This window comes from Lissotriton vulgaris, chromosome 3_1 (genome assembly GCF_964263255.1).
Source record: "Lissotriton vulgaris chromosome 3_1, aLisVul1.2, whole genome shotgun sequence".
Taxonomy (NCBI): Eukaryota; Metazoa; Chordata; class Amphibia; order Caudata; family Salamandridae; genus Lissotriton; species Lissotriton vulgaris.
In genome coordinates this window covers 133,231,705-133,303,793 of record NC_141689.1, presented here as the reverse complement: position 1 = coordinate 133,303,793, position 72,089 = coordinate 133,231,705, and the positions used below count along the sequence as shown (strand labels likewise).

Sequence of the window (72,089 nt, the reverse complement as noted above, 5' to 3'; positions counted from 1 at the left end):
GCTAATTTTCACCTCAGTGTGTGGCCCTGAGGACCACTAAGTAGTGCAGGCCAATAATGGTGCTGCACCAGCCAGACCTCAGTCTGCTAAATGTATCCACTAGGCAGCTCATGCGCAATAGCTTATATGTGTCCTACAAACTTCCTGGCTTCCTGAATTTTTATACTATTCAGAAAGCCTGGCACTGTGTTAAAAGAAATGTGGATGGTAATTCAGCTTTTCAATTACCATCCATGTGACTCAAAATATCAGGAGGGCAAAGCCTCAAAGCACAGCACCAGCAGACACAACTGAAGGTCACACTTCACCTCTAATTGGCTGAGCTGATCAGCCACATATCAATGTAACAGAGGATACAAGCAGACAGGGTGTTGGCTGAGACAAGGCACTTCATGGCACTGTCAACGCCCAGACTAAAATGGTCAGCTCTGTGAGCCCTTAACTTGTGTGCCACTCATAGTCATGGCAGTAATTTGGGAACTTCACTGAAAATGTGTTACCCTGACAGGAGATTCGTGGATCTTGCATGGCTGAATGCAGGATGCCAGTTACCCTCAAGGAGTAAGAGGATGTGTTGTAGGTTCTCCATCTAGAAACTATGGGGGACATTCTGATCACATTCAGACCATATCTGGTAACTCATCGGATGCGGTCCAACCGCCATCTGCTACTGCGGTCCTTCTGACTCATTACAATGTCGCAGACAAAAGTACAGTCCTACGCTGTCCGATTGGGCTCAAAGGGCCCGTCGTATCATCAGAGGGTCAGTAATCCCTACAAAAGGGGTAGTGCTTGCTCAGGCACTGCCTTATGGATTACAATGTTTCTCCCCGCCTGCTCTTTCTTGGTGGTTTGCCAGCCAAGAAAAAGCAGGTGATAGTGACTTTGGGGGCCATAAGTGGGCACCCCATACCCTCTGAATCATCCGTGCATAGTGTGGCCACACAAAACACATTGATTTTGGCACATTTTCAGGATTACCATATGTGGTAGACCTGGGAATGTCAAAACTGCCACGCATTCCCAGGGAAAACTCATCAAGGAAAAATATGTGTTTTTCTCCTGGTATGCTCCTCATGAGATTGTTTTTGTTCAGGAAGTTGCCCTTCTTGTACAAGTAAAATATATATAAAGCGAAATGTATTGCTATCTCTAAATGCAGGTCTGAACTGTAGGGTATATAAGGAGGTTAAGGAACTACAAATAGTAGAGAACAAATTTCTTAGAAATTTGTTATCAGTACCGCAATCAAAATCCTCCTATATCATTCAACTGGAATAGGTTTTCTGTCAGATCTGATCGGAATGGCTCTGCTACTCAAGTGGGTAAAGATCTGGATTAATACCAGCTTAAAGATGAACTGGGAGACTGTTCAGGAATGTTTATCCCTGGTTAGATTAAGCAGTATCACTTGGTTATTATATGTAAAAAGTTAAAAAACAAATCCCATTTACTCCTGAAAACAATCCTTGCAAGAGGACCCTATTTAAACAAAGTAACAAAGTCCTACCATCGTTTTCTTTTAATACGATTTTGATTTATCTATTTGCACTTTCTACTGGCAGAACCACAGGGGTGGCTAAGGTTGGAATATTTGGGTCCCTGCTCCTGTGATAATTTCTCCACCCAAGACACTTTATCATGTTTTACAATCAATGTCTGCATATCCGCAAACGTTTTTTGGTACTGAGTTTAAAGAGTAGAGGTTTTACCCAGATAAGGCCAACTTTAGTGTACTTACAGATGTTGAATAATGTATGAAAAACGTTTAACATTGCTAGTTGTTTAGTCAAGGAAAGTAAAAAAAATGGACCTTATGATATGAAATATTTCCACTCTTATAATTATAGCGACATGCATGTTTATTCGGATGTTCTTTTTGTACAAGATTAACGTTGAAAGAAAGGCTTTTTTTCTGATATCATAGAGATGGGGCCGTTTTTTATCCTTATATTTTATGGTATTTAAGAAAATACTAATTTAATTTTGTGTATGTTTTATTGTTTTTAGTATAAGATTTTTGTAGTGTACCTTTATGGTTTTAATTAACCAAATAAAGTGATTATGACTGCATACATATTACTATCATTTCACTGGCAGAGTTAGTCAACAGTTGCAAATATTTGTTTTTGTGTAATTAATGAACTGGGAAAGTGTCTTGCAAAATCTGTTTTGAAATGACATTTTCCTTCATAGTTTAATTATTGCAGGGTTTTTATTATACAAATTATATTTCTGTGTGTTTTCTCACAGTGCTTCCCTTTTGATAGACACAAAGATGCTCAAAGATTGGCCCTGCTTCTGTGTGGTAAGCCAATACATTGTAGTACTTTACCCGTTCACTCCCAGTCCTTCAGCAGTTGTGTGGCTGCATTGCAGTGGACTGAGGCATCTAGTTTTGAGTCACTCAGGTTACAATGCTGTGATCAAATAGAGGTACACAAGAGCATGTGCAGTGTATCAATTTACAGCAAACCTGATGAATTACAGGGTTGCTGCCTTACATGCCCAGGGGCTGCTTTAAAATATGAAGCTCATATTCACCTTAGTGTGTGGTCCCGGAGGACCACTGAGTAGTGCAGTCCAATAATGGTGATGCACCAGCCCTCAGTCTGCTAAATGTATCCACTAGGCAGCTCATGCGCAATAGCTTATATGCGTCCTACAAACTTCCTGGCTTCCTGAATTTTTATACTATTCAGAAAGCCCTGGCCCTGTGTAAAAAGAAATGTGGATGGTAATTCAGCTTTTCAATTACCATCCATGTGGCTCAAAATATCAGGAGGGCAAAGCCTCAAAGCACAGCACCAGCAGACACAACTGAAGGTCAAACTTCACCTCTAATTGGCTGAGCTGATCAGCCACATATCAATGTAACAGAGGATACGAGCAGACAGGGTGTTGGCTGTGACAAGGCACTTCATGGCACTGTCAACGCCCAGACTAATATGGTCAGCTCTGTGAGCCCTTAACTTGTGTGCCACTCATTGTCATTGCAGTAATGTGGGAACTTCACGGAAAATGTGTGACCCTAACAGGAGATTCGTGGATCTTGCATGGCTGAATGCAGGATGCCAGTTACCCTCAAGGAGTAAGAGGAAGGGTTGTAGGTTCTCCATCTAGAAACTATGGGGGACATTCTGATCGCATTCAGACCATATCTGGTAACTCATCGGATGCAGTCCAACCGCCATCTGCTGCTGCGGTCCTTCTGACTCATTACAATGTCGCAGACAAAAGTACAGTCCTACGCTGTCCGTTTGGGCTCAAAGGGCCCGTCGTACCATCAGAGGGTCAGTAATCCCTACAAAAGGGGTAGTGCTTGCTCAGGCACTGCCTTATGGATTACAATGTTTCTTCCCGCCTGCTCTTTCAAGGGGGTTTGCCAGCCAAGAAAAAGCAGGTGATAGTGACTTTGGGGGCCATATGTGGGCACCTCATACCCTTTGGCCCTCTGCAATGGACCTGGGGAGGCAGGTATGGGGCTCCCCAAATCATCCATGCATAGTGTGGCCACACAAAAGACATTGATTTTGGCACATTGTTAGGTTTACCATATGTGGTAGACCTGGTAATGTCAAAACTGCCACACATTCCCAGGGAAAACTCATCAAGGAAAAATATGTGTTTTTCTCCTGGTATGCTCCTCATGAGATTGTTTTTGTTCAGGAAGTTGCCCTTCTTGAACAAAAAACACTCCTTTCTCCAACACAGGCATACTAGGTTCATGCGTAGGCACTAAGGAGTACATTGGGCACCAGCACTATGAAAATACTGGGCTGCGCTACTTGTAATTTTATTATATATGCCCTAAATCTGTTGTGAATCTTCCTTTATGAAGTGTTCCACCGTCAGTAGCTAGGACTGTGCTATATACTAATACCACTAATCAATACATTTGAATACATTGCACTTATTTCCATCACTTTTCTTCAAAGAAACTTAAAGAATACAGCCATGTTAATTCTGCAATATGCCTCCATACATTTCCCCATATATGAGCTTGCTAGACCTTTCAACTCATCCACAACCTGTGGATATGGCCCTCATTCATTAATGTTCACCTGCACACAGACAAGTAAAGGCTATCACCCCTACAATCAGAGATAAATGAGAGTAAAACACTATGTAATATCGGTACGCTGTACACAGTCTGTTCCACATAAGTTCTTGGTAGCTGGAGAAATGCTTTGGGACACTTTTCTCTCCTCAGTGGTTCCATTTGAGGCTTGGCACTGCAGTTAGCTTCTATCATCTATAAGAGATTCCAACAGCAGCTTGCATTTACCTGATATCTTATGATATTTATAAACATCACAACAAAAAGACCCGGCTAAATTTTACATTAAACATTGGATTCTCATATCATGGTGCAATTTTTGTGTTATGCTTGTGCTGGAAAAACGTTGGCTTATTGGAGAAAACGACTGGTAAAATGCTCTTGAGGGAAAAATAAAATTTTAAAAAAATACATTTGCACTCTAAATTTTTGTCCTCCAATGCGAAAAACCTATTGTATGTTGGTGAAGGGTTACTGTAGGCCAGATGTATGACTTTTGTGGCACAGTACAACACAGCAAGGCACCTAGCTTTGCTTTCCTGCATCACATGGAAATGGTAGGACTGGGCCTTCTTCATCAAATACGGCACATTGTTGTCCTTTTCCCTTTTGTTGTTGCCAATTTGGCAGCCTAGTGCGAACAGTGGTGTAAAGGTGCCTGCATTGTACGCAGGATTGTTATGCCAAATGCAGCACAGATAGAAAGTGGAAAGAATGAGGAGAAATAAAGACATCTCTTCTCTTTACGCCTCACTGGGTAGATGAACCTTTTTCGTGCCTTCTCAGGTGTACAAGGTCTTGTAAATCTGGGAATGCATCAAAATACCATGGCTGTTGCATGGGAATCCCTGAGCAATGCTCATGGAACACCTACCCGGGGCAGAGTAATGCAGCATAGTGATTTGAGCTGTTTTGAACTTCTCTATGTTTTAGGAACCACTCAAAAACAATTAAAGTGGCTTTATGTGGCTTAAACATATGACTTAAGGCTTGCTTTGCTCTTGCACCATGTTGCGTTGTGGAAGAGCAATGCAAACCGGGTCATAAATATGGCTATGTGTGCACAAATACTCATTGGGGAAATAGGATAGTGGCTGACATGGTGAGAGGTAATGTTCATTGCAACAAATATAGGTTGGTTTGATATATGGATCCCAAGATGATAAGGGTAACCCAGGTCTCTGGTCTTCGGATGCAGATGTGGAGATATATATTTTGGTTTTTAATGACGAGGAAGACCTTTTTAAGTCAAGTGTGTCAATGTGGTCTAAAATATTAACACACATTCAACATGGCCGGTCTGTACTGTATACCGAGATCTTGGTCCCAGTCTATGTTCATACCAGTTTTTAAGAAGTTGCAGAGAGGAGACCGACGCTGTTATAGACCAATATTAGCTGATTGGTTCAGCAGTTAAATTATTAGGGAGAGTGATCCTCAGTAAATTAACAGACTTGCTGGTGGTGTGTAATGTTATTATTATTATTATTATTCTGAGTTTTATATAGCGCCTGGTTACCATTAGGCATCCCAGCGCTCACCAGATAATGAAACTACCAGAGTAATGCGGGGGTTAAGCAGAGAACAAAAAGGTTTTTAAAAGTTTGCGGAACCGAAGAAGACTAGCTTCCGAACGTAGATGTAGGGGAAGAGAGTTCCACAAGGTGGCCACATTTATCGAAAACCTTCTGCCACCAGTTCTTGCCTTCTTCACCCTCCCTACCTGCAGAAGATGTTGGTGGTCAGACCGGAGAGAGCGGGGGGCCTTATAGGGCTGAACCATCTCCCCCAGAATAGGTGGGCCTACCCCCTGCAGGACTTTATGAGCGATACAGAGTGACTTGAACTTCACCCTGTCCCTCACAGGGAGCCAATGCAGCGCCTTCAGCGCAGGGCGAGCAGACTGATGCCTGGGGAGACCCGTCAGGAGCCTGGCGGCCGCATTCTGCACTTGCTGCAGTTTGTTCATGGTAGATTCTGGAGCACCCAGGAACAACGCGTTGCTGAAGTCCAGCCGCGAGATGATAAGCCCCTGGATGAGAAGTCTCCTAGTGGCCGCTGGGAGCAGAGGTAGAATCTTCCGAGCCGAGCGGAGCAGGCCAAAACACACGCCAGCAGTCTTTTTAGCATGGGTTTTAAACGACAGGTCCTGCTCAAACCAAACCCCCAGGCTCTTAATCTCCTGCTTGGGAGTGGGTACAGGTCCAAGGCAATCGGGCCAGCTGCTGAGGGACAAAGATGGAGAGGAGTTTCCCAGCAGCATCAGCTCCGTCTTGGAGTCGTTGAGCTTTAGTGCTGAGCTGCACATCCATGTGTAGATCTTCTCCAAACACGAGTGCAGCCGGTCAGGATGGGGAGCCGACTGGGAGAGGCCTACCACCAACTGAGTATCATCAGCATAACTGCTGATTTTAATACCCAGCGGCAGTACCACACTCTCCAGGGGGGCCATGTAGACGTTGAATAAAGTAGGGCTCAATGAGGAGCCCTGTGGCACACCACACTGGAGAGGGATTGAAGATGATTTTTCATGGCCTTCCCACACCTCAAATGTACGTCCTTCCAAGAAGGAAGCAAACCACTTGAGGGCCGAACCGGTGATCCCCACCCCGCCAGCCGTTGGAGAAGCACCTGATGGTCCACGGTGTCGAAAGCAGCACTGAGGTCCAGGAGGATCACTGCCACTGATCCCCCCGAATCCAAAATGCTCCTAGCATTCTCCACAACCGCCAGCAGGGCGCTGTCGGTCCCCTGACCGGGACGGAAACCAGTTTGGGAATCGCCTAGGAGGGAGTTGGCCTCCAAGAAGTCCGACAGGCGGCTGTTCACCAACTTCTCAGCAACCTTACTAAGGCCCGGCAGCAGGGAGATAGGCCTAAAGTTGGCGAGGTCGGCGGGGTCCAAGTTAGGCTTCTTTAAAAGAGCCTTAACAACCGCCCATTTCCAACTGGGGGGTACTACACCTTGAGTGAGGGACAAGTTTATAAGGTCCGTCACTGGGCCGCCGATGGTAGAGGCCACCTGTTTTAGGTATTTAATAGGTGCCGGGTCTTTCAGGGAGCCACTCTTCATGGTCCTCAGTAATGTACTATCAAACCTCCAGTATGGCTTTAGGAAAGGTAGAGGCACCACGGACCAGTGCCTAAACTTGTATTTGATAGCTGGGCAATATATCACTGCTAAAAAGGGGACACTACACCTGGCTTTTATTGATCTATCCTTGGCCTTTGACTAGGTAAACGGAACCAAATTATCGGTTGTATTACTTGAACTGGGAGAGGACCGGAAAATTGTCATATTTCAGTCCGAATGCATTGGGAACTTATTGCCAAGGAAACATAAGACCAAAGGGGTAATCACAAACAGAGTATTTGTATCTCAAGAGGAGTCGCTCAAGAATGCATTTGAACTCCTTTATTGTTTACCTTATATACTACCAATTTAGATTCCGCCTGGTGTATAACCTGTAAAGATATTCCTCGAGTGAGGGAGCAGTTAATACCAGCGTTTTCTTATGCTGACAATGCTGTGTTTTTTAGCGTGCACAGTGGTGGGTTCTAATGTCTCTTAAGTTCCTTTCCAGATTTTATTAGGTCACTGGATCTACATGTTAGTTTTTCTAAATGTCTTACTATGATTATGGACTCTAAACCCCAAAAAGTAAAAAAAAAGGGCTACTGCGAAGGAAACAAAATATCAAGGGTGACTACATTTTCGTAATATTGGTCTTGATTGACAAAAAGGGCACATGGGTACCGCAAATGCAAACTTAAAGAAACACTATGGTAAGATCAACAATATCAGTTCCTTTTTTGCACGCAGGTTAGGAGCTAAGCCGTTCAAGCCATGTAAAATATATATAAAGTGAAATGTATTGCTATCTCTAAATGCGGGTCTGAACTGTAGGGATATGAGGAGGTTAAGGAACTACAAATAGTAGAGAACAAATTTCTTAGAAATTTGTTATCAGTACCGCAATCAAAATCCTCCTATATCATTCATCTGGAATAAGTTTTCTGTCAGATCTGATCGGAATGGGTCTGCTACTCAAATGGATAAAGATCTGGATTAATACCAGCTTAGAGATGAACTGGGAGACTGTTCAGGATTGTTTATCCCTTGGTTTTGGTATGTTAAAAAGTTAAAAAACAAATTAGGGCATCCCAAGTAATTTACTTACCAAATAACCTGTCAAAGGAGGATTTATTTTGGGTCAATAATTTTTTTTAAATGTATGATACCCGCTGCAAGAGAGTTTGGAGGGTTGAGAAACAAACAATATGATCCCATTTACTCCTGAAAACAATCCTTGCAAGAGGACACTATTTAAGCAAAGTAACAAAGTCCTACCATCGCTTTCTTTTAATACGATTTTGATTTATCTATTTGCACTTTCTACTGGCAGAACCACAGGGGTGGCTAAGGTTGGAATATTTGGGTCCCTGCTCCTGTGATAATTTTTCCACCCAAGACACTTTATCATGTTTTACAATCAATGTCTGCATATCCGCAAACGTTTTTGGTACTGAGTTTAAAGAGTAGAGGTTTTACCCAGATAAGGCCAACTTTAGTGTACTTACAGATGTTGAATAATGTATGAAAAACTTTTAACATTGCTAGTTGGTTAGTCAAGGAAAGTAAAAAAATTGACCTTATGATATGAAATATTTCCACTCTTATAATTATAGGGACATGCATGTTTATTCGGATGTTCTTTTTGTACAAGATTAATGTTGAAAGAAATTGGTATAAGGCTTTTTTTCTGATATCATAAAGATGGGGCCATTTTTTATCCTTATATTTTATGGTATATAAGAATATACTAATTTAATTTTGTATATGTTTTATTGTTTTTAGTATAAGATTTTTGTAGTGTACTTTTATGGTTTTAATTAGGCAAATAAAGTGATTATGACTGCTTAAATATTACTATCATTTCACTGGCAGAGTTAGTCAACAGTTGCAAATATTTGTTTTTGTGAAATTAATTAACTGGGAAAGTTTCTTGCAAAATCTGTTTTGAAATGACATTTTCCTTTCATAGTTTAATTATTGCAGAGTTTTTATTATGCAAATTATATTTCTGTGTTTTTTCTCACAGTGCTTCCCTTTTGATAGACACAAAGATCTGTATTTGTGCACTTATCTAAAAATGACCGAGTACGTTTGGGCAAAGTGTGCGCATAGAAAATACCTGCAGCCATGTCATAGAAGAGGGCACAAGGGAAATGCTCAGACATGTCTTAATGTAAAGAATTGTAATCCTCCATTTCTTGTCAAATTTCAACAAGTCCACTTTACCAACAGACTAATATATTTTGCACAGTTGCATAAAGATGTGGCAAGAATGATGTGCACACTTGCATCTTGGTGTGGTGCAGCATTGATACAAGATTAACCTGTAACCCAGTGTTGTTAAATGGTCATAGATTGTTAGGGCCTCATTTATGAGGCTGTGCGTCACTTTTACGCCACCAGTGTGTTACTTTTTGTGACACACCAGTGGTGGAAAAAATGCGCCTTTTTGCGCCATATTTACAAAGTGACGCATCTAGGTAGATGTGTCACTTTGTAAACCCCTGCGCCACATTATACCTGCGCCAGGTATAATGTATGCAAGGGGTGCGTATTGATACAAGAAAGGGTTATGGAAGTGACGCAGTGAAATCTATGAGATGTCACTTTGCCACTTCTAGGACTCAAATGCGTCAAAATCTTACACCTGCCTCAAAGCAGGCATAAGACTGACGCAGGCCCTTTCACATGGGGCACACTACAATACTGAAGTGCTTGTCAATGCTGCACATCTGCACTTGTAATAATGAGGGAAAGGTAATTTGTGATACACTCCAGCAATGCGTCACTTTTGCGGCTACAGATCTGTAACTCCTTGCGACATGATGCGTCATACTGTAAATATGACGCATCATTGGTGTCGCAAGGAGGGCGCAATGAAAAGTGACGTATATCTGTTTTCACGCAGCGATGCGTCACTTTTTATAAATGAGGCCATTCGTTTTTGATTACACTAAGCAGGGCCAGCTCCAGGGTTGTGCAACCGGTGCCACTGTACCTGGTGCTGTCTTCGGGGAGGTGCTGTGTTTTTAAATATATTTTTATTTTTAAAACACATGCTGCTGGGTTCCTTGCATCCAGTAATTTTCAGGCAACAATGAAAGTGTCTAAATAACAACGTGAATAATGTTTTTTTTCTGGATGGACTGGTGACATTTGAAGGTGGTAGGGCGTAAAATATGCGGTGGAGTGAATTGCAGCACACAAGCGTAGCGATTTAGCCAGAACGACCTATAGAGGCCCGGGGGGGTTTCCTCTCCAGAATTTTTTTTCAAAAAATAGAGGGCAAACTGAGCTTTTTCAAGCAAATTTAAGAAAGCAATGTTATGTATAAATACTGCCAGTTCTACCAGTACTAGACACATTGTCAATTTGTTTTATCACCACACAGAGGTTGAGATGATGTGCATGTCTCATCCATGTACTAACCACACCTCACCCCATCTGCTTTTTCTCAACTGCTTCCTATTCAAATCTGTACATCTCATGTACTGCGGTATTGTACTGTTGTTCTTCAAAGTTAGTTGTTCACATCCAAATGCAAATGTATATTCCCATAAATATCCTATAGTTAAACTGATGTCAAACCACAAATGTCTAATCTCTCACTTGCTTTACTAATGTATTTAATATAGCATTTCTCTTCAACGTGCAGATGTTGTGCAACTTCTCATTCTATGATCCTTATTGTGAAAAACTCCTCCATCTTCATGTCTAGCAGCACTGTACTATAACTTTAAAATAAAGAATAAAATAAAAACAAATCACCTGCAAATTGGCCCTGATGTACTAGTACATAAGACATAAATCACAATCGAAATTGTGATGGGTTTTTAGATTGTGGGGAGCTGAGGTTTGATGAGGAATGTCTATACACAAGCTGTTTTAGAAATTGCAAGTGCAGTTGGTAATCTTTAGTACTATAGCAGACAAATGGGTTCTCATTGCAAGTCTTATGTCCTGTAGGTATGAGCTTGCAGCACTGCATAACAGTTGTGTTGACCAAGCAGGGTCTCAAATGGGAAGAAGGGCTTGGGGCTGCATGACAGCATTTGCATGAGATCGATTAAGTCCCCCTTTCTGTGATTGTCCCCAAATTTTTTTTAGAGTGATCCCAAGGTCTGATAGTTTTCACAATGCTCTCTGTCTGGAAATGGTACTCCCGGGGCCCAAGGAAAGTCCCACCTCAGAAACTGATGACCTGGAAATGGGGATGATACTAACAAGCAACAGGCGAAGGGTAAAATGGAGGAAGATAGCAGATTCCGTAGAGAACACAGCGAAAATGTATGGTCCACCCAAGATTTACTGAGGTGGACAGTCTGATCAATCAACCTATGCCTGCAGATTTTAATGAGAAACTTGGTCGTATTCATGCAGACCTAGTGTCTGGGCTAGGAGATGTCTTTTACCCTCTGTTCATCCCAAGGAAGAAGAGGTCACCAGCCTCAGCTTGGTACAACTTTGCCTGTAGAAAGGCCAAGGCTGAGATGATTTTAGCGGTTAAGTCTGGTACGAAAAAGCACAAATTGCACGAACTAAGACGGCACTATAAAGAAATAATGGCCCATGCAAGGAGTGAATGGGACTGGGACAGGTGGCACAATCTAACTATGGAACTGGAAACTGGAGATGCACGTAGCTTTTGGTCATTAGTAAATGCAGGTTCTGGGGATCCCAGATCCACTGTAGAACCAAACATCGCTGCTTCGGTATGGGAATCCCACTTTAAAGCTTTATACTGTGAGAGACCCACTGTACAAATTGTGGCTGGTTCTCCAGTTTTAAACGTACAACATAATCCCCTAGAGTTTACATTGGGTGAAGTGCTTGACGTGATAAGGATATTAGCGTTGTAAAAGGCTCCAGGGCTTGACAAACTCCCTGGAGACTTATTCAGGCATGAACCTGGAATCTGGGCCTCTTACCTTCTCATTATCTTCAATGTGATCCTAAGAGGCATGGAGGTTCCCGCTACTTGGCAGGGAGCAGAGATAGTTCCAATTTTTAAAAAAGGTTCTCCTCTGATCCCAGCCAACTACAGGCCGATCAGCCTCATCGATGTTTCCCAGAAACTTTTTGAACGTCTTGTTTTGGACCATTTTCTGGGATGGATTGAGGAGCATGAGGTTTTAAGTCCCTTTCAGGCGGGATTCAGGAGGAACACATCCACCATGAACTAAATCTTCCGCCTCATTCTCCTTTACTGAAAAACGGCGAAGATCGAGGGTGGCAGCCTCTACTTGGTATTTGTAGACCTCAGGTCCGCGTTTGATTTGGTGCAACGGAAGAAATTGTGGGGGGTTCTCAAGGAATCGGGTGTCCAGCCCCAAATACTGTATGTATTAACGAGGTTCCACGATGGGAACTTTGCCCAGGTCAGATGTGGAAAGGATGGGGCACTGTCATCTAGGTTCCCGGTTGGCAGGGGGGTGAGACAGGGTTGTGTCTTAGCACCAACCCTGTCTTGCCTCTATGTCAACGCTGTAATCTCGCATCTTGACAGTTTCCCTAACAATGATGCCCCAAGGATGGCAGGCAGGAGGGTCCCGGCAATTATGTTTGCCGAAGATACCCTCCTGCTTTCCAAATCCCCTATGGGGAATCAACGGATACTAGATGAGTTGGGGGACTTCTGCAGAAACCATGGCCTTGAGATAAATGCCGACAAAACCAAGTACATGATATTTATTCCCACGGCATCCATGCGACCAAACCCGACTCTAGAGTCGGTAAGATTGGAAAGGGTCAGGACGTTCCAATATCTTGGGGTAACACTGCATGAAAACCTTTCCTGGGGACCACAGCAAGTAAAATCCAGTATTAAGTTATCACAATTGGTGGGTGGCATCATGAAGGTTTCAAACTCATCAACATTAAAGCCAGTGAGTCCAGCTCTAGAGATTTACAAAACCCAAGCCAGAGCTGCAGCACTTTATGGCGGAGAGCTGTGGGAACACTCAGCTAGTTCTGAAAACACCAAATTGGAAACAAACTTTATCAGACGGCTGTTGATACTCCCACAAAGCACCCCACTTCTTCCCCTAAGACTAGATCTGGGACTTTTACCTACAGAAGACGAGCTAGCACTGAAACCGCTCAGGTTTTGGCATAGGCTATGGTCAACCGTGGAACTGTTACATTATAGGCAAGAGCTGAAGCATGTATTGAGCCTTAACAACGCTGATAAAATACCCTGGTTGGCTTTTGTCAATCGCAAATTTCTGCGCCTGGGTTTGGATGATATGAGGGATGACCCTGAGAGAGGCTGCTCTGAGCGATCGCGCAAAACCCTGACTAGGATTTTTAAGGCCAACAACCTGAACTTGGCCGTGTGCGCTCCTAATGTTGGCACCCTTACCGAACTATTTTTGGCTTCCAAAAGTTCTTATAGGTTTGAGGATTTTATGGACATTATCTTTCCCATTTTAGCAAGGAAGCTCTTTATTCAGTGGAGGTATGGTACTTTGCCTCTTAAAGTTTTTACAAGTAAATGGTCTGCCTTGGATGATAAGTCCTGTCCGAGATGTAGCTGTAGTGTTGAGGATGAAATCCATGTGCTTTTTTTTTGTCCCGCTTACAGCAAATCTAGGAAGTATTGGCTGGTACCATTATGTAGAAATTTAGGATTTAAAAATTGTTTATATTCTTTTGGAATTTTAAAGACTAGTACCTTAAGTTGTATCGTATTTCCAGTTTCTAAGTATCTGCTAGCTATGTGGACGAAAAGGCGCAAATTAATGTCTAGCTAATGTTAACGCTAAAATTGGAGAATGACGCAGTAATTAATTAATATGAGACTGTTAATACGGATATCACCTAAATAATGCAATTTACTGATTTTATGGCTTGTAATTACTTCCTTGTAATAATGAAATGATTGAATACTTATTTTTAGTTGTTTATTGTATCTTTTATGAACTTGATGGCTGAAATAAAGAATTTTTGGATTGCACGAATGTGCTAGTCTGAGTTTCCGCTATATAAACATTAATACTCTTGGAAGTGCAGTCACTCTGCACTCAAAGTCCATGATCAACCATTGAAGTACGAAAATACTTTTTAATCACTTAATATAATTAAAATCTTAATCTCCGTGCCTTATGGCCAGATCACAGGATGTTGAGCCAATGACGCCGTTAGGGCTTGATTCTAACTCAAACCTGGCTGGTTTCTTTCAGGTGAACTACGTTGTTCGAGTCTCGGCATTGATGGCTCAACATGTTGTTGTGTGATGTATTCTGCAGCAGGGTTCATGGCCCATGAACTCTGCTGCACCATAAAATGTGTGTTAAGCCATATGATCCTGGAATCATGGCTGTAATGGTGGCCAGAGCAAGCACAGCTGAGCTGCTGACTTTGGAGGGGGGGACATGTGTAAGAGTCCGACGTGTGCACTGTAGTAATGGTGGCGATAGACTTGATCTCCATTGTATTTGACAGGGCAATTGTTCCCCTTGCTGCATTTGCATCACAAGGAAGTGCTGTTTATTTTGCACTTATGTTGACTGAGAACTAAATTCGAGCTCAATGCCAACTTACCAAGATGACAATCTGAAAGTCTCTCAGGTTTACACATGAAGGGGGGGTGACAACAGCGGTCTTGCCAACACAGCAGGGCCGGCAACACTATCATTGGGAGGACCCAGCCGCAAGTAATAGATTGAAATGACCTGAGTGCTGTCAAGGTCCCTATCGTACGATTTGGATTTGTTATGTAAATGAGCATTCGGCAAATGTAGGCTCCACGGTTGAGACTGCTTCTACCAATCTCCACCTCGTGTTACTATACAACAGACAGGAGCTTTAGGTTTTCACAAGATTTAATGTAAATGGATTTTTTGGAAATATGCTCAGCCGTTCACAGGACACAGCACTCAAACTGCCACAGACAAATACAGGTAAAAGCCAAATCCTATGGCATACGAGGGTTGATGCTTTGACACGAGAATGTTCCTGTGCTAAGGGCTTTCGAGCATGCTCCTGTACTAAGAGCTTAAAGTGTGAGAACACAAGACCGTAACGCAGCACTATTAGCACAGTGTTGCAGTTCTAATACTATGGCACAAATTAGGCGCACATTGTACCGATGTCAGGACGTAGAAAGCTGTGTAGACTCTATAGGATGAAAGATCTCATTTGTAAGCACCACAGACACCTGGCCGCCCGCCTGAAGTACTCAGCCCACTAAGCTTTACAGCCCCGCCTGTAGAGCAATCGTTGTCTTTTATGACAGTGATTTCCCCGACTAATTTTTAATTTACTGTAGTACACCCGACACTTTTCTCAGCGGTTGTTCAAACTTCTCCGTGGCCGGATAACAAAGGTCCCGATCACGACAAACACAGCGCTAGAACGGGGCCCGGGTCACGGAGACCAGTGCACGCCGGGAAAAAAAAAGCCAGAGTGAACACTCACACCCCGACATAATGAAGCTTAAAGATAAGCGCAAAACCTTATTTATGGAGAAGAAGAAATTGTGGTTTTCCACGTGATTCAAGTAAACAAGGGGGGGGGGGGCACATTACCTTGCATATCTTCCCGCGATAATGAAAAGGAGGGAGGAAACGAGGCCTTCTTTGTGAAGGAGACACCCCGCATAGGTACGCTGAAGAAACCTTTCCCCCAGTATCTGGTTACATCTAATGCTGCGCAATCCTGTACTAGAAATTCGAAGTCAGAACCCCAGGAACAAAGTCGAACGCACCAGAGTAGACACCACATGCAAGATCAGTGGAAGAAGGCGAATCTACTACAAGAAATCACATGTCGATCTACATACGTGATGGTATCTTGTGGTGTTAATGGGCGGAATTGGCTACATTTATGCCTGTAAATCGAACGATTCTATTGAATAAATTCCCTTTAACCCTGTTTAGGAAAATCTGGCTGGAAGCCAGAGGGTTGCGAACTAGAGCTATTTAGGTGTTCAGCAGGAGCCTACTCGAGCATGTTTACTCTTACTAAGCTTCACAAACTAGTCCATCTATCTCGTCCGAGTGTAGGTTATGCTGTCGTGTCCAACTTATCTTACCTCTGGTAGTGCCTGGCTGGGGCCTCAAGTCACTTTACTGCTAACCATCGTGACACGTTGCAACTGTTCTATCTCCTGAGACTAAGAGAATACGACAGATATCTCCCTTACATATCAAACGCGTAACTAACAGGGGAGGGGGGGGTGCTAAAGCCTCGCTCGCAGCTTGATCGAAAACCTAACTGCTTATGACCCAACATTAACTCAGGACGAGACACAACAACTGCACAGGAAAGTACGAGACGTAAATGTACTGCCCTCACTGAAGAATACACAGGTAGTACAGGCAGAAAGAATTTCTACGACTTTGTTTCTGGGACAGACGGTTATTAATAGAATCAAGTCAACTCAGCTTTCACAACTCCCAAGGAGCGATGGTTGACTAGCTCTGTGATAATACTTTAGAGGTAGCCTGCGGATCTGCACTCGCCATATGCGCAGACTTTCGTGGCATGCTACACGGCCAGCTACACTGGAGAGTACATTCAGAAAAGATGGCACGATAATACAGCACCTGGCAACTGCAAATAAATTTAAACATTCAAAAACATGACGCTTGATCCCTCACCCGCCCGACTCCATCTTGCGCTGGCCCCCCACGCCTCGCAGGTACCGACCTCACCACAATTTGCTGCATTTGTGTACGTAGTACAGCCCTACAGGTGCTACAAGGCAGGCGGGCGGGGGAGGAGATATGTGAATCGGGCCTGAAATAAGAGATTAAGTTAGTTTACTCCACAACGTGGGACCAGGGGTAGCGCATCGTGCCCCTACGCCAACCCACATGACCCATTGCCAAACTGCCCAACCCAGCCGCATGCCTCAAAAGACGGCGAACACACCGCCCTAAAACTGGCGCTTTGAGCAAGTCATACGCCAAAACCGGGCATATCACCTCGAACTGTTCGGACATGCGGGAGTATTAAAACGAAACAAGTGGCCACCAAGCCGAGACGAATCTGCGCGACTGCGCTCCCACGAGGCCCCAAGGGGAACCCACCGGAGCTTCGACTGACCCCCTGCAAAACGCTGCTGAATCCCAGCCTGACACAGCTGAGGAGGAAAAAAGGGGGGGGGGGGGCACCGAGGCTGCTGGTCACGGGGCCCCTTCAAACCATGCATCCCACTGCGGGTAATGCTACCACAGCATGCTACCAAGCAAAGACTGCCCCTGCAAGCGTGCCCCCCCCCTCCGACAATGGCGGCATCACCCAAAATGGCGCCAACCCCAACACGAGGCATGCACAGAACGCATTGGATCAAGGAATTGTTAGGCAGGCCGGCCTCCCCCCATATGCATGGCGCGACAAAACAGCCCGTTAAATACACTGCAACCACGCACATGCTTCGCGACCTGATACTGCACACATGACATCAAAACCAGCGATAATATACTGACAATATCAAGCATTTTGCTCAGGGTGAACGTACCATACACCCCAACACGGCAGATGCGAACCGCGGAAAAGGGGAGCGTTTGCATGCGAACGACAGTGTTGAGCCTCGAGATACTAAACCCAATGATACTGTGCTCCCCTTTAAATTACGATCGCACCGTACATGTGCACTTTCAAATAAGCAGTGCTCTCAATTGCGCGTCGAAATACAAGGCAATGCTAGTATACACCCATTGAAAGAGGGGGGAGGGGCCTCAGTACCACTGCGCATGTAAAGGCATAGTACTCCTGATGAAAAAACCTACGACGCTCGAAATAAACCTCAGTTCCGTGGCCCCAAAGCAATTGCATAAATGCACCCCTCATCTCGCGCACTGTCTGTGATACGAAGGCTGTAGCACGAGGCTCGTGTGCCGAGTCCGCCCACCGTGCTCGATATGGGACACGAGACGAAATAAAACACACTTGGTGAATCACGCTCACACTGGGGCCTAACTCACGAGATCACCCAGAGAATATGTATGTAAGAATTTAGCAACGTGGGGTAGCTACGGAGGACCATTTTGCGAGCTACATGAAAGGCGGGCAATACAAACGAAGGCAACGCACACAGATCCTCAGAAAACGTCCCATCTACACAGCTAACTGCCGAGGGCCTAGAAACATTTTTTGCATCGGGGAAACCTAGAGTACTTGCTCCATCCACCCGTCGTACGTGCCAATCCCCCATATCACTTTAACAATCGAGAGTCCGGCGCCGATGCGAGTATCCCTGCCGCGCCGCAACTTAAACGCTGGTCCCCGGCCCATTCCCTGTTTCGAAGACCTAACAAATCTCTCCGTTCCCTCTGCCACAATCGTAATTACAGAGTGCCCGCCCCGGGCAACTTGCACAAGATGGCCACATACCTCTCCTCCTGCGCTAGACCTCCGACTTGCGGACAAGTCCCAATGGACCCCCACGCTTCGCAGATACAGACAGGCAACAAAACAAAACCCGAGCCTGCTCAACTGCCCCCACTTCAACCGGACAATGGAAGCTGCACACAAATGCTTTTCCATGGGAACCCGATACCACAACGAATTCACCCAGACTCACCGCAGGAGGAGCAAAGAACCGTACCCCGGAAAAACCAATCACATCGACCACGGCCGAGCCTCCGGACGGCGATCAGAGGTGACAAAAGAGTGTCCCAACATGGAACTACGACGTCCGGAGCGGCAAAGAGGCCTCCCCAGCGGGGCAGAGGTCAGAAATACTCCTGCCGGCTCCTCCCAGCCGCCCCGGACGTGCATCACCTACACAGTCTCCACCAACCAGGGGAGACTGCCATGGGTGAGGAACTACTATGTCATGTGGGGGCGGGACAGCCCTCCATGACTAGGAGCCCGCCCTCCTAATGGCCACTGCGTGGCCTCGGGCAGGCGCAGAGTAAGTGGGCAGGTCGGACATTCATCCGATATTCACATTGCAGGCTGCCAATAAAGAAGTAGTGACGCACACACTACAGTTGTGGGCTCGAGGCGGCTCACAAGTGGTAATACTCAAACCTAGTTGTCAGGTTTCCCCTATCCAAAACCCACATTATAAACCCCCCACTTTATCCTGGAGTACGGACCCGTACATCGCTGCATTTCCTCAAACATCCAGCCATCTGCTGTATAGTGTCACGTCTCAGATAGCACCTCACGATCGACCTGGCTGGCTGGCACGAACTGCCTGCGTTTTAGACATTCCAGATGCTGCTCCATTAGCAGCGCCAGGATTGGCTTGAGCAGTAGTGCGCATTTTCTGTTTAGGGCTAAAAGATTTTTGCGACCAGCCCGAATAAGTGCACTAGGCTGCTCATTAGAAAAGCGGCATGGAACAGGAGAACATGCGCACTCTTGCTGTGCGCTCCACCGGCCACCTGATACATTCTGTTCTTGCACTGATCTCTGTCCTGCTGCGGCTGCCCCGCCCCCTTCTGAGCGGACTGCCTCCAGTGAGTGAGTGAGACTGAGAGAGGGATGGCAGCAACGGCACGCATGCTTGAAACTCGACTCATGCCTCAAACTATTTATTAGGGCAACGCCCAAGTGCCCTAATGGACGAACCGAGGCTGGTGGCAACTTTGACTCGTCCTCAGGTAGCACAGAGAATTAATATTGCCTGCTGAAAAAACACGTGTACCATGCATGTCCCAAAGTGGTTAACTGCTTTTGTCAGAGAAATCCTTTTAATACTTGCAGTTTATAGATTAAAGTCCTAATATTGAACAGTGAGCTATTAACCGTCATCAAAGTACTGCATGGAATAGGTGAGAGAGTTATGATTTCTTTCTCCAGTCTTTCATTATTCAAATGCTATAAAAAAGGGTCCTTTTTGGTAGAAATAAATTCATATTAGTAAAGATAACGGCCAACCATCAACATAAGTTTCAAAAGCTTAGTTTGTGCTTCTCCAGTCCAAGCACCATTAAACTATACTTCCTAGCAGTATGGGTGGCATGTGACTCCTACACCATCTAGTCCTCTGTCTTATGCAACATTTCCTATACCCTGATTAAGGCACACATGAAAACTGTCTCTGTGTAATGTGTGTGTGATGTAAAGTGCTCTGACACCCGACACCATATGAGTGGGGCAATAAAACTAATGAAACGCATGCTAGAGATAGTGGTCATGGAGACTCAAGGGACACTGGTAAAGGGTGGTAATGAGGGAATCCGTGGCAGAGGTGGTCATTGAGGGCACCAAAAACCATGGTCCCACCGGGCGTCACCAGCGCTAAAGAAATATAGAAATGCATTAAGATGATTTTTTTTAGGTGTTCTGTAGTAGGAGCTGCCAACTCTCTAATTACTTCCTAATCTCTTGCATTTTAGGCAATTAATATAAATGTTGAGAGGACTTTATTTTATAATACCGATTTATAAAGTAAATGTGTTGCTATTTTTTCTTTTGTTAAGCATCTTGTTATTTGTTATGTGGACCTCTGCTGGAGTTCCTCATCATAATAAAATGTTTGTTCCTTGTATGAAATGCAATACATATTAATGGTGTTAGACAAGTCAGAGTATGTTTTAGAGCTGTAATTTCACAATTCATAATCATGCTTAATCATATTCTAACTTTCAATGTCACTTCCGGTCTTCCAAATGTTTATGCTTGTCCTGGGCACCCGAACCTTTACTGCATGAGCCCGGGTACCTGCATCAGCAACATTGAGTGCTTCGTTTAGAAAGTGCAATATGATTTAATGCAATGTGTGAGACCCATTTGGATTTGTTCATATTTGAATCGCCTCCTACTCCCACAGTTAGGTCTGAGTTGCACATGACAGGCCTAAACTTATTAAAACAAACAATTCTACTCACAAATATTTGCCGAGATACCTCACTGTCTGCTGGCGTGTTGCAGGTGATCGATGGCTTTGGTTCTGTGGGAACAGTTTTCCCTGCCAGACCTTCCCCCTAATCTGCATTGCAGGTCCTATATCTACAGAGAGCTCTAGTGCTCCAGCATCACTCACTGAGTGTGAGAGATCCCTCTTGAGCTGACAGAAGATAGCAGCAGGCAGAGGTGAGACCTGACACCATCACTCACTGAGTGTGGGGAATCCCTCTTCAGCTCAAGGAAGAGAGTAGCAGGCAGAGGTGAGTAATCCAACAGAAGGCGAGCAGAAAGGATGTAGAAAGGTTTATTCCCTTTGCAACTTTGTGAGGTTTCTCAGCAGTAAATCTCTGCTAAATGTTTGTTTGTATTAGAAATATACAGGAACAGGAGAAATGTATTTGCAACACATAATCTGAAAGAAACGTACATTGCAAAAACGTCTTTGATGTAGAAAACAACTCCTGCAAGAACTGTTTAAGGAACATGTAGACATATATGCCTACACAAGGAAATCCTCCATCATTAGTGGTCCCATTAGCTTACCATCATAACCTCCCCTGATATTTCCATCATGGGTCACTAGGAGATCTGACTGGTCTTCCTCAGGAGGGTTCCACCTTCAGCCCATTCATCTCTTAGTGAGCTGCTCAGATTCTGGCCTCCAATACACCTATCTACATGGACCATGGAACCCTCTCCAACTTCATCGTCCCACAGCCCCACAAAGGGCTACAGGATACTTCCCTCCATGATTGTCAATATGAGTTGATTGGTACTGTGGCGCCTGCACACTATTGTCTTCTAGGCACCCTGCCACTCTGAACGGAGACACTCTGCCCATATCTCGAGTACCGCTCTTCTGAGAAAGGCCTTGCACTGTACCGGTGTCTACATGGCATTCACATGTTACTGTCTAAATGTCATTCACATGTTAGTGTCTGCATGGTATGGTAAGGGTCAGGGGTCCATTGCACGGCAGTTTCACTATGGCGCATTAGTGCTGCCCTCTTCTGACATGTCAGTACACTCCTCCATTGAACAGTGGTTCCACTAAGGCACATTATCATTGCCCTCTTCTAACATGTCACCGCACTCCTCCATTGCACTGCGGTTCCACTAAGGAGCATTAGTGTTGCCCTCTTCTAACATGTCATCGCCCTCCTCCATTGCACTGCAGTTCCACTGAGGTGCATTAGTAATACCTTGTTCTAATATGTCAGTGCACTCCTGCTATGCACTGTGGTTCCCTTGAGGCACATTAGCACTGCCCTCTTTTAACATGTCAGTGCACTCCTGCAATGCAATGCACTTCCACTAAGGTGCTTTAGTACTGCCCTCATCTGACATGTCAATGCACTCTTCTATTGAATTGTGGTTCCACTAAGGCACAGTAATACTGCCCACTTCTAACATGTCAGTGCACTCCTCTATTGCAATGAGGTTCCCATGAAGCACATTAGTACTGCCCTCTTAAAATATGTCAGTGCACTCCTGTAATGCAATGCAGTGCCACTAAGGTGCATTAGTACAGCACTCTAATGACATGTCAGTGCACTCCTCCATTGCACTGCGGATTCACTAAGGCACATTAGTACTGCCCTATTTTAACATGTCAGTGCACTCCTGAATTGCACTGCAGTTCCACTGAGGTGCATTAGTAATACATTGTTCTAATATGTCAGTGAACTGCTTCATTGCACTGCGGTTCCCTTGAGGCACATTAGTACTGCCCACTTCTAACATGTCAGTGCACTCCTCCATTACACTGCGGTTCTGCTAAGGCGCATTAGTACTACCCTGTTCTATATATCAGTGCACGCCTCCATTGCAATGAGGTTCCACTAAGGTGCATTAGTACTGCACTCTGCTGACATGTCAGTGCACTCCTCCATTACACTGCGGTTCTACTAAGGCGCATTAGTACTACCCTGTTCTATATATCAGTGCACGCCTCCATTGCAATGAGGTTCCACTAAGGTGCATTAGTACTGCACTCTGCTGACATGTCAGTGCAATTCTCCACTGCACTGCAGTTTCACTAAGGCTCATTAGTACTGCTCTCTTCTAACATGTCAGTGCACTCCTGTATTGCACTGTGGTTCTACTAAGGCTCATTAGTACTACCCTGTTCTATATATCAGTGCACGCCTCCATTGCAATGAGGTTCCACTAAGGTGTATTAGTACGACCCTGTTCTAATATGTCAGTGCACTCCTGCAATGCACCGCGGTTCCACCAAGGTGCATTAGTACTGCACTCTGCTGAAATGTCAGTGCATTTCTCCATTGCACTGTGGTTTCACTAATGCCCATTAGTAATGCTCTCTTCCAACATGTCAGTGCATTCCTGCATTGCACCGCGGTTCCACTAAGGCACATTAATACTACCCTGTTCTAATATGCCACTGAACTCCTGCAGTGCACTGCTGTTCCAGTAAGGTGCATTAGTACTGCCCACTTCTAACATGTCAGTGCACTCCTTGCAATGCACTGCGGTTCCCTTGAAGCACATTAGTACTGCCTTCTTCTAACATGTCAGTGCACTCCTCAATTTCACTGTGGTTCCACTAAGGTGCATTAGTACTGCCATCTTCTAACATGTCAATGCACTCCTTGCAATGCACTGAGGTTCCCTTGAAGCACATTAGTACTGTCCTCTTCTAACATGTCAGTGCACTCCTGCAATGCACTGAAGTTCCACTGAGGCACATTAGTACTGCCCTTTTCTAATATGTCAGTGCACTCCTGCAATGCAATGCAGTGCCACTAAGGTGCATTAGTACAGCACTCTGCTGACATGTCAGTGCACTCCTCCATAGCACTGCGGTTCTACTAAGGCGAATTAGTACTACCCTCTTCTATATAACAGTGCACGCCTCCATTGCAATAAGGTTCCACTAAGGTGCATTAGTACAACCCTGTTCTAATATGTTAGTGCACTCCTGCAATGCACCGCGGTTCCACTAAGGTGCACTCTGCTGACATGTCAGTGCATTTCTCCATTGCACTGTGGTTTCACTAAGGCCCATTAGTACTGCTCTCTTCCAACATGTCAGTGCATTCCTGCATTGCACCGCGGTTCCACTAAGGCACATTAGTACTACCCTGTTCTAGTATGACACTGAACTCCTGCAGTGCACTGCTGTTCCAGTAAGGTGCATTAGTACTGCCCACTTCTAACATGTCAGTGCACTCCTCAATTTCACTGTGGTTCCACTAAGGTGCATTAGTACTGCCCACTTCTAATATGTCAGTGCACTCCTCAATTGCATGTCTGATCTGTTGAGAAATAAATTCTGGGATGGGTCTCTTGTGGGTCTTGCAATGCTACTGAGATCAGCCTATGCTGACCTGCAGCATATGATATCATTCTGGTGAAAGCTGGCACCGCCCTATCACAAAGTGCCATTTTAGAGTAGACCTACGCTGCAGGTGGTGTGAAAACTGCTGGCATTACCCTGTTTTAATACAAATGCATTGTCAGCATCTGGCTACACACATCTGTACATGTCTGGTGGCAGCACTAGTGAGTTCTACACTATCAGAGAAACAGCATATCACTCATTATCACGTCTCAGATGAGGTGGCCACAGTTACTTTCTGCTTCACAATGGTAAAGCAAGGATCAATAGCAATGAGTGTACTGCAGGCAGGCCAGATGTGTAAAAAGCTTATTTTGTAAAATTATTTTTATAGCGGATGTTTGCTGTTCTAAGTATTATAAAGAATAAATACTATCATTACCCACTTTTTGGTACTCAATTCATTAGTCTTAGCATATTGAAAGGATGAGCTAGTCTAGCCAAAAATACATCTTGTGACACTTATGCAACACAGATATCAGCAGCGAGCACCAAATCTGTGCTTCATAGCATTAGTGCAACAAAGCTCCTCCTTAAACTTAATATACGACATGCTCTAATGCAATAAAGCACCCTTTTATACTAGTGTATCATTGTTATTACACACCTGTCCTGACAAATTGGTTGAAATGTGATGGGGCAGAAGAAGTCTTTTCTTGGGTGATGCTTATCTTTATCTGTCCAAAGAAATAATGTCACAGCTGAAGTACTCACTAACAATGCAAACACTATGTGTTCATCATCACATACTAATGATAATTCTAGTAACATTATCTGCAGTTCACTTGTTTGCATTGTAAGCCAAATCTGACTATCCTTCATGAAGAGGTGGCCTGATGGTGCTATGTACCGGTCCTAATAAACTATTAATTCGCTACCAGTATTGACGCGACCACTAAAGAAATGTAATAATACACCTATAAACTGAAAGGATGGTTCTTAAAATTACGAATAGTAGTCAGTCAGAATAAGACTGGATTGAGGTCAGTTGCAAATTGCAACTCACTATTATTGGAGACCATCACAGGGATAGTGGCCTGTTGAGTTTATTCATTACATTTTAAAAAATGAACCTGTTATTTTTTAAAGCTACCCAAATGGAACTTTGTTTTGTTGAAGAGTTAAAGTGGTCACGACCAGTCTTCAGAAAACATATGTTTACACTCACAATGTCAAGGGGTGCCAGGGGGCACTTTCCCCTTTGTGGCTGCATTACCACCTCCTTTGAGGTGATGGTAAAATATCAATGTTTTTCCACCAGCTTGTAGTAGAAAAATATTGATACAAAAGATGCAATGGCAGTATTTGGTTGAGACGCCTACAATCATGTTATGTTATGTTATTTTTGTAAAGCGCTCAAATAATTATGGGCGTCTAGGTACTAGCATTAAAGCCACTGCAAGATCTTGCTAAGCTGACAAGAGGCATTTTGCAACCAGAGAGATTGCCTTGTCTGGTCTACTCAAACTATAGTAGTTATTTATCAGACAGACAGCTGGTTCAAGTGGGTTTTGTTTGTTAAAATAGTGGGTCATTTGCTTTGAGCCATCTATTCATTATTTAGGATCTGGACCCGGTGACAGTTTTTCACAGGCGCCTTTCTCTGTGACAGTAAATTGCAGAACCACAAAACATGGCCACAGCTCACACTGCTATGTGGGCTACGCATTTTATCAAAACTCTAGTGTCAACGTGCAAACTAATGTAGACAGCATTGAACACCCTGTCCTGTTAAAAAGGTTTACACTGCATCTCTATAACTCTTCACACTCACATAAGGTCCAGTGTAGACCTAGGCAGTGGAGGTAAGTGGTTATTGTAAACCAAGCTTAGTTTAGACATACTGCTGTTGTTTATTGTTGTAGCTTCTGATATTCAGGGTTTTAAGTTGTCTTTATTTACTACATAAATGATAAAACATATTTCTCTGCCATCCTATGCAGGAAGAAAACCTAGATAGCAGATCGGCCAGATCCGGCACCATGGGAACCCGAATCCTAATTTACTCTTTGGTCATCGTGCTGTCAATCCTGGAAATGTCCCTTTCTGGCCCAGTTGCCATTTACAGTAAGTTATCACACATGGGAGCCAGGCGTTACCTCATGATATTCTGTGATTTCATGCAGTGACAATGATGATCATGACTCTATTGGGCATCTTCTCTTCCCACATTAAAAGGGCAGAGGCCACCTCAAACTATACTATAAACAAGGCCTCATAAGCTGGGTGGTCGAGTAATTCTTTTGAAGTATCCTAGATTTTGTCAAATAAATGCAACACTCCATATATGCTACAGCTCTCAGGATGTCTCCTTACTATAGGGCAATCAATCGTGTAATGGCTTTGTTTCTTTAAACACAAACCCCCACAGCAATAGCAGTGACCGACACTTCTTTTGGACAAGGGAGGGTGTTTTATTTCAGGAGAATATATTGCAGAGCAGGCTAACACAATAACATATTACTTTACTGTCTGCACCCTGTGCACTTCCTAAGATGGACATCAGCCTTGAAACTTGAATGTATATACATTTTCTATTTACATCCCCTTTGTGGCAGGCAGAGCACAAGGACCAGGGCAACATGGATTACTTCAAACTAAGATAAACATTGTTAAGTATCATCTCAATGTTCACCGGAAGGACACAATTTAGTCACAGCCAAGTGAACATCATGGGCATCAGAGGTGTGGCTAGAAGGTCAGGACCACCAGCAAGTTGGTCCCACCACTAACTAAAAGATGACTCCCTGTGCCAGCTGCCAGTATTATGGTTTACATGCCATGTGGCACCTCTCTGTAGCATTCCCTTTCAAGAAGACACTCAGAAGAAGAATTACGTTGTAGCTTTAATCCATGAAGAAAAGCACATCCAAGTACTTCAGTGACAGATGGTAGAATAACCAGTGGTACATCACATAATTCTAACAGTGCTCTGTAGAACACAGAACACCAGCAATCAAAAGGATACACAAGAAATGCAAGCATGCAAGAACGAGACATTTAAAGGGAAACACAGGATACTACATATCCTCCATTTTTCTAAAATAACAAATACCTACTATCCTCTTTTTTCTAAAACAATAAAAACAATAAATAATAAAACTAGTATACATACATATAAATAACAAATTCCTAAATTATGTACCATAAAAACACATCGCAACTTTTTTTTAAATATCCCCACAGTACAGATGAATGTATCATTCAATAAGCCCATAACAATTTCGTCATTCACTCTTCCACGAAAATGTGATATTATTTTATCAGCTTGAACAATTTATGGAACATTGCAAACTCTATAAAATCTGAGGCTCACACATCTTAGACTCACTTTTGTGTCTTCACCCACACAAGTAACTAAAAAAAAAAACTAGTTCAAGAGAAAAAGAATTTCACTATCTATGACAATGCACCGTATTGAACAGTAGCTTTTAACACTCTTGTCAGTACATATCACCATATTGCATTGAAACTCTTCAGATGTAGAAGGTGAAGGAGAATCGATATCTAGAGAGAGAGTACCCACTGTCACCAGGGAACAGGGTACACTGACAATCAGTCAAAAGGGAATCCCTGGGTGCACATACGTGTATGGCCTTATTATATCTTCATACCTATCTATCTAAACTCTTGGTCATCAGGTTTGGAAAACTACCCAAAGAATTTTAATTTCCACGCTAAAATAGGAACGTTCACAGTCTTTTTAATAAAAACATAAGACAATTTATACACAATGACAAATTAAAATTTCAAAGAGCGATCTTTGAAAGAATATAATAAAAACAGTTAATCATAACAATTAATCATAACAATTCATTACATTTCGTTACATATACACAGAAATTTAACTCAAATATGAGACATCATAATCATGTAAGGCAAAAAGTCAGAAGATTGCGTTTCTGCCTCGTCCTCTCGCCTCGTCCTAGCTATATATACCTACTGGCCAGTAGGAATTATATATATATATATACACAAATATATATATACAAATATATTTTACTTAATTTAAAAAACATTGAATTTATATTTGTATATATATATATATATATATATATATATATGAACGAGAATTCGTCACAGCCAAGACAGCCGCCTCGGCCCAACACTCCAGCGCTGACGAAAGAACTTAAAGTGCTTAAACCTTCGTGTTTATTTCAGCAAGCCTGCCGCCGCCATAACGCGTTTCGCCTTTACAGCTTGATCACATGGCCAGTTGCTTACAGCCAATGCCATACATTTAAAGTGCAAGTGCGCGCGTAAATCATTACAAAAAATTCAGCAACATAGAAAAAATACTACATTTCCAAGTGCTATCAAATGTATGCCAATATTATATACATACTTTGATTGAAGTACAAGTGGCTTAATATATAAAATATAAATATATATTTACACTTTAAAAAACCACTAAAGTTGTTTTGAATAACTGTATAAATACAAGTTAATTATATCGTGAACCTGAACCCACAACATTTATGCCATAGATTCATACAGATTAGTTGTTCACAAGAAATACTCACTCCCCAAATGTACAAGGCACTTGGCAAAAGAGATAAAGCCCCAGTGGGCACAGAATATTGTAAGATAGCGTCACAATGTTACACATTACATTCAGACATTGGCAAAATCAAGTGTTAAGTGAATGAATTTTCCTAAAGTGCTTGTGCTAGTGCTCAACCAATATTTAAAAAAGAAATCAAAACTTATCCAATAAGAAACACATGTTGTGTTAAACTCATGGTTATACTCCATGGACTAATCCTCCTACTATTTGAAAAAAGCTCTTAACACAGAAAGTGTGGAGGCATCAGATGTTCAAATATAGCAACAACAGTGTTGTAATTTTAAAAGACCAAGTACCCAATTGGCAAATTTCTCCAAAACACAGTAAATAAATGGACTACCCTAAAACACTTGAAGCGCGGAGAATTCGCAATGAGTAATTACTCCCATCACTTCATAGACAAGTATAAAGATCTTCCGTCGCATTCAGACCCTGTGGCTGCTTACTGTCTAGTTCCAGGATGTACCGGGTTTCAAGAAGGCGTAATTTCGCCTCTCGATCACCCCCTCTCTTCATGGGCCAAACTGCATCTATAACAAAGTAAGACAGATGCATAGGGTTGGAGCTATGTTGCTGTTCAAAGTGCCTAGCAACCGGGTAGGCCTGATCTTTGTTGGAAATAGCTCTAATGTGCTGAAGTACACGTTTGTGGACCGGCAAGCGGGTGCTACCCACGTACCTGAGACCACACGTGCACTCCAGCACATAAACCGCGTAATCTGTCTTACAAGTAAGGCGTTTAGTAATTCTCCTCGGGGTGCTGGAGAACGGGACAACATAGGTGGATTTAGTAGTCCCATGTTTGCATGCCTTACACAGTATGCATTTTTTGAATCCCCCTCCCAAAGCCTTCCATGTCGATGACATCTGGGGTTCTAAGGCATTCTGGACCAAAGCATTAGCCATAGATTTGGACTTTCTGAAGGTCAAGAGTGGCTTTCTCGATACCTTGTTACCAATTACCGGATCCCCCAATATGAGGTTCCAGTTATCGCAAAATATCTTTCTTAGAGCTGAATGCTGTCTGCTATATGTCACAATCATGCGAGGACTGCTGACCCCTTCCCCCGCAGTAGTTTCTGCCTCTCTGTTCCTTGGGATAAGGGCGGATTCCCGGGATATCTGATGAGTCCTCTTCTGTGCGGACTCAACCAAAGATCTAGAGTATCCCCTTGCTAGGAATCTGTTTTTGCAAGCTTCTTGAGCTATAGTGCATTCCTCCTCGCTACTACAGATGCGTCTGATACGCAACATTTCCCCGTAGGGAATACTGCGTATCAAATGGCCAGGATGGTGGCTGGCTGCGTGCAAGATGGTGTTGCCAGCAGTCGGCTTTCTGTATAGCCTAGTTTGCATGCGATTTTCACTGACATATATTTCCATATCCAGAAAACAGACTTTTTTCGCATCAATACAAGATGTAAAATGCAGATTCAAATTATTTACATTCAGCCTTGCCACAAATTTACTTGCTGATTCCTCCGTCCCTTTCCATACAAAGAAAAGGTCATTTGAGATGTCATCAGTGATGTCATCAGTGATGTCACTAACCATGTCATGAATGATGTAATATGTGACATCATCAGCAGTGGATTGCGGGTGCGCGATATATAGTTAGCGCTTATAACTATATATGGAATTTCAATGGTTTTATGCGAGTAAAATAAGGTTTTGTAAATGCAAATCCCTAACTATATATGGCCTAAAACCAATGGTTTTTTCATTGAATTTTCAAGGTTTTGTAAATGCAAATTCCTAACTATATATCCACTATAACCTATGGTTTTTTCTGTGAATTTCATTGGTTTTTTAATAGCAAATATGAAAAGCTTTAAAATGTCAAGTACGTGATAGATAAAAACATTTTCGTATTTATGCACGCTGATGTGCTTTGAACGCTGCCCCCCCCTCCCCTCTTTTCTCTTAGTAGTACTCTCTCTTTGCAGATAGTGAACGGTAGTTAACGCAGGCCTTTGCCCCCGTTGTAATCCGTCGTGCCTGCTTGTCTCTCCATTTGATTAATTGTTATCCAAGCATTTACTGTTTTAGAATTGGTTCTCTTTGGATCATTCTCTATTTACAAACAAGCACAAAGTCGCAATACTCTGTTTAGTCTTTGCAGATAGTGAAAAATCGTGTAAAAAAATAAAAGTAATCGAGCAAAATCAGTAGGCCACTAATTGGATCTCTTTTTGACCTCGCTAAAATAGAAATATTAGGAACAACCCTTCATGAGAAATACGAAAATAGTGAGATGAACTGAGCTCCACACCATGAGGGCTGCAAGACAGCTCGACTCCGTCACCCACCCCGCACAAAATAACGATAAACCCTATGCAAATATTAAAAATATAGACAACACACCAGCAAAGAAACAGGGTAAAACATTTTATTAAATAACTATTTAGATAACTATTTTATACTTTTTATTGCCCGATCCGGCTAGCTCAATCGATCGAGCATGAAACTCATGCACTCTGATAGCAAGCGTTGCTACTGATGCTATGCAGACCAAAACTGGTTTTCAGTTTGTACATTTTTCTAGATTTTTCAATCCAAGGTTGGTTCACTTTGTAGAACGATGGCTTCAGATTTTCAACATACGGTGTGGTGGCGCGGACTGGGAGGGGGCGCTTCGCTCCTGCCCCCTCCCCAAGTAAGATTTTCATACGTGAAAGTACGTTAATGGTTTTGGTCCCTGAGTTGCTTCAATGTCACTGCCATTCTCAAATGGCATAAGTTCTGGATGTTGGGTGCCATAGTTAAGAGTTCTGAGCAGTGCTTGTAACACTGTCTGAAGCTTATTTCCACCTACTGCAGCTTCACTATTCTCAAAGTTAGTGAGTGTCGTTTGTGGACCTGACTGCATTAGAAAACAATGTGATATGTTACCTTCCTAAACAGCTTGACGGAGGCCCCTGAGGGGCGGTGTGATGGCCATGGACTCGGAGAAGACGCTTGGCTCCGACACCCTCCCCAATTCTTATAGCACTGGTGTAGCCTGAGATCGCCCCCGACATAGGCGGCCGGCTCCCGGGGTCCGGCGGAACTTTTTGCCTTTTGATGACTCTTCAATTCTGGACCTTGTCCCACAATCCGTTTGACCTGAAGACACGCTGTAGTGGGGCGCCCCTTTACCGTTTCAGTTGCCATTCCGCCCGCTTTTGCTACACTGTGCCTCTTCCGCCATTCAGCTGTTTACCGCCCGCTCTTGCGACTACAGCGTCTCGCTCATCATGTAGTTGAGTTGCTCCCGCTCTTGCGGTGCAGCGATAGGCGGCTGCCACAGGACTCTCAAAATGGCGGCCGGCTCTTCGGTTTTGGGCCTGGTCCACTAAAATGGCCCTGGGACACCTTTGAACTCGGACGCTTCCCTGATAGGGCCTGGGTCCCATTCTCGAAAGCGTCCCCTCAGCCGTGAAGATTCTACAAAAGTCTTGGGGGCCTCCGACTCCCGCAGGCTTCTGGTGGGGAGCGGCTGCCATGATTGCTCGTGGAATGGCCACGACGGAGCTACGAGATGGTAGTGCTCTCATGCTGACCCCAGCTTTAGTCTGAAACATCCAGAAACACTGTAGACTACCAATTCGATCAGTTCCGGTAGCGCCCCAACATGACCCGGAAGAGAAGAACTTGCCCTCCCCTCTTTGACTGATGGTTCTTGTTGCCTGTCCCCTCTGTTGTCATTTAACAGAACTTTTTGGACTGCTGAAAGGGGTTGTGTTCCGAACGCTGGTTGGTGGAGACATTTTGACTATATTCTTGACCTACGTTGTCGCGTAATGCGTAATATGACACGCCGCGTTAGCGCACCCGGAAGTGATCCGAGGCGCGGCGCACAGCGCGTAACGTAAGCATAACAGGTCATGTGACTTGTTAATAAAACTTTTCATTGGTTCATTTTACTTTTGTTATTTTAATGATGAAAAGCTTGGTCATATGACCTAAAAATTACGCTTTTTATTGTTTTCGAACATTATTTTTTTTTAAACATATGTTATAATATTCCAGGCTAATGTACTTTCCCGGAAAATTTACAACTGTCCTGCAAGTAAAATATATCCTTCCATGACGGAGCCGTTGAGTAAAAGAGATTCGGCCTGCTGTCTTAGTCGCCGATACGCCTGATTATCAGATTCTTATCTTATATGTTGCAGAAATGAAAAACACAACTGCCCTTGACCATTTATCTTTACTGCGTTCCTACATATTATACCTTTTATCCGTCATGTAATTGGACTGCTTTATTTCACTTGCCTTTTACTGATTCGAAAACAGTGACTAAAAGTAAAAACTTTACCAATGTAAATACTACTACCATGTTTTGTTTTAAAAACCTTTATTGTGAAAATGTCAGTATACAAATACGGGCCTATAACCACGTGGGCCGGCCACGGAGCAAACTGAAATCGTATATGATATGGAGACATTTACACTGTAGAGGAACGTAACGAGCGGGCCATTACGTTGCAAGAACAAAGGTGTCTAACAGTTGCGGAATCGGTGGACGTACATTTTGTAATTAAAATACGACAGGGCCACTTACAATAACATTTTCTAGATATACATTTGCGGGCAAGGAGTTACGAGTCCCATTTATACCGGCGCCATTTTGGGCGAGGCCGGGCAGGTCCAAGATATAGTCAAAATGTCTCCACCAACCATCGGCCAGACCAGAACCCCTTTCGGCCCTTTATGCTACAAGATGGTGTCTTCCATTCAGAAAATATTGTTGGCAGCATTTTGAAAGGAAACAGAAACAGCCGTTCTCCTAGTGAGTTTCACATTGTTACATTTAGGAAGAGTAGTATGTGGAAAATCTGAAGCCATTTTTCTACAAACTCTCAATCAGACTTGGATGGAAAAAAAAATCCTGAAGAATGTACAAACTGAAAACCAATTTTTGTCTGTATAGCATCAACAGCAACGCTTGAGTCAGCTTTGTGTCAAGCCGCCATTTTCATTCAATCAATAGCGTCCCCCTGCACACATTCAGGGACCTGGTCGTGTCTTCAGATGAAACGGATTGTAGGAAAAGAAGCAGAAAGGAAAAGGAAAAAAGTTCCGCCGGACCTCGGGAGCCGGCCGCCTATGTCATGTGCGACCTTTGGCCACACCAGGGCAATAGTGAAGCTGCAGCAGGTGCAAATAAGCTTCAGACAGTCTTACAAGCACTGCTCCGAACTCTCAACTGAGGCACTCAACATCCAGGACTTGCCATTCAGATCTTGGCGCCATGTGCTGGTTCCGACCTATTCACACATCGGTCCACTACTGACATCACCTCATAAGCCAACGGGGCACCCCACGCCGACTTTCGGCGCAGCATTGTAGGATGGCCACACCAGTGCGGCAACTTGCTGGACACAACCTCGGTGCCATCCGGATCTCGGCGCGTTCGACTCACTGTACCGCAAGAGTGACCGCAACTCAGCTGGACACGCCGTCTTTCGGCGCAGCATTGTAGGATGGCCACACCAGTGCGGCAATTTGCTGGACACCACCTCGGTGCCATCCGGATCTCGGCGCGTTCGAGTCACTGTACCGCAAGAGTGACCGCAACTCAGCTGGACACGCCGTCTTTCGGCGCAGCATTGTAGGATGGCCACACCAGTGCGGCAATTTGCTGGACACCACCTCGGTGCCATCCGGATCTCGGCGCGTTCGAGTCACTGTACCGCAAGAGTGACCGCAACTCAGCTGGACACGCCGTCTTTCGGCGCAGCATTGTAGGATAGCCACACCAGTGCAGCAACTTGCTGGACACTAACTCGGTGCCATCCGGATCTCGGCGCGTTGTGCTGCCTTCGGCCTATTCGCACATCGGTCCGCTACTGACGCCGCCTCACGTGCCAACGGATTTTCTACGCTTTTTGTAGCCCTATGCCGCATAACAGGTCATGTGACTTGTTTATAAAACTTTTCATTGGATCATTTTACTTTTGGTTTCCAAAAGATGGAAGGCTTGGTCATATGACCTAAAAATAACACTTTTCATTGGTTTAGAACATTTTTTTTTCCCAAACGATGAAAGCCCCACCTTGTTTCTGGATCATTCAGACTGAAGCTGGCATCAGCATGAGAGCACCACCATCTCGTGGCTCCGTCGTGGTCATTCCGCGAGCAATCATGGCAGCCGCTCCCCACCGGAAGCCTGCGGGAGTCGGGGGCCCCCAAGACTTTTGTAGAATCTTCACGGCTGAGGGGACGCTTTTCGAGAATGGAGCCCAAGCCCTAGCAGGCAAGCGTCCGAGTTACAAGGTGTCCCAGGGCCATTTCAGTGGACCAGGCCCAAAACCGAAGAGCCGTCCGCCATTTTAAGAGTCATGTGGCAGGCGCCTATCGCTGCACTGCAAGAGTGGGAGCAACTCAACAACATGGTGAGCGAGACGCTGTAGCCGCAAGAGCGGGCGCAACTCAGCTGGATGGCCGCCACCTGGGGAGGCCCGTTCACGCCGCCTCCCCCACGCCCCCCACCCCCCTCCCCCCCCCCAGGCCGCCGCACGCAAATTTTCGGAGCAGCATTGTAGGATACCAAAACCAGTGCGGCAGTTTACTGGACATCACCTGGGTGTCATCCACATCTCAGCGCGTTCTGCTGCCTTGGGACTATTCGCACAACAGACCGCTACTGACGAGGCCTCCCCCCGCCCCACCCGGGACGCCCCACGCCAATTTTCGGAGCAGCATTGTAGGATCCCAAAACCAGTGCGGCACCCAGGCGACATCACCTGGGTGCCGTCCAGAACTCTGCACGTTGTGCTGCCTTGGGACTATTCGCACAAAAGACAGCTTCTGACCATTGTTGCTTTTTTGGGTGAAAAATGTTTAAATGTTTTTACAGTTTTTGTTCCGTTCATTATAGTTAAATGTTAATAAAGTTTTAAAATCTAACTTTGTTGGAGTGCTATATATGTTTAAAAAATCGGGTGAATGGGGCCTTGAATCGGGTTATGTGTGGGCTTTGCAAGTGTACTGCTACAAGATCGGACATTTCAAACTCAAATGCACGTTCTTTTTCTTACCTTTCCGAAGCATGGAGCGCAATAGCAGGCAGAGAAAGGGTGATGCACGTGTTGAACACTGCCTGGCCTGGCAAGTTGCTGGCAGTGCCCCCCCCACCCGCTCCTGAAAGAGGGCACACACACACCGCCGCCCCGAGTACTTCACAAATCTTTAAAAGACCATGCGCTTGTTCATGAGGCTTAAATGGTTTATAACCCCTGCATCGACCCTCTGACGTTTCCTGGAAGAATTAGCACGTAACACAATACCAAGCCCTGTCAGCTGAAACCCCCGAGAAATCATGGGGCATATTATCAAGGGGGTTTATTTCCGCTTTTTGGGCTTTAAAAGCCAAAAAAAAAAGAGATAAAATTATCTCCCTATTACCAAGCTGTCGCTAACACCAGTTAGTGACAGCTAAAAGGAGATAGCGACCATCTTGGGCCCCGCTTTGCATATCAGTGATATTTATCACTAATGACATGCAAAGTGGGCGTGCCAAGATTTTAGCGACTGGAAACAGTCCCTAACCATCGCTATCTCCTATTACCAACTTTTGGAGATATTCGCGCTAAGCGCGAATATCTCCAAAACCTAACACCTGCCCTAAGCAGTTTTAGCCATGTTATCCAATGGGAAGTGGATAACATGGCTAAGAGCATTTGCTGGATAATGCATGAATATCGCTGACTTTTCAACGATATTCATGCATTGCGGCCGTTTTTTATCGCATTTGCGATAAACCTTGCTAATAGCAAGGTTTATGTGCGATAAAATTCGCCGATGTGCAGCGATAATTTTTGTCTCTAAACAAGTTAGAGACAAAAATTATCGCTAGTTGTTGGTAATATGCCCCCGGGTTTTTCCTTGCAGAAATCGGGAAGCGAAAGACTAGCACTGAAATCAGTAGTCTCACGCCTGAATCGGGAGGGTTGGCATGTCTGGATACTCTACAGCTGGGGCCATAAACTACATCCGCAGGGCTAGGTGATAGCCTAGGTCTGGCCTGGACAATCGGACACAGAGGAAGAGGAGTGTCAGAGGGTGCGGTAGTGAATAGGGTGAAAGGGAGGTGTCGGGCGGGCACAGGGTGTGATTCTCAGAGAAGAGCAGCGCAGATGGGGGGAAGTATATGGCCCATGCATGAGAGAAAGAGCGGGGGTGACCAGTGCGTGGGGGAGATGCTTGCGAGGGTGGGGAGCCATGCTGAGGATCGGCGGCGTGCAGAGAGTGGCCCTGGTCAAGGCATCTAAAATGGCTGCCGTGCACAACAAAATTGTGGCATTGGACAAAAACGCAAGATGGCGCAGACAATGTTTATCAATAAGGATTCATTTATAACAAAATATTTACTCGCAGTGACAAAATGGTGGTCAACACTTCCTGATTTCCATCGAATCGAACGTTAACAAACGTCACGCAGCAAAAAAAAAAAAAAAAAGCTCACGCACAGAGCAGTTTTTAGCCATGTTATCCAATGGAAGGTGGATAACATGGCTAAGAGCATTTGCTGGATAATGCATGAATATCGCTGACTTTTCAGCGATATTCATGCATTGTGGCCGATGTGCGGCGATAATTTTTGTCTCTAAACAATTAAAACGAAGCACAAAATGGCGAATTCCCGTTTCGCTAGCAGTTTGCGGCCCAGTTTGCGGCCCGTGAAGCGCTTCTACCGTGAAAAATCATTTTTTTTTTATTTTCCCCACGGGACCCTTTAATAACCCCAACAACATTCCTAGGGGGTCAAGGGGGGTATACCTTGCCCCCTTTCAATAAATTCCCCCTTCGTTTTTCACCTCTTCTTCTCTCTCGATCCTACCGAGAGATAAGATGGCGGCCGCTCCGGACTGTTTAGAATGTTGACAGACACCGGAGAGCCAATCAGCTTTCTGCGCGCAAAGTTCCATTTCGCGAAAAGTAAGCGGACCGGATCGCTGCCCGGAGCGCTGTTACAGATATATATCTTGTTTTGAACGTTAATTTCTCAAAAACTACTGGAGCACATATATTGAGACCTAGCAAAGGCACATCGGGCTAACAGTCCCTACAATTTTGCCAAGTTTCGTGCAAATCCATTCAGCCGTTCGAGCTAAAAGTGAGTCCAACCGCCCTATGGAAAAATGAATGGGAAAAACGCGTTTTGGGACCCCCCTTTTTTCTCGGCCCCCCCTTGACGAAACCCCACTAAATTTTCAGGGGCTGCTCAGAAACAAAATGTGCCATTTTCCTGAAAATTTCAGCCGATTCCGTCCACAGACGCCAAAGTTATTAGACATAGAATTTTCAAAAATCCCATAGGAAAAAAATCCTAACTATATATACCTACTGGCGATAGCCAGTAGGTAATATATATATATATATATTACCTACTGGCGGTCGCCAGTAGGTAGTTATAGTTAGGATTTTTTTCAATGTTAAATCTCAATATTCGATTTGGAATAACTTTGGCACCGGTTGACGAATCTGACTGAAAATTTCCTCAAAATGGCCTCGCAGCATTCCGGTCCTTCCCTGAAAGTTTGGAGGGGATTCGTCAAGCGGGTGCCAAGATAAAAGGGGGGTCCCAAAACGTGTTTTCCCCATGTTAATTTCCATAGGGCGGTCGATTTCACTTTTAGCCCGATCGGCTGAATGGATTTACACCAAACTTGGCAAAATTGTAGGGACTGGCAGCCCGATGTGCCTTTGCTATGTCTCAAGACATGTGCTCCAGTGGATTTTGAGTAATGTAGGTTCAAAAAAATATATATATATCCATGTTTTTTTGTGTGAATTTAATAGGTTTTTTAAATGCTAATTCCTAACTATAACTGGTGTGAAACCTATTGTTTTTTCAGTGAATATATATATATATATTCAATGAAAAAACCATAGGTTATAGACTATATATAGTTAGGGATTAGCATTTAAAAAACCTTATTTTATTTGCACAAAACCATTGAAATTCCATATATAGTTAGTTGCACTAACTATATATCGCGCACCCGCAATCCACTGCTGATGATGTCACATATTACATCATTCATGACATGGTCAGTGACATCACTGATGACATCACTGACAACATCACAGATGACATCATTCATGTGTTAATACGATGAACCTCTACAGACTCTGATATAACCTTAGATACACTCAGTGTAAACAGACACTCACAGATTGTCACTCATCCATGGAGTTACTCATACACCTAGACAGTCATGCAAAGAATCAATCACACCTCCAATTCCTCAACTATACAGTTATACACACCTTACTTATTGAAACATATTCTAACACATATTTACTCTCTTATACAATCACTGATACAAGTTTTCAATGATCCATGCAGCCACTCACACATTCACTGGCTCTTAAACACAGTAATTTATATATGTCAACTCTCGCATGTACTGTGTTTTACATATGTACTTACTTTGACATGTAGCATTGAGATATCCAATCACTCACCAATACACTCATGCACACAGTCAACCACCCATACAGCTGTTTCCACATGCAGTTTTGAACCCATACATCTAGTGAATCAGCTGTTCACACATCTATGCACAGAGTCACACACCTCCCAGCCACTCACACACATACTCAGTGTCCCATACAAATACTTGGGCAACCAATCAATAACCCATATAGTTACTCATATAGCTACTGATCAACACATGCAGCAGTTTACAGAACAACAGATATAATGATGCACAAATTAATACAGTTTAATCACTAACCCATGCACTCAGTGAGACACATTTAATCACTCTCTCATACAATCAGTCATGCACCTACTAAATCCTTCATCCAGACATTTATACATCCACTCATTCTTCAATATGTAAGACATATTTTAACTTTACAGAAACATACAGTCACTGGATGTTGTCATCAGTGATGTCATTTGAGTTGTCATCAGTGATGTCATCAGTGATGTCACTGACCATGTCATGAATGATGTAATATGTGACATCATCAGCAGTGGATTGCGGGTGCGCGATATATAGTTAGTGCAACTAACTATATATGGAATTTCAATGGTTTTGTGCAAATAAAATAAGGTTTTTTAAATGCTAATCCCTAACTATATATAGTCTATAACCTATGGTTTTTTCATTGAATTTCAATGGTTTTTTAAAAGCTAATATCTGTAGCTGTACAATGTATTGTTCTTTAAATTTTGAAATATATTTTTCATGTTCTTTAGACAATTTTTTTAAAACATTTTTTTTTCTTCCGCTCCCAGTCCGCGAACTGGTCTGCTTCCCGTTAGCTCAATTTAAAGCCGCGGCTTAGTACGCGAACCGGTCTACGTTCCTTTAGCGTAACTGTTACGTTTGCATGACGTTTTGCGTTATCGCGTAATACGTCGTTGGACGCGCCAAATTAGCGGACCCGGAAGTAGACCGGAAAGCGGAGCAAAGCGCGAAACGTAAACACAGCAGGTCATGTGACTCGAAAATAACACTTTTCATTGGTTCATTTCACTTTTGGTTTCCTAATGATGTAATACTTGGTCATGTCATATAAAATTAACACTTTTCATTGGTTTAGAATTTTTCCTTCTCCCAAATGATGAAAACCCCTCCTTCTTTCCTCACTCTGACTTTCATCTTGGTGAGAGAAAGAACTTTTTTGATTCATCAGCAATGGCTTCAATGGTTGCTTCTGCCAGTGTGCCCCCTCCACCTCCTCCACCTCCTCATGGGAAGAAAAGACTACCTGCTTCACTAATTATAGAAGAGGAGGAAAATCAAGAAGAGGAAGAACAGCAAGAAAATGACGAGTTTTTGCCAGAGGAGCCCAGAAGATATAATAGAAAAGAAAATTATATCTGGCAATTTTTTAAATTTCCTGCTGACCAAAAGAAAGTAAATGCCAGATACGTCTTTTGTCGCATTTGCGACGAACGACTTTCAAGGGGCACAGACAAAAAGTACAGTTTTGGCAATCATACAATGCACAGGCACATGAGTCGATGGCACCCTAACAATTACAGCAATGCACAACTTCGCGACCAACAACAAAATCCGCCAGAAATGGCAAGAAGATCTGTTGTTCAGGAGGTATCGGGACCGGAGGCGAGGGAGCTGATCCCGAACATCCAAATCAACATGGGAGAAGTGAAGCAAGTCTGTGTGCGGTGCAACCAGACACTTTGCTACCGCGAAAGTAGCATTACCCTGATAATGAGAGCCATCACCAATCATGTGTGCCCAAAACGCCCCAAAAAGTAAATTCTTTTTTTTTTGTTGCTCCTGTTGAGCCGTCTTCGATGAATCATTTTTGTTTCCCCCCTCCCCCCCAAAAAATAAAAAAAAATACAAAATGTTCAGAAAAAAACAAAAAAATATAAAAAATGTTCAGAAAACTAATAAAAAAAATTTAAAACAACAAAAACAAAAAAAAACAGTTCTTTTCAGAACTACCTCCCCATTATTAAAAAAATTGGTAGAATTATTTGACCTCTGCCAAGCTCTATTTCTATTAGTTCGCTACTAGTTCGCACTCCGGTACGCGTACTTTGAGCGTACCAAAAATTTTTTTTTAAAAAAAGGAACAGTAAGTATAAGGAAAGGAAACAGACAGTTATGTTACAAAAAAAGACAGATATAGGGAGTAAAGAAAAGATACTGTTACCCGCAATTCACTTCTGATCATGTCATATATTACATAATTTTTTACATGGTCAGTGAGATCATCAGCAGTGGATTGCGAGTAACAGTTTTTTCTGTTTACTTCCTATAGTTGTCTTTCTTGTAACATAAATGTCTTTTCCTATCCTTATACTTACTGTTCTTGTTTTTAAAATTTTTGGAGATCATTCATAAACAGTAACATTAATAGAGACAGAATTAGTGAATAATAATGAAGAAGTATGAGAAGACAGGGACTGAGAAAAATACTGGAAGGAATAGAAAAATTAAGTAATAGAGAAAGGAAGGAGAGAAGTAGCAAACACAGGAAAGTAAAGATTAAAGAAATGAAGCAGTAGAACTAATAGATGTTAAATGTGATAGATTAAATGATTGAGTGAGGGTGACGATAAGGTGTGTCCTCTCTAAAAGTTTGTTTAAGGTGAACCGTACTCTGGGTTGCATATCAAATTTATGCTTGTTGAAGAATACAGACGAGATAATAGATGTGAAGACCTACCATTGCAATAAAACATGCCCATTTATTACATCAATCATAACATAGTCAGTGACATCATCAGCAGTGGAATGTAGGTTAAAAAAGTAGAAAACATTTACCTTATAATTCATGTTAACTTTTCAAGCAAATTTTTCATACATTCAATCTGTAAAAGAGAGAACAAACATTTCCAAAAATATTAAAACATGTATTTAAAAATTAGAAAAAAGAAGGGAAAAGGTTCAAGAAGAAACAGTTTTTAAACAACTTTGACATTTACAGAAACCTCTACTTCCCTATGACCCCTACACAATCCTAAAGATATTTATTTTAAAAAAACAGTATCTTCATGCTGATGAAATGAGGCCTATTTTGAAACATGATGCTTCTTTTGCATTGCTTATGTCTCACAATAGTGATGCAATAACAGCGCAAAAAAGATGTAAAGCCATCATAAAATTGTGTGAAACATTTTAAATGATTGTTTTAGGATGCAAATAAGATGTGTGCTTTCAAGAGCTTTCTTTGAGGTGAGGCCTAATTCTTTTTTTTAAAAAAAAACAATACCTAGAAGTACAGCACTGTAAGCATTAAAATTGACACTTACAGAAGACTCTGCTTCTCCATATCTACCTCACATTTCTAAATATATATCAAAATTTCAAAAAGCATAACATTAATTATACATGTTAAATGGTTTATTTTTGCTGTTCTCAGAATGTATCAAATTTCACTTAAATCAGTGACTTGAAGGTATTCATCATGTAACAGCGGGAAAAAAAAAACACAATCAAAATGACTGTGTTTAAAAAACCCATACAACCTTCGAAATCTGATTTCAAAACTCCTTAAAATTAACTTACTTTCAATGACGTCGAACGATCTCCTATGAACAGCATCCACTCTGTTGTGCTACAAATATTTTCAGCCCGCCACTTTCTGAAAGAAAACCTCCATCGATACGTAAAATATGCTACATAGAAAAAAAGACTTCTCTCATTATATCACATGTTTCCACTAGGCCAAATCATGTTGCCGCGATTCGCAAGTCTTGTTATTCTTCCAATCAAATCCCGACATTTTCTATTTTCGCAACTTTCAAAAATGAAATATTTGAGATTATTTTCACAATCCTGGACTACTAATAACTTACTCTTCTTTGTCACTCATGTTATCCTTTTCCTATGACACTGATACTGCTTACTATGAAGCAGACTTACTTGCATTAGGTTTATATAGTTGGATTTTTAATCTAGACAGCATTGCAGACTTACATTCCCTCTACTTAAAATTTTGGTTTTAAAAACACCAGGTAAGAATTTTTAAGGTCAAACGGCAATTTTTTTTTGAACGTTACAACGGAATCATTACAGAATGACCACCCGTTTCCAGACTTTAAGTAAGCTGTATAATGTCCTGATGTTGTTGATGGACCATCGTGATAGATAATTGCTACAGTAACAAAAGTCCTCCCTGATATTGACAGCTGAGAAGCCACAAAATTTTTTATTAAAGTTGACAATTTTGATCCATCAGGCCTACAACGTTGGATCATTAAAATGACATACTGGCCATATCTACGTATAAATAATGTTGACATCATATCACATTTACATTGGCTACACTCCATGTTGTGATCCGCTGCATTTACTAGCTTATTAAAGGAGACTGATTTACTGTCTGGCAAAGTTAAATATATAAATCTTTCTGAGTCTACACTAGTAGTACTTGATATCATACAGTTCTCGCAGTCATGCTGCCATTGATAAGAAAGCCCAAACAGGTGATCTACATCTACACCCTCAACTTGCAATACATCAAGCATATACATTAAAAACTCCTGACAATCTTGCTGATTATTTTCAGAGAAGTCTGTTTGACCTGAACATTCATCTAACAGATAACGAAGTTCAGACACACTTTCTACTTTTGTTCGATCAGTGCTACATTTCTCAAAAACAGAATTCAACAAAGAGCATAAAATTTGTTCAGAATTCAACAGAATCTGTTCTTTTAAACTCTCTAGTGAAAAGAGAACATTAACCACTACATTTGCATAGCAGTTGACACCAGAACTGTTTTCAAATTGAAAACCGACAACATCTTCAACAGAATCCACTTTCTTTCTGCTAACAATTTTCGGTTCATTGACTTTTAGTCTTTTTGCAACAACCTCCCTACTATTAATGCTATTTCTACGTTTCCGGCCTACCACACGTTTCTCAAACAAAGGATATTGAGGCAAATGTGGCGCATACTCTCTTCTTAACCTATTGTATTCCTTAACACAATCTAGATCTGCACAAATGTTTGTGACATCACAGTCAATCAAGTACAATCCCGATAAAGTTCTAACTCGTGACAATGCCACATATGCCATACCCTCCTTGAACACAGAACTGCCAATATTCACCAATGCACAGTCTACACTTAAACCTTGCGATTTATGGATTGTCACCGCATATGCCAAGCAAACAGGAAACTGTTTACGGCGAACATATAAATCTTTAACAAGCAAAAACCTAGCAGAACAACGACCAATTTGCTGTACTTCCTCAATGCCATCAAATTTAATTTTTAAAAATTCTATTCCATCTCTATTTCTGTATTTCTCAAAATCAACAACATTACCCATTGATCCATTTACCAGACCTCTTTCTACATGTAAATTCCTTCTCAAAATGATTCGGCAATTTAAACACACATTCAGAGTCTTTTCAAAACCCGCTGTCTTAGATATAGTCTTCTCTAATGAATCCAATTTTGATTTCAAATTGTCTGACAAAATAATTGTTGATCCCATATGCTCTAATTTGTCGATAGCTTCAAGTTTCACAATCTCTTGCTTTTCTAAATTCAACATTTTGTTGTTGAAGATGGCACATTCTGCAAGAGTTGGCATGAGACATATCCCGGATTTCTTCTCAGTAATTTTCTGAAAAATATTCTCAGGCACAATCTCTTGTTTGGGATATAAATTTGACAGTAATCGTGCATTTAAAGCTTCTTTCCCATGCTCGGTCACTTTTCCAATTCTAATATCTTGTAGAATATTCTTGTAATCTTCATCCTTTGCCTGACGCATATTTTGATGCAGTTCTGCATAATTGAAGTTTAACCATATATTGACGTTGCCAATGCTCCCTAGGCACTTCCTGGTATCTTCATGCGTGAGTATTTTGAACACAGGTTGACCTTTTACTGGTGTCAGCTGCAGAAGATCTCCGAAAACAATGATGTGTTTCCCACCAAATAACACATCATATTCAGTTTTAAGTACTTCTTGCATTCTCAAATGCACAAAGGCAAGCATGACATTGGAAACCATGCTTACTTCGTCAATGATAAGTAGTTTCATTTTCCTCAAGACTCTAGAAACTTCACAGCAAGCATCTCCAGATAACTTGTTGTATTGTAATTTGTTGTCATGCTCCACCGGCAGCATCAGTAGACGATGCAAAGTAATACCTTTAATGTTATGTGCTGCCAGTCCAGTAGGAGCGGTGACAACACAAGACAGCGATGACTCAGTCCTTTCCTGCAAATAACAAGAGATTGCTTTAATGAGGAAACTTTTTCCAGTTCCCGCTTCTCCACTCACGTACAGTCGGACAGGCTTCAACGATGTACAGGAGCACTTGTTCTTCTCATGACTTAATCCGTGCTCAATTTCCGTGGTAACTTTATCATATATTTTCCTCTGCTCAACGTTGAGTTGTTTTTCCAAGTCTTCTAAGTTAACTGAATCCTCCTGAGCATGTGCCATGGCTCTTTCCACTTCATTCATAGCAGTGGCAGCTTCATTTTCGATAATAGGTCCTCCAAGTGGATCTTGACTCAATGAAACAGAACTCTGACTGTCCTGAGAACTGTCTCTGGCAATCTCGGCTGCAATCGTTGCTTCCTGCTCAATTTCCAAAGTTAGCATTTCTTGATATTTAGAAAAAGCAGGACATTCTATGGACTCCTTGGCTGCATTGAAAGAGTCTTCGTAACAGAGGAAATCTCCAAGCAGTTCCTCTTCTGCACGCCAAGGCTTGAAAAGTTGCAAAAGTGCTAAATAAAAAAACTCCTTTTTTTCTGGAGATTCACCACTCAATTTTCGATGGTTTACTAATTGGCATTTTCTTTGCTTGACCAGGCAGCCCTCACTTCCAATTACAGCATACACTCCTTTCTCAATATCTTCTTTGATGTTCCTCTTGAATATATAATTTTGGAGAACCTCATATAGACAAACATTCTCAAGGTGACTGCTTCGATTTGGATAATATGTATCCAACATGTTGGTCTTCAAAATGTCGGTACTGTTTGGTTCCTTTTCTGCCAAATACTCAATTTCCCGGACAGGTTTTAGAACTCGATTTCGCGTTGCAGCAAGACCAAGACTCGCCCAAACGAGACTCCTGGATTTGGCATAGAGACTTGCTGAAGACAACCGGTAAGAACATTCGTAAGCTCCGATTTCTCGATGCGACAACATCTTCAGACTGAAACTGTACAACTTCTTGCTGAGGCTCTTTTCATGGGAAATGTCCTCCCACATATCCTTCAGTTCGGTCTTTTCTTTTTTGGTGATGTAAGATGTCACATACCGAGCCACAGCCATACAGTTGTCAGCCACAAACTGTATATCCATGTTAGCATTCCACATGGACAAAATCACTGGGTTGTAGTCATTGATGTACTTGGACTCTTCGTTCCTTTTCAAATTGTATGTATTCTTGGGTGACTTCCTCGTCACATTATGTCGCAGCGAAGACATCAAACTGTTCACTCTTCCTTTAGAAATCACCGGCCGTGGAAAGTTGAAACGACATTTGGTGTAGAACTTGTCCTTGTTTCTGAATTTACGACGACAGTACTTTCCACAACGATGGCTTTGGAAACGTAGAACTTGTTCTCTTAGACTTTTCTTCTCCGTTGCGTTTGGAACAGCACACGTAGAATACTGTTCGATGAAATTCATCACTAAATCATCCGGATCTGTTCCAAATTTAGGTGCATCCTTGATCCACAGCAACATATGTATATGAGGGGCACCTCTTGCTTGGTACTCCTTTCTCCAGAAGAAATCCAACACCTCTCCAAGAGGTGGATTCTTTTTATTTGTGATGAAAGACATCATAGCTTCAAATCTATGATTGAAGTACCTGCATACATTCACAGGATCCAAAGAACACAGTTCTCCAGGTGTCTTGAATTCAATGTTTTCAATATTTCCATTTGCCTCTCGTAGAAATTCAAGTAAGTCTTCCCAGCCATACTCGGCACAGCTCAGAGTGAGGAACCATGTCGGAGTTCCTAAGTTCCTCAGCATACATTTTAAATCACCATGACGACGGTACCAGTACTCATTAGTACCACGCTGACACGCCATGAGATTAATTAAGTGAGAATCCAAAATACTGTCTTGGACATTGACTTTATGCATAAAGTCACTTGCCGAGATGTTTCGCATCTGTATACCACTTTTTAAGATGTGGTTCACTGCATATGACAGTCCAGACAGATCGCTTTCAAACAGGAGATGAAACAAATAGGGAATGCATTGCCGAAACCTAGGATCTTCTGCATACAATCGTAAAGTCCGGTATTCAGACGCAGGAATTTCACGAGGTCGCTCATCATATCTTCCTCCTTGACCTGTGGGAAATAGCTGTGGGAAACACCGAGCTTCCAAACTTTCCTCCCAAACACTAATGGGACTCCCTTTGGCTTGTTTCATTTGAAACAACTCAATAGCATTCCCCATGACTTCCTTGGAATGCAAAGGATGAACACTATAATGTTCATATATTTCTTCACTTTTAGAGGCCTCTACTTTCTCAATTTGGCCTGCACACAAATCGCTATCCTCTTCATCACTTACTTCCTCTTCTGCAACATATACATTCTTATAGTACTTATTATTTTTCTTCAAATACACTGTTGCCTTTTTGACTTTCCTAACATCCACTAAATCTTGCCATATTTTCTTATTCTTTGTCGGAACCCCATTAACCAAGATAACCAGAGGTTCCTCTTCCACTTTTTCTATTCCAATTGTGTTAATGTTTTTATTCAAATCTAGAGGCAAATAAACAACTCTTCCCTTTAATCCTCTCTGTAAATCTGCTGGAGGCAACTTCCCTGTCTTTGGCTCCATTCTTACAATAGCCTGAAAGGGATGGATACTTTGAATCAAAATAGATTCATAAGTATTTAAATCCTTCAATTCAGAAGGAATCTCAACCAATTCCAGATTATTATGAACTGCCCTAGCAGGCATCTGGTTTTGGTTTAATTTATTACAACAATAAGTACACACACGTTGATCCGATCCCAAATCAAAATAATTTTCTACCATCAAGTATGTGGCTAAATCCTTCCATTCACTATTATTTTCCCTTTCACTTTTTGCATATAAATCCACTACCTTAGTCTGATTCTTATAATAAGTGCGTCGACAACATACACAAGTGAAATTAGGCCTCTCACTTGATTTCATCTGAAACGTGGCAATTTCCTTCTGAAAATTATCTGTACTGGAAACCTGTACATTATCTTCCACATTACCCTCTACTTCAGGGTCAATTTGAACATTCTCATCTTTACTACCAAAGTAACAAAACTCAATTTCTTCACAAATATTCTTCACATCTATTTCAGAACCATGCAAAAGAGCAGCACATAATTGTTTAAGCATAATTGCTGGACTCTTAGCATAATACAACATTCTCACTAATTTTCTCACTTTATTATGATGCACTGCTAGCATCCTGAAATGATGAAAAACACTCTGGCATACTCTCCTGGAAAGACAAGCCAGTGAATGACCACGCAAACCTGTCATTTGTCTCACTCTGCAAGGATCTAAATCTTGCAACAACTTCATTTTCTGCTTCAAACTTTTCTTATTAAATGTCCGTATAAAATCACAAAGCAAATTGATGGAAACCTGTCGCACACTACAAATAGAACTACACTTCCAAATGTACACAGGAGCCTTAGGACGTCTTCCTAAAACCTCATCACTTAGCGCCTCTTCTGTCTCTGTTGTCACAAGTTGTTCTTTTTCAACTGGACAACCATCCTTCACTTCATAAGCTCGACCACTGATGTCAACTGCATGCACCAAATCATTATCCTGAAAATAAGTCTCCTCATTAAAAAATGCCTCAGAACTTGAACTATGCATCCATTCTCCGGAAAAAACTTCACAAAAGTTAGTACGATTTACTACTCTCTTCCATCTACTTTTAGTTTTGAAATCAGAAATTACCTTGCTTAGTTTCCTAATTCTATTGATTACCAAAATAAACAACTTTCGCTTAATTTCAAAAGCATGATCAATAATTTTCTCTACATTTTTCTTCTTCTTATAAAATGCCGCTTTCTGTTTGCATTTCTTAATATTTTTCATTAAATTAACTATTATCCTATTACGGAACATTCGATGTCGAATGTCCCTAAACTGTTGTTTCCTTCTACTATCATGCACAGAGTTATCTCTTCCTCTACCAGTAACATTTTTGATGGGTCTCTCCTTTCCATTTAAATTGCTTTTCTTTTTGAGGACTGAAACATTTTTTGGAGAAATTCTTTTTCTATGACAAATATTTCTTAAGAATGATTTCGTGCTCTTACCCGGACCTTTCTTGGTGTTTTGACAAGTATTTGGGGAAGAGGACTGCTGCAATAAAACATCATCCTGCTGTCTTTGACGTTTTCTAGCCTTTCGTATTCGACTTTTGGAAGGCATTTTCCAAACTATGAAAGAATCTGCAGTTGAATCTGTGGAAAAATATAATATAAAATGTTATTAACCACTATTACCAAACAGTAAATAAATAACAGTCATCTAAAACTTAATGCCGTACTAATTATTTTTTGCTGCGTGACAGTCCGGAGCGGCCGCCATCTTGTCTCTCGGTAGCATCGAGAGAGAAGAAGAGGTGAAAAACGAATGGGGAATTTAATGAAAGGGGGCAAGGTATCCCCCTCTTGACCCCCTAGGATTGTTGTTGGGGTTATTAAAGGGTCCCGTGGGGAAAATAAAAAAAAAATTATTTTTCACGGTAGAAGCGTTTCCCGGGCCGCGAACTGGGCCGCAAACTGGTAGCGAAACGGGAATTCGCCATTTTGTGCTTCGTTTTAATTGTTTAGAGACAAAAATTATCGCCGCACATCGGCCACAATGCATGAATATCGTTGAAAAGTCAGCGATATTCATGCACTTTCCAGCAAATGCTCTTAGCCATGTTATCCACTTCCTATTAAATAACATGGCTAAGAACTGCTCAGGGCCCCATGAGGAACGCTTTCCATTTCAAAAGGGAAAAATAACATCAAAGACACTAAAATGCCTTCCAGCGACGGCTCGTGGAGGGAGTTACGGTGGGGCAGGAGGGTGGGGAGGGGGAGGGGCAGGGTGGAGGTTGCTAAAAACCGGCATATGGATGATTGCAGGTAAGTAAACAATTTAATTAATAAAACGAATTTCGTAGTGCGCCTTGCATCGCAAAATGCAATGCAGTGCGAGCTACGAAATTCGTTTTATTAATTAAATTGTTTACTTACCTGCTATCATCCATATGCCGGTTTTTAGCAACCTCCGCCCTGCCCCTCCCCCTCCCCACCCTCCTGCCTCACCGTAACTCCCTCCACGAGCCGTCGCTGATGCCTTCTAAATATGACCCCAAACAACCTATGAAGCTCTAACAGTACATATCCTGAAATGTAATTGATTTCAAAATTCGTTTTTAAACACAGCAAATAAATCAATTGTATACCTGCATTCATGGAGAAATGACTAAAAATGTTCTTGAGACACATGAAAGTGTTTCCTGCAATTCACTAGCACCATTTTTGGGACACTATTAACATGGCTAGGTAACTCCCATAATCAAAATCCAAATTTGCCAAGCACAAGTGGGAGCGTATTTACAAGACACTTCCCCAAGAGGAACGCTTTACATTTTAAAAGGAAAACATAACATCTTAGACACTCAAATACGTTATAAATATGGCTCAAAACAACCTATGAAGCTCTAGCAGTACATATCCAGAAATGAAATTGATTTCTGAAATCGTTTTTAAAATATGCAATTACAATTTCTCAAAGAAACAAATTCTATTTGTATATCACTAGAGACAAAACCACATTTTAAAAACACAGCTTTCTTCATCATTTTCTCCTTAAATCATACTATTCTCTATCTAAATTAAATAAATCTTTTCTCACCTTAGCAAATATTTTTTGAGTTTTGAAAACAGTCTCAGAAATACACCAAATTGTCTTCAGCAGAAGAAAAAGGATGCACTCCAAAGGCTGCAGCTATTGAAAGCACAGAAATACAGATATTCTTTTCACATATCTCTCATATCAGCCAATCATACCTCTTCCCTCACTTTTTTCAAATCAAAACCCTTCCCCCCTCTGCCCTGTCTGCCTTGTATCCATAGCAACCACCTCCTGGAAGACCTCTCATGTTTGCAAATTCACACAACAATGTTTCAATTGAACTCTGAACTCTCAGTGCACCTGCGTATCCAGTGCAATCTTTCATTAAATGTTTCTTCCTTGACCATTCAAATTACATCTTTCAAAGAACACATCCATGCACCCTAACATTCTGTTTTCAGAAATGGAAATGCACCAATCACTGCTAATGAATCATTAGCATTGTAAATCCACAGTTTTTTTTCTTTAGAAACTCCTACTGTTTCAACTGCCCTTTCATTACCACACTTCATCGGACTACAGAACAACCTTCAGCCACCATGTTTAACGTCTGGATTGTTGGACATAGTTACATCCACTGGGCTCAAAGGTATGCTGAGAACAGAAATTTACCTAACCTCAATTTACAAGATGTGGAAATTAAGTGGTTGGGCCAAAGAGGATTAAAATGTCACCAATTGATACCATTGGTGAAAACCTTTATGCATTTGCCAAAACTTGACCTGTTAATAGTGCACTGTGGTGGTAATGATTTGGGCACTTTGACAGGGGTAGGTCTGGAAATGCTTTTAAAGGACACCTTTGAGCAATTAATGGCACTTTTTCCTCAAACTGCCTTGGTATATTCCAATATATGCCAAAGACAGAAATGGAGGTGGTCCAACCAATTTTGTCCACAAATTGAGAAAGCGAGGAAGCATGTAAACAAATCTGTTTCAGCTTACATGAGAGACCATGGAATGGGTTCCCTGTACAACAATAACTTGCGTTACTACATGCAAGATATCTACAGAGGAGATGGAGTTCACTTCTCAGATGAGGGCAACAGAATTTTCATTCTGAATTTAAGAATGTGCATTGGTACCTACTTATAAGTACCTAAATGTACCATAAACCCAAAAGCTCTTCTCAGAGCTACCCTTCATCTGATCACACACTTTTATTATTTTTTTTCTAGCTTTTTTTCTGTAATTTTCAACAAACTACGCTTAAAGAGCGCTATCCGGTACGCGAACTGAAAGCTAACCGCGCAAAATTTCACAAAAAAAGTTTTTTCTTCGCAAATATAGTCCTCCTCAGCCACCCTCAGAAAACGTAGGGGAGCAAAATACTTGTACGATGCCCCCTTCTACCCATTCAGAACATTATTTACCCTCCATTTTATACCTTGATTCGACCGAAACACAAAATGGTGGACTCCCGTTACGCTCCAAGTACGCGGACCGGACCGCTATCCGGAAAGCGGTCCAAAAAAAGGCGGGAAAGTAATTTACAGAAAAATGACTAGAGACACTCTCACCAAATATAAATTACCTCATACTACATAACAATCCCTTTCATTCTCACAAATTTGATTGAAATTTCATTTAGCCATTTAGCCTTTAGACCTCTCCAAATACCGTGAGGTAAATTACTTTACAAAACACATCTGAACTGTTCGAATTGACAACCAATGAAAATGTTACTTTCATTTTCTACTTTTATTACCTGACATTTGATTGGTTATATACTTGAATATATATCACCGAAGAGAAGAAAACACAGCCATTTTGACTACTACTTCTTGTTGTACAACACCTTTTAATAGCTTCCAAAAACTTCAACTTCTTTGTGAAGGTAAGATATAATTTTTAAAAACGAAATATATTGTGCACTATAACTTAATATAATAGAATTTTTCTGCTACATATACACTATCCCTCTGTAGTACTAATGTATTTAGATAGACTTCTCTGTTATAGTTATGAATGGAGTTAGGCTTGTCTTGGTTAAATCACATACACTTTTTTATAGTCCTATTTCCACTCTGATACTATACACTGCCAAAAGATAAATTCACTGATAAAAAATGACTATCTAAAATTAATCCCAACAGTGCCCTATCTTAATTAATCCCAACAGTGCCCTATCTCTACTAATATATATTTTCTTATTCAAAATTTCAGGCAAAATGGAAGGCGAACAACAAATTTCATTTTCGAATCAACAGAAGGAGAGCAGCCAAGACAAACTTGATGACTTTATGGATGACAGTAGAGACCACGAACTTCTACAATGTGTTCAAGCAGTAGACAACTTGCTTGAAAATGAAAAACAATTACACCCTATAATAAATTATGACATTTCTGACAATGAAATGTTAGAAAATTTAATAAAGTATGAAAAACAATGAAAATAACAAAAATAACTTTAAAAATAAAGACAACAAAAAAAAAGAAAAAAAAACAAACAATTAACATACAGTCTTTGAAAAGTGTATCATTCTATTATCCTTATAGTACGCTGCCCAGAACGCTTTCCGGTTCGCGTACTAGACGCTCATCGCGAAAAAAAAAATATATATATTTTTTTGGACCCTGCTGGGCCCTTTTAAAAACACCACATAAAACCTAGGGGGTCAGGGAGGATCTACTATGCCCCCTTATTGAAATTTCCCTCTTTGTTTTGGCCTCCTCTTGTCTCTCGATCCTACCGAGAGACAAGATGGCGGCTGCACCGGACTGTTTAGAATGTTGACAGACACCGAAGAGCCAATCAGCTTTCCGTGCGCAAAGTTCCGATAAGCGAAAAGTACGCGAACCGGAGCGCTGTTACAGATATATATCTTGATTTAAACGTTAATTTCTCAAAATCCACTGAAGCACATATATTGAGACCTAGCAAAGGCACATCGGGCTAACAGTCCCTACAATTTTGCCAAGTTTCGTGAAAATCCATTCAGCCGTTCGAGCTAAAAGTGAGTCCAACCGCCCTATGGAAATTAACATGGGGAAAACGCGTTTTGGGACCCCCCTTTTTTCTCGGCCCCCCCTCCACAAAACCCCCCCAAATTTTCAAGGGCTGCTCAGAAACAAAATGTGCCATTTTCCTGAAAATTTCAGCCAATTCCGTCCACAAACGCAAAAGTTATTAGGCATAGAATTTTCAGAAATCCCATAGGGAAAAAATCCTAACTATATATACCTACTGGCGACCGCCAGTAGGTAATATATATATATATATATACCCCAAAAGCCAAACCTAGCCCTGTACCCCAAAAATACCCCTGTACCCCAAAACCCAAACCTAGCCCTGAACCCTAAAATCCCCCTGTACCCCAAAACCCAAACCTAGCCCTGAACCCTAAAAATACCCCTGTACCCTAAAAATACTCCTGTACCCCAAAAATACCCCTGTACCCCAAATCCCAAACCTAGCCCTGAACCCTAAAATCCCCCTGTACCCCAAAACCCAAACCTAGCCCTGAACCCTAAAAATACCCCTGTACCCTAAAAATACCCCTGTACCCCAAAAATACCCCTGTACCCCAAATCCCAAACCTAGCCCTGAACCCTAAAATACCCCTGTACCCCAAAACCCAAACCTATAACTCAACCCTTAAAGTACCCCTTTACCCCAAAACCCAAAACATATTCCTGAACCCTAAAAGTACCCCTGAACCCCATAACCAAAAACCCACCCTGAACTCCAATAAAAACCCTTATACCCCAAACCTACTCCATTAACCCTAAAAATACCCAAGCACCCTAAAACCAACCCTATAAATTACAAATACCATACACTGTGCACCCCATAACCCAATCCCACCCTTAATATACCCCTAAACCCCTAAAACATACACCCCAACACCCCCCCCAAAAAAACATATACTCACCTTAAACTTAAATATTAAAAACATATACTTTTACCATTCATGCTTTTACAATGAATTTCGTTGTAAAAGCATGCGTGGTAAAAGCATAAAAGATGTAATGGTATTCGTCATAAAAGTATTGCGGAGTGATGGTTGTTTAGTTGTAATGGTATGCGGAGTGAAAGTATGCAGAAATAAAGTTGTGTTGTAAACGTGTTTTACCATTATATACATTATATCGGCGTTACTGTCCCATGGTGCAGATTGTAAATATGGGATTCTTTCACTTTCAGAGGTGGCTCCTCCGCTAAGGTGGACGAGTATCGCCCCGCTGCTCTCAGTGGGGAAAAAAGGAAAAAAGAAATGATAATAAAATAATTATTATCATTTTATTTTTGGTAGGATTGAGGCAGGGTTAGTGCGAGCGGGGCTGGTGGCTCAGGCGAGGAGTGGTTTGTGCACACTAAGGGTAATATTTACAAGAATTGATGCTAACTTAGCGTTAGTTAGCCGCAATTTTCATAACACTGCATCTCATTGAAAACTATTACCCGGTTACCGACGTATGTACAATACGTTGCTACAGGGCGATAGTATCAGCTACCCACAGCTAAAATTGCCCCTAACACTAGCAGCAAGGCAATAACATTTTTGCCGCTAGCAAGAGAAAAGTGACGAAAGGCCAATTTGAGGTTAAAAAAACCACGTTAGTCAGCCCAACGTCCCTTTTCTGCCTCTAGGGGCAAACATAGCCTATAAGTCCACCATCAATGAAAAAAATAAAATAAAAACAATTGAATGCAGAATGTAGCAGAAAGGGCCAATTTCATTACTGGTAAACAACCCCCCTCCCCAATACCCCAAACAGCCAGGAATACCAGCTAGAGTCCCAGGTGAAGACAAAATGCAGATTCAGGGCTCCATATATGTCGCTGTGGGAAGCCAATAATGCATCACTCTACATAGTTATTTTCTTGTGACACCATGGCAGCCGAAGCCTAGAAGCCCAGAGGCCTCGCTGGGCCTTCGTCTGAGAACCAGAGTGGGAGGTGGAAGTGCTGTGTAATTACTGCGGACTGAGGGTGGAAGCAGGCCATGTCGGGACCAAGCCTTGGGCCTTGGCGGTAGACATTGAGGCAAAGGCGATCGCGCTTATCTGGCAGGTTGCTTGGAGACAAGTTTCTAACCTGTGTGAGAAGACCACCTGGTGCCCGTGGAGCTGTGATTGGTAGAGGTGCTCCTGCGCACCAACGTAGGGAGGTCTGCATCGCATCGCATAACACCCGCCACCACTACACTGGGATGCACGAAGGAGATTGCCAATGGTGTGCCGCACCTCTCTTCACCACAGACCGGAGGATGTGATGCTGCCAGACGCTGTAGAGGGTGAGGCATGAGCACTGCAAATTTACTTCTAAGGGTGCCCTATTGCATCACCTGCATCAAGAGGTTCCCCTGTGTGCCTATTGGTGACTACTATACCCAGGCTTGTGAAATCCCACATGGCTGAAGCTCCTGCTGGCTGAGTCACAGATTCAGAGAGAACACGTGGATTGAGCGCCGGTGTCGATGTCCAGGTGAGGAGAAGATGGGATAGGGAGCAAAGGAGACCTGCGGGGTCTTGTCGGGCCCAGGCCTAGCACTGGTGCGTGGCGCTCACTGTGCCCTGAGCAATCCGTGCGCTGTGGAGGATGCCCATTGCCAGGACACCACACAATACTGGTGTGGTACTCCACTAACTGGAGCAAGTTGCTGAGTTCGGCCATTGTTGGCATCGGGTGCCAAAGACATAAGGGCCAAATTGGGCTCAGGCCCATTGGTATGCCGCGCGATCTGTCGTTACTCACTAGGGAACTTTGGAAAAAGGAATCTGGTTGCTACAGTTCGATTAGAAGAGGAAACCGGGAGGTGCTGCCTTTCCTCTGTCCCTGGTAGTGAGCTCTTTGTTGTACAGGGGACTATCCCTTAGTGGACCACTCCTTTCCCACAGGGCAGTGCCGTCTGGTAGCTGCTGCTGTCCCCATCTGCTGCTGCCGGTTCCTCTGACCCAAAGGTCAGGTGTTCGAGGCCCTCCTCCTCCTGGAAGCTCCTGCTTGCACCTCATCATTGATGGTCCAGTGGTAGAGCATCACTGCTCTGCTGCTTGACTGCCCTCCTGTCCCTCTTTTCTGCTGTCCCTGTCCCTCTTTCAGGTCTTCTCCATTGCTTTCTACCTTTGGCTTTGTATTTTTTTACTTACTTTGTTTGGCTTTGTATTTCATGTGCTTTTGTACAATTCCTTTTCCATCTCTCCTGCCTCTATGATGTTGCGATGCCCCTAGCCCCACCCCCTCCAGTGTCCTTTCCAGTGTTTGCCGTTTCCCAGCTGTCTGGCTCCCACACAACACTACTTAATGGCAGCCACTGTGCAGCCATGTGCAGCGGGTGTGCTACTGGTGCGCCAAATGTGTGCCAAAGGCAAGCTCATCTGTGCTGTCTGTGCATGGACCACGTGCAGTGCCAGGCACCCTCCTCACCCTCAACCCTGGACACCACGCTACCTGCCTTCTAGCATCACTAATAAATACCGTTGCACCACTGGCCTGCCAAAACAGAAAAACACCTTCTGCCACATCAACACACCAGGGCCTCTTGCTGCCCAGCCGGCCTACAGCTCACTCGACCGGGCTGAACTTGATCCTCCTCAATGCATGATCCCTCCAAAAACATGCCACAGAAATCTGGGTGAACCTTTGCTCCAGATCAGACACCAACATTGTAATCGCAGTCAGCTACAACATCACCCACAAGGACCATTCTGACCGCCCAGGATGAGGCATTGCCATCATCTACAAAAGCACACTCCAACTGACCACGCTCTCTAATGGGTCAATGCAAACCATGGAACATTTTCACTTTCCATATCTGGACAAGGCCCAATACCACCCTCAGCAAGTACCCTCATTTACAGCCCCCCTGGCCTGACACCCATTCACTGATGCTGCTGTAGACCTCATCATACCCCAGGTTCTCAGATCCACTGATAACATCCTAATTGGAGACTTCAACTTTCACCTGGACAACCTGAGGGACCAGAACACAAACACCCTCCCGGAGAACCTCGCCAACATCAGACTCAAGCAGCTAGTCACCACACCAGCCCACATAGCCAGACACACGCTAGACCCTGTCTCCTCTGCCAGCGGGAACATTCAACTAGAGCCACACCACAAAACTCTCCTGGACCGTCCATCATTGTATACATCATGCCTTCACCATGCTAACCGTACACCACCACCATCGATTCCCCTCCATGTCGCAGCTGGATCAAGGCCATAGAAGAGCTTCTGGTCAAATACCTCAGCACCACCACTCTGCCAATGCTTACAGACACCAACACCACAGTGCACAACCTCCACCAATGGATGTCTTGCTGCACCAACACCCTGGCACCCATCAAGGAGAAACACTTTGAGAAGGCCAACTAGTTCACTCTTCCCCTACTCTAGTCCAGACACACCTGCATTCATCTCGAGACGAGCTGGAGCCACAACATCAATCATCTCCGCAGCACAGTCATCTGTGCATCATAGTGCAAGCGTGCCTGTGTTTTCGCCCATGGCAGCCATTGTGCGCCATCATAGGTGAAAAGACAGGGATTGTATTCCTGAGCTCCTTCTGACAGTTTATTGCCACTGGTGCATCATTTTCTTGACGTAATTCTAACGAGAATCTTGAACCCCGTTGCGCGGTATTTACAAAGTGACGCATCTTAAAACATAAATGTATTTATTTCCTACCCTATAACACCACACCAATAACAAAACACTTCAACATTTTTATTACATTTCTTTACATAATTACCAGGGTGCTGCCCTTTGGGAAAATAATCAATATCTAGGAATGCACAAAACCATTGTTTATTATATTTCAGCGCTAAAACATTTGAACATATACAATACAAGTTCTTTACTTGCAAGAAGGCAACATTTGACTTAAGAGACTTTGTAGACACAAAGTAGCCCTGGTATTCATAATCTCGCATTCACAGCAGTGATGAAACTCGACCTGTAGTCTCAAACAACCTCATTGATCGCAATATATAGAAAGGGCCCACAAACACAACTTCATTTAATATTCTTTACTATTTCCATTGTGGAGAATAAAATGTCTTTCAAAGTATACTCATTATTTTATAACTGTTAATGTTTCCTCCCTTTTCATGGAGGGTGTCTGTTGTACAAGTTTCCCCTTAATTTTGTTAGGGTTGAAAACAACAGATACCAATAGAATTATAAGATCCGCTGGAGTACCACTTAAAAATGAGGAATTACCAGCAAAATCCAACCCGGAATTATTGACTCCTTATTTCTTAATGGACTCTAAGGTTCCTATTAATTATTGCTGGAAAGTTGGTTATTAGCGGTAATAAGTGCTGACTTGCCACTAGAAATGGGGCCACAAAAACAATAAGAGGGTCAGTCTAGGTCTCAATATATGATTACCTTGCTCAACCCTTGATAAATGGAAAGATCAGGAAGGCGTAACTTAGGAGACAGATTTGTAAAACATTTGGAAACACCAATGCGCTTAAAAGGTAAGACACAATGAAAAAACAACACCAGTTTATAAAAATAGGGTATATTTTTATGAGTGAATAGAAACCAAAATGACCAAAAATCAAATGTAAGGACCCATAGATATGAATTTTAAAAGATTGAAATTAAAACAAGCGCTTAGAAGCAAATAGCACTCAAAGCGTTAAAAAAGGTGGAGCAGAACTAGGACAAAGTCTAAAGTTTACACTTACTTCCAGAAATGTTTCTTGATGCAAGAAAGTTGTCCACAGCACCAGCCAAGGGTTCAGAGGCTCTGGTTTTCCTCTTAGGGTCTGGAAAAGGGTTAAAAACGGTGGAGCAGGACAAGGACAAAGTCTAAAGTTTACACTTACTTCCAGAAATGTTTCTTGATGCAGGAAAGTGGTCCACAGCATCAGCCCAGGGTTCAGAGGATCTGGTTTCCCTCTTGGTGTCTGGGACCGCAACTAACACAATGCACCTGCTCAGCTTATTGAGCATTTTACAAAGTTTGCTCCATACTTCCTAACCTTCTTCCAGACGGACTCCTTGATGGTTCAAAGTATCCAGAATACCAATCTAAGGATCTGGAATCTCCTATGTGGACATTTGGACGTGTGAACTACAGTTCCCACAATGCACCTGGACAAATCTGTGAAAGTCCACTGGTCGCACTACAGGATGGGAACTCTTGGTGGAGATGATGCAGGTGGGCTCTGTTAACCTGTTGCTTGCAGTGAGTTCACTGATGTATCCTTCTTGAGGCAGGGCAAAGGCTATAGTTCCAGATTGTGCAGCAGGTGCGGTCTTCAGAGTTGAAACACTTGTGGTGCCGTTACAGAATCTAGGAGGGCATTCCTTCTTCTCCTAGCAGCTGATCCTATGTGCTATGGAACTATTCTATATTTATCCAGTTTTCCTGGGCATCAAGAGGTGAGGGGCTGACCAATGGGTCACATGGTACCAGCCAGGTATATGACCACTTCCTCCATAGTGTGGCATATTCTTGTCCCAGAAAGCACTATTCTCTCAAAATCCCAAATGGGGAAAGCCTCTCATCAGAGGAGCTGGATCTGGCTTACCCAAACTACTGGTGTTGTTATTTTTTCTAAAAGCTCTACTTCCACACCTCACCCTAATCAAATTACAGGGTTCCTGTGTGGGTGGGTTGGCATTATGTGGGGGTCATTCTTTCTAGCCCTCACCCCCTTCCTGCCATCTGCTCTGTAGTTTGCTCTTCTTTGCCCACAGGAAACCCATTGTCTGTGTAGCAGGGCTTTTCACACCTCATTAGAGCTGCCTGGTCAGCCTGGGCAGAGGCTGGCCAACCAGGAGAGAGCAGCTGAAAGGCTGGATTTTGGCTCACAGAAAAGAACGATTAATAACATTTTCTCGTACTGTTATTAGAAGTCTAACAATGGCAAATTGCTGGATATATCTTGACGATTAATGTGATACCTTGAACTATACTTTTTCAATATTTGTACTTAGGTAAAATATTACAATGTTAGCCTATTGAACCATTCACTAAAATGTGGAAAAGCAAATTTGGCAGTTGTTATCCCTCACCAGGGCCTTTGAAGCATATTGTATAATGTCCTTGTGTAAAGTTACAAGGCACCGTATCCCTAGGGGCACCTAGGAGAGACCTTAGGGGTGACACATACGTAACAGTAAGGTAGATTAATACTTTGGAAGTACCTTGATATCCTAAGCCTTATTTGCATATAACTACAAATTAAAAGCAGCCTGCAAGGCAGGGCTGGCTTTTAAAATGCAAGCTGGCACCACAGAAGTGCCCACTCCAGTTCAGGAATTCTACCGGCCCTCTAAACCTTCCTGACCTATCATATACTAAGGACTTATTGAATGATTAAATCCCCCTTGTCTTATTTTATACTAGAGACTTACAGGGGTCTGTAATTGGCAATTGTTATTATACCAAATTACCATGTACTTTTTTCACAGAGTACATGCCCTGGGTCGGCTGTGTGGAGCCCAGGGCTCAATCAGAGTCAGAAATCCAGCACCTAGTAGTCAAAATGGGGGGCAAAAAGTGGGGGTACACTGTAAACAGTTCCTGATTTCTCACAATTACAGACTGCATTTTTATCACCATCTGAGTTACTGTCACACATTTATCAGTTACTTTGGGTGTGAGGAAATACCAGCCCGTTTTCTGGACATATCATTATGGGAGCCTATATTGCATTGTTTGTGATATAACAAAGTTTCAATCCCTACATTTGGGGTGCTGCTGAAGCTGATGTATTTCTTATTAATGTGTGTCAGATCTAGTATTATCCTCGAATGCTCTGAAATATATTGTGTGAGGAGTATCCTGCACTATGTCTGGTATCAATGGGTAAATGTGTAGTATATCCATGTTTTCCATCCCTAGGTACATATGTAGTATTTCCATGTATGATACCAGCAGGTGCATGTGTCTTATGTCCATGTCTGGTATCTCTAGGTACATGTGCATTATGTGCATATCTGGTTTCACTAGGTACATATGTAGCATTTCTATTTCTGGTATCACTAGGTACATATGTAGTATTTCCATGTCTGGTATCACCAGGTACATGTGTATTATGCCCAGGTCTAGTATTACCAAGTAAATCTGTAGTATGTCCATGTCTGATACCACCAGGTGCATGTGTACTATGTCCATGTCTGGTACCACCAGGTACATGTGAAGAATATCCATGGATGGTATCAGAGGTACATGTGTAGTATGTCCATGTATGATTTCACCAGGTACATGTGTAGTATGTCCATGGCTGATATCACCAGGTAAGTGGGTAGCACGTCCATGTGTGGTGTCACTTGGTACATATGTAGCATGCATATTTCTAGTATCACTAGGTACATATGTACTATGTCCATGTTTGATGTCACTAGGTGCTGTGTTAACATTTACTTTGGTATAATCCGAATATATAGACGATTTGCTTCATGAAAAGACTTGTAAATCTACACTCAGAGAATTACACCATGGCACATGGAAATATTTTCTTCCTTCTTAAGCTCACAATTCGTTTAACTAGATGACCTGGGGCCCTTTGCAGGTTCCAGGTATGATTGAGGTGAACATGTTTGGTTTTCTATTTGCTCCTGTTAGTTGTCATTTTCAATGGAGTATTTGTAAACAGTGTACAACTAGCCCAAGACAAAAGTCAACTCCTTTATGCAATGTCATAGTTTTCTTTATGTTTTTGCCTTAGGAAATCTCTTACCTGCCACCCCATAAATTATTGTGGTGTTTCTATATCCTTCTCATCCTGGAAGGACATTTATTCTCACCTCTGAAAAGAGAAAATCTCCAACCAATGTTAGGATTGAAAAGGGTCAGAGGAGAGCTGGCATTGGTCACAATCTTATATATATATGGACAATAATAAACTTTCAATATTGACCAAGCCTTGAACCTCTCACTCCCCAATCCTGCAAAACATTTGCACCATCATTGGGAAATATCGAAAGAAAAGAATAAGATGTATGCAACATCAAATTGTGTGAATTCAGTGAACTGCAAATCATGACAGTATGCTCCTAAATCTTTTTTGCGAGTTGTAAATGGATTTGGAAATTGGGATCAGTATGTCTACGCTTTCCATGCATGTTTATGATATGTGGTATTTCTATATCTAGTATGCCTGTATGGACTGGTAGTTTTTCCTATTCTACTTTGTATCTGTTTACTCTTAGTATGGCCATGTCTACACGTACATTTAACTCTCTTTGACACTATAATGACTTCATAGTTTACAATTCCCTAGAAGCAGCATCTCCCCTTCACTGCTAGAATAAGGTGTGACTAGTTTACTCTTACTTTTTCCAGTAGTCCTGTGTTTTAGTCATGTCATGCACAATCATGTAATAAGGAGTCAAAGAGAGAGCAGCCACTGGACAGGATGGGCCCTTGAGTTATCAGGAAAAGATTGCACACTCTGCTTCTCCATTATTTCATGTAAGACTAATGGATCACTCTAGATAGTTATGTTATGTTAAAGACATATGTGTATCTCCCAAACGCCCGTGGCTTCTTGCTACCACAGAATTGACAGAAATGGTTAGATTTATCCCAAATGAGGATCTTTAGAAATCAGAAGCTGGGCCTTGCTCTGGCTGCCCTAATGTGAAGCCTGGTTTTGTGAGAGAGATTACCAGAGCAGCGGGAGTTAAAGGTTACAGATATTGGGGTTACATATCAGAATTAATGTGTTCACCCCTCCAACTGAGCATATATTCCCTCCAGATTGTTATTGTTAGCACTTAAAATCTCTCCTTCCCATAACTTTATTCATAACATTTTATTCTGAAACTGTTCTCTCCAGGGCGTAAGAGGGAAGCTGACTGTAAATCATCAGCTGCTAATCTCAAAGAAGCAGTGAAGAGTGTCACCAGCGCCCAGGATGTGAGGGCAGAAGCTGAGCTGATGATGAAACCATACGCTAACTGGGAAGAGTTCATAATTCCCGGACCCCTCTCCATCGCTATCCTGGGAGAGCTGGCAGCCATTTCATCAGCCAGTGGGGACTTCTCTATCAACCTGAATCCACCAGCAAGTGGTTTCAAGTACATGCAATATCCAGAGTCCTTTTCTGCCACCCTAATGCAGATTTCCAACAAAGCCTGGAATTCCTTCAACACAGCAAACAAAAACATGGATCAGATCAGGCTCCTCACAGGTGGCTTGCCACGTGACATTAAAGAATTAGTCACAATTCTGTTCCAGCCCACTGCCACTGTTGATGCCATGCTCCCACAGCGCCTAAGCTCTATTCTAAGGACTTCCAGGGATTGCACATCCTTGGCTCAGGCTGTAGAGACAAGTTTCAATAACACCATTCTCTTAATCCACGAGGTGCTTGAAGCTTGTGTGAACTCCAAGAGGGGCTACGAGAAGAACTTGGACGATGTGAAGGTCGCCCTGGAACAGCTAACCATTAGAGAAGCATCTGCAAAGGATGCTGTGAAAATGGCAGAAGAGTACAGGAAGATGACTGAGACACAACTTAAGGATGCTGCAGATGCCTACAAGGATGCTCTGAAGAAGGTGCCCTCTGTGTGGGAAACCATGGCGGCTAATTTTGTGGGTGGCATTCTTGACACACTGACTTCCTCTGCAAACACAATGATAAGCAGGAAGCTTGGCACAGATATTCCTGCTGGTGGGAAGGTGGGTTCTGTTTACAGAAGTGATGTCAAGTCCAATCAGGCGACTAAGACAATCTGCACCAAGTCCAATCAGATGACAGCTATCACCGACGGCCTTCAGAAAGTCATAGACAGTAATGGGAAAACCATTAACATGAAGATGGTTTATAATGAGAAAGATAATACAGTGACAACAAACTATCCAAAAGATCTGTCAATGAGATTGAAAAAGGAGATAGCGGAAGAAGCTGAGTGTAAAGCACAAACACAAATGGATAATGTTCTACAATCTGTTATTGAAATATGTGAAGACTTGGGAAGAGTTGCACTGGCTAAGACACCAGATGAGAGTTTCCAGCAAGCAATTGTTCAAAGGATAAACTCATTAATTAGCAGGGCAATAAAAGTTGATTCATATTGTAAAATAGAGACTAATGCTCAACCCTTGAAGCCAAATCCACCAAATGCAGCCAACACCCAAGGCCCTGTCAGCATAGGCACTCACTCTGCACAAATAGCACAGACACGAGTAGAACAAGCCACAATTCAATTAAAAAATACTCAGGAAATGTACAAGGAATCCTTCGAGAAGGTCCAAAAAGAAAATAAGGAACTAACAACGATCCTGGTTGAAATGAAAAGCTATTCACTGAAGGAGATTGATTTTGAGACAGCCAAAAAGATGCTCATTAAAGGCCTAGATTGCCTAGGGAGAGTGAAAAAGCAGTGGGAGAAAATGATCCTCTTCTTCCAGATGATATCCAACCTCATCGAATCCTGCTTAGATAAAAATGTCAGTGAGTTAGTGCAGTCTACCAGATCAGTGCAGAGCATTCCCAACTATTCCACTGATGCCTTTGTGAGGGACCTGATGTACAACCGAGCATTTTCATGCAGCAGTGTCTCCCAGTTAGTCAACATGATCTCTTCTACCTACTGCGAGGTTTCCCAACGCTACCTGATGGACCGTGTGAGCTCTTTAGGAAGACTGATCACCATGTCTCCCACAGACCCACAGTTCAAGATTGAGCGTGAGAAGCTACAAAGTGGTTGTGAAGAGGCTCAAAATTCAATCCAAGCCTTGGTGATTGCCAAAAAAGAAGAGTTTGACATGAGTATTGAGGCAAGAGTTAAGGAAATCAATTGCCAGCTGGGTGAAGCCATCCCATCCCTCACAGAAGCCGAAAAGAAACGCATCAAGGAGGATGTAAATGCAGGGGCAAACGCAATTGATTTCTAGAAATATCTTTCTTCGCCTGAGCGGGCCAGCATATTCTGTTTAACTCAAGTTTACCTCCTTAAGCTTTGCTTAGACAATAATCAATTGCAGTCAGTGGGTGGAAGATGTTTTCATTCCAATGGGCATCTTACATTTGATATTTCACATGTGTTGCTCTAGATACATGCTGCCCATTGATTTGAAATGTTGCCTCATATGCCATTCTTTAGAAATGTATCAACCATGAGATATCAAGCAATGCTAGCTCACTTATGTGCACTGCAATGTCAGATACCTTTGTGAGTGAACTCAAGGTCATGACAAATGCATCTGCCTTGAAATCAAAGCACTGTTCAATATCTCGATCCATGAACTATAAGGTGTGAAAAATACACTACTCGAGAATTAAACTGCTGCTAGATCCACATGTGCTTTAAAGTTTATGCATGCGCATTGTTTGCTGTTTTTCTTGGACTCATTGGAGACTCCCATATTCTGACCTTTGAACTCAAAGTACCTCTGAATTCCATGCCTTGCTTTCTCCAAGAATTCATGATTTAAAACCCCCCTGCTTGAAAACATGTCCCTGCGTAGTAGATGGGTCCCAGATCAAGACCTCTGCAGATCTAATGTGTTAGTTAGGAGTTACACATTGTACTTTGGGTGTGAGCTAAATATGACATAGACTTCCCATAGGCTGTCCATGGACAAGAATGTTATTATTGTTCAGAAATTAGCTAACACATGCACACCAATTTCTTTGCTTTGTATCCTAAATCATGCTTTGGCTTTGTTTCTCACCATTGTAATCTGTAACACAATAAATTTCGCTGCTTAAGATATATATACAGTTTACAGTTCCATTTATTTGGTCGGTACGTTTTCCTATTTGCACATGTGTAGCCACATAACTATTCAGACTTATCATTTAGCGCTTGTTTATTTTGAGGCACCAGGGACTGGATGTTAAACAAATTCCAACAGAACCAAACTCACACTAAAAAAGCAAAACAAGGCTACAATATCTCCATCCACACTTAAGTATCAGTCATCAGTAACAATAAGTCAAACTACTAGTTATAGTGAACCTCAAAAGAAGGGGTTGACATAACTCAGATAATTTCATGTAGTGTAATCATGCTGCATTACCCAAATATTCAGCAAGAATATGTGGAATTATGCCACAAATGCCCCTCGCTAATAGGTACCTCACAGTATAGCTCTCAGTGTCTCATCAATGGATCATTGTACCTATGGAACACCATCCCACTGTAAGCCATTGCCCTAAAGTTTACACTCATCCAGTTACCAAGAACCTGGAACAGGACGAAGGAACGCATATTTTTTTCTGCATCATGGGGCATTTCAAGAGTTGATGTTGCCAGTCAACCACCTATGGTTTTTGATGTCTATCTACTAACAATAGCATGCAAGGCTTTGGGCCAAAACAATACCGCATCTTTTGCTGCTGGTGTTAAAAAGAGCAATGCTTTTTTTTCACCTAATATTTCGCACTTTGCTTGTGTGCATCAATATAGAGCACACTTATACAGGTAGGAAACATTTTAAAGTAAAACTAAGCATAGGGGGTTCTACTGGAAGAGCACTACTTTAGTTCAAAAGCTATCCTAGCAATGATGCTAACACCCTTGCACAATGATGATGAAGTGTGTCAGTGGTGTAGGGCTGTCTGACTTTGTGCCAGCACTAGGGAGAGAGCTGGCCAGAGCCATATATTAGGAGGTGTGGCACAATCCTGCTCTCTCCCTCACAGACAATGCGACAATGCAGCACAGCAAATCTGGATGCGGTTCTGTGTAGTGTGACCTTTGCAAATTAGCCCCTTGCAATTAAATATCGCCCTTGGAATCCTAACTCTATTGGTTTAGCTCTTGATATGTAAGATAATGGGTAGGAGGTATTCTGCATTATATGGGTTTCTACTCCATCCCTACTATTGTGGGAGGTACACTCATCCTTATTTCCTCCTTCTACACATTCCTTATCTTGTTAGTTTCATGAAAGCTTACATTGCCACAACAACTGCGCTGGACAATGTGCACTGATGAGACAAAATGCCACATGCAGAGAGGGATGGTATGTAGGGTTATTCTAAATAAGATATGAACAACGGATATATGAAGTGGAATACACAGAGTGAAGTCAGCTGAATGCACACAATGGAAGGTACTTTCAGGAGCATTAAAAATGCAATTAAATAGAAATGTAGTATCAAACCCTCTGGCATCCAAACCATGGCTTTTGTGTCCAATACTTATGAATCCCCTGAGATCCATTTAGGAAAATGCTTTTATTAGTGTGAAAACCCGATTTTTGTGGACTGATGCTGATGACATTTTGATCTGGGGAACTGCTACCCATTCCCAGTGCATTTGTTCTTACTCCTGAAACTTATCAAATTTGGCTTACTCCGAATTGGAATATTCAACTTTCCTATAAGTTAATAGAATATGGTGTACCAAAATACGACCATGGCATGGCAGGTTAAAACTCATCTATTTAGTGTAGCTCAACTGTGCCATCTACTAGTGTGGCAAGACAAACATGACCACAGGCCTACCACTGTTGCCTGGCTGCTGCAGTTTTGAAACTGAAGCCTGGCCTTGCAAAATGACCTTTTTGCTAAAAGAAGGCCTCCCATTTACAAATAGCAATGCCCATTTCTAGCCCACAATGCAGGTACCTTGATGTTTAAAATGGAGCATTTAAATTTAAAGTGACTGGCATCCAAAAGCTATTTCCAATCAATCAAACAATCAATCAATCAATCAATCAATCACGGGTTTCTAAAGCACACTAATCAGCCATGAGGGCCTCCAGCGGAGGAGGGTATGGACAGGTGCAGCTCTGGCTCAGCTGAAAAGCTAGGTCTTGGAGCTCTTCCTGAAGGTGTACAAGGTAGGGAAGCTCATAACAGGCCTTTCCCATGACGTAGGAGAAGGCTCTTCTGCCTGCTCTGGTTCTGTGGATGTGCGGGGTCTCTTCTGGGGTGAGGTCGGCGGAGCTAAGGTTTCTTTTGGGTACATTGAATGAGACTCTTTTGTTAAGGTATTTAGGTCCGATGTTATGGAGGGATTTGTGTGCATGAGTGATTAGCTTGAAAGTCACTCTCTTCTGGACGGGGAGCCAGTGGAGGTGTCGCAGGTGCTGGATCATGTGCTCATGTTATGGGGTTCCAAGGACATGTCTGACTGTGGTTTCTAGGAAGGGAGAGTGGTCCACAAAAAATCCAAGTCCATATCATTTTTCACGTATTTTTTCTAAAGAAAACACACCCAAAACAACTCTGGAGCTCTTGAGTTTTTGAACAATAAAGTTTTAAAGGGGGTAATGAGTGTGTTTAGCAAGAGTTCTTAATATCCCTAGGCTGAATCCTTACTCATGTAGTCAGAGTCAAAAGTCCATATTGTGTAAAAAAATTGCTCTTTATTAGTTTAGATAAAAACATGAACAGCCGACACGTGTTTCGCCCCCTGTGGCGATTCGCGCCGGGGCTTTTTCAAGGCTATTTACAATATATAGTTTGTACTTTGCAGTTTCTTCATAATTTGTGCTCCTTTCCAAACCAAAATCCGGTTTCGCGAAAGCAGAAGATATATCCAGCAGGCTGCCGACGATGCAACTCAGGGATTTTACCCTTACAAATTCACATTTTGAAAAAAACGGATTTTGGTTTGGAAAGGAGCACAAATTATGAAGAAACTGCAAAGTACAAACTATATATTTTTTACACAATATGGACTTTTGACTCTGACTACATGAGTAAGGATTCAGCCTAAGGATATTAAGAACTCTTGCTAAACACACTCATTACCCCCTTTAAAACTTTATGTCTGACTGTGGTGTTCTGGATGGTCTGGAGTTTTTGTAGCGGGGATTTGTTGATACAGGCATAGAGGGTGTTTCCATAGTCTAATCAGCTGGTAACGAGTGCATTGGTGATCGTAATTCTGACTTTGGGGGGGTCCTCTTGAAGGTCTTGTGGAGGATGCAGAGGGAGTTAAAGCAGGTGGAGGACATGGCATTGATATGGCGTGCCATGGTGAGGGAGTAGTGTAGAATGATGCTGAGGTTCCTGGTGTGGTCTGACGGGGTGGGTGGGTTTCAGAGGGCCCCCAGGTGTCTCATTCAGAGGGAGAGGGTCTGCGGACAAGGACCTCTGTCTTCACCGAGTTGAGCTTAGGCAACTGTTGATCATCCAGGCTGCAACTTCTTTCATTCCTTCCTAGAAGCTGATTCTTGTGTCTCTGGGATTCTTCATGAGGGAGAGGATGAACTAGGTGTCGTTGGCATAGGATACTATACTGATCCCAGGCTGTCTGAGAACGGTGGTGAGGGGGGCCTTGTAGATGTTGGCGAGTGTGGGGCTGAGTGAAGATCCTTGGGGTACTCAGCAGTTGATCTCTGTGGGATCAGAGAAAAAGGGTGGGAGCCTGGTCCTTTGGGTTCTACCGGTGAGGAAGGAACAAAGCCATTCGAGGGTGGTTCCCTGTATGCTGGCGCTGTATAGTCTTGCTGCAAGAGTACAATGGGAGTATTTTTCAAAGGCCGCAGGGAAGTCCAGCAGGAAGAGGGCCATGGTGTGGCCCTGGTCGAGAAGCAGGCTGATGTTGTCTGTGGCTGTGAGGAGGGTGGTTTTGGTGCTGTAGTTACAGCGGAACCTGGACTGGAGGAAGTCGGGAATGATGTTCTATTCGATGAAGGTAGTCAGCTGGATGTTGACAAATTTTTCAGTGACTTTGGCTGCAAAGGGAAGTAGAGAGATAGTTTGGTAGTTTTTCAGGTCTATCGGGTCAGCCAAGGGTTTCTTGAGGAGGGGCTTTAACCTTCGGTCCAATCATCGGGGAAGGTGCCAGATTAAAAGGAGGTTTTGATGGTGCGGCGTAATTCAGGTGCTATGGTTGTGGCGGCTCTTTGGAAAATGTGTGGCAGGTAGAAGTCCATGGGGACTCCTGAGTGTGTGCTCTTTATGGTTGTTGTGGTATCTTCGTTGGTGACCAGTGTCTAGGTGGAGATGGTGGGCTGACTGTCATGCAGTTGTCATAGGGGGCCTTTAGTTTCAGGTGGGAGTAGGAGCCAAGCTTGTTGCAGAGGTCCTGGGAAAGCGTGACATGTGTGGCCTCACTGGGGGGTTTGGTGAGCTGCTGGATGATGTTGATTAGTTCTTTTGAGTTGGTGGCATTGGTGAGAATTCTGTTTTGGACGAAGGTTCTCTTGATGGCTCTGATGGTATTCTGTTTTGGCATTCTTGTAGGTGTTCTGGTCAACAGTGGTTTGGCTGTTTATCCAGCATGTTTCAAGATTTCTGCAGGAGTGGCTGGTTTCTTGGATTTTGGTGCTGAACAAGGTGGCCTTCAGTATGCGTTGTCTGTCACTGTGGCAGGGGGGTGTGAGCTTGTCTGCGCAGCTAGAGATCCATCAGTTTAGTTCCTTGGCTGTGAAGTTGGCATCTGTACTGGCGGAGTGGGGGGTCATAAAGGAGGGTGGAGTTGAGGTACTTCTCTTTGACCTTGTTCCAGTTCCTTCATGGTGGGCACGGGCAGGATTGTGTGCGGGGGTGGTTTTGAATGAGAAACGTACTCAATGGTGGTCTGTCTTTAGGGGCTGCAAGGTGTGGCTGTGAAGATGGGGTCAAGGTTGTGTATGGCTTTGTGGGTGGGGGTGGTGATGAGCTGCTTCAATCTGAGATTGACAAGGCTGTCCAGCAGGGGCCGCTGCTGTAGTTGAGGTGAAAGTTCAGGTCTATGATGAGTATGCAGCCAGTGGAATGAATGGCGTGGGGTGCGATGAGGTCAGCAATGGTAATAGCGAAAGTGGCACCAGGCCCAGGGTGTCTGTAAGTGAGGGTGCTGTGAAGTGCGGTTCTGGAGCTGGTCTAGATCTGGAAGTGGAGGTGTTCTGTGTTGGAGATGGAGTCGCTCGAGGTGCAGCTGGAGAGTCAGAGGCAGCTCTTGAGTGCGATGGCAAGTCCTCCTCTATATCCTGTATCCGTCTGGAATGGCGGTGGCAATGGTTGGGTTGGAGGCAGCGTTTCTCCAAGTTTCCGTGAAG

At 42.7% G+C, this 72,089-nt stretch overlaps 1 protein-coding gene across 1 annotated transcript; it reads left to right on the top strand.

Annotated features, from left to right (window-relative positions):
- The first annotated feature begins 21,085 nt into the window (after positions 1 to 21,085).
- Positions 21,086 to 66,155, top strand: LOC147726083 (uncharacterized). The gene is made up of 3 exons (XM_086960199.1): positions 21,086 to 21,204; positions 26,249 to 26,372; positions 63,976 to 66,155. The coding sequence occupies exons 2-3, from the start codon at positions 26,288 to 26,290 to the stop codon at positions 66,036 to 66,038; spliced, it is 2,148 nt and encodes a 715-aa protein (XP_086816325.1). The 5' UTR covers positions 21,086 to 21,204; positions 26,249 to 26,287; the 3' UTR covers positions 66,039 to 66,155.
- The last annotated feature ends 5,934 nt before the right edge of the window (positions 66,156 to 72,089 follow it).

Coding starts and splice junctions, on each gene's coding strand:
- LOC147726083 (XM_086960199.1), top strand. CDS start 26,288: ATGGGAACCCGAATCCTAATTTACTCTTTGGTCATCGTGCTGTCAATC. Junction 26,373..63,975: donor TGGCCCAGTTGCCATTTACA/GTAAGTTATCAC, acceptor TGTTCTCTCCAG/GGCGTAAGAGGGAAGCTGAC.